Below are 72089 nucleotides of genomic sequence, written 5' to 3' on the forward strand. Positions count from 1 at the left end.
GCTATAACTACATGAACAATCAATCAATAATATACCTTTGATTCATCTTTAATAGTGCTGAATTTATAATTTTACATAATGATTTTCAAAAGAAATATAAGACTCTATATATAGAGTTGGAATACTATTTGTGAAATTCAGTAACAATATTGAAAGAGAAGAAATAGTTGAGAGGGACACTCTAATGGAGGCAAGGGTTTTCATTATATTAGCTAGGTTTTCAAGATAACAAATATATAGTAAAAATAAAAGACTAAAAGGCCTTTAAAGGGAAAATTACTAAACAACCCCTAACTACTATTATATATATATTATTCTAACACCCTCCCTCAAACTCACGGTGCGGTGTTGAAAAGCAACGAGAGTTTGCTAGCTAAGAAATGAAAGCGTGGAACCGAGTGTGTCTTGGTGAACAAGTCAGCAATCTGAATAGTGGATGAGACAAACGACAAACTGATGGTGCCTAGAGTGAAATGATACCGAGAAAGTGACAATCAATCTCAATGTGTTTGGTGCGTTCGTGAAAGAGCGAATTATGAGCAATATGGATAGCACTTTGATTGTCACAACACATAGGAGTAGGCTCTGGAATGGAAACACCCATGTCTGCAAGTAACTCACGTAAGCAAACTATCTTGGCTGTCGTAGACGCCATAGCACGATACTCAGCTTCAGTGGATGATCTAGATACAACAGTCTGTTTCTTGCTCCTCCAAGAAATAAGAGAATCATCCAAGAATACACAATAACCCGTAATAGACTTACGATCTGTGCGCTTGCTCGCCCAGTCGGCATCTAAATATGCTCGCAAAGTCAAGGAAAAGGTCGATGAAAGGAGGAGACTTTGAAACCAAGTACCTCAAAGATATCTCAGAATACAAAGAACAGCTGCCCAATAAACTGTAGTAGGTGAACCCACAAACTGGCTAACAACATGCACAACATATGCGATATCTGGACGAGTAATAGTGAGATAAACCTAGCTGCCACAATAATGCGATATAGTGTTATTTTTGCTAAAGGAGTACCATCTGTAGAAGAATAACGAGCATTAGACTCGATAGAAGAGTCGGATGCCCGAGTATCACTGATACGGGCACGCTTAAGAATATCCGCAGTGTATTTAGACTGAGAGAAAAGATAACCTTGTGGTGTAGAGGCTACTTCAATCCCCAAAAAATAACGGAGAATGCCTAGATCCTTCAATTCAAATTGGCTAGCTAACTGCAACTTCAAAGATGCAATACCATCAACATCATCATCAGTAATAATCATGTCATCAACATATAACGACAAAAGAATGCGATCTGCAGCATTACATTTGACAAAAAGAGCTGAATCATGATTGCTAGAAGCAAAGCCAAGAGATGTAACTACAGTTGAGAACTTCTCAAACCAAGCTCGTGGTGCCTGTTTGAGACCATATAATGCTTTTTTAAGCTTAGAAACTTCTCCAGGTTTATGTGGAACACCAGGAGGACTCATACAAACTTTTTCCTAGAGATCTCAATTTAAGAAAGTTTTTTTAACATCCATTTGAGAGATATGCCATTGACGAACCGAGGCAACTGCAATAAGCATACGAACAGTAGTCATTTTTACAACCGGAGCAAAAGTTTCCTCATAGTCTATCCCGTACTCCTGCGAAACCCCTTAGCAACTAATCTTGTTTTGTACCGTTCAATAGACCCATCAGACTTTGTTTTAATTTTGTATACCCGACGAGAACCAATAGTACGTTTACCAGAGGGCAAAGATACCAAATCCCATGTCTCAGCCTTATGCAAAACAGAGAATTCTTTAGCCATTGCCTTTTGCCAAAGGCGATCAACAACTGCCCCCTTATAGGAAAAAGGCTCAGAGTGACAATGAATAGATGCTAAAAAAGAAGTAAAAGAAGGTGAAAAAGCAGAATAAACAAAATCAGGTAACTGAGTGAACTTACGAACACGATGAGGATAATGAGAAGGTGGATGTGCAATCTCATTAGGAGCTTGGTCAGCCGTAGGGATTGGAGAGACATCACAAGTGAGAGGAGCATCAGTAACATCAGGTGCAACAGGTTCAACATGTGTAGTAGGATTATCACAAACATTAGAAAAAGGATCAATACGGGTTAGGTTAGAGGGAGTCACATCATGAGCATTAACAGGAATAGAAGAATAAGGTATATGTTCTAAAAATACAACATGACGAGAGACATCAAATTTATGAGTAACTGGATCATAACACCGATAACCCTTCTGACCTTCACCATAACCAAGAAATACACACATGGGAGAATGAGAAGATAACTTGTTACACTCAACACGAGGACGAAAAACAAAAGAAGTACACCCAAAAAACTCTTAAGGACGAGTAGTCAGGGGCATGCCCTGTCAATTCTTGAAATGGAGACAAACCTGAACAAAGGGAAGTGAGAATTCTGTTAATTAAATTTACCGCAGTGAGAACAGTTTCGCCCCAATACTCACTAGGAATAGAGACAGACAATAGTAAAGAAATAGCAGTTTCAACGATGTGTCGATGCTTCCTTTCAGCAACATTTGCTCAGGAGTATCTGTACACGAAGATTGATGAACAGTTCCATCCATAGCAAGTAATTCACGAAACCTATTTGAAGTATATTTCCCACCTAAATCACATAAAAAATACACTTAATGATAGATGAATATTGTGTTTTAACTAATGCTTGAAACTGTTGATAAATATTATAAAAGTCAGAACGATGTTTCATAAGATAAACCCAACAAAAACGAGCTCAATCATCAATAAAGAAAACATATATAGTATTGAGAGCCTCCTTTTGTGGGAACAGGAGAAGGACCCCCTTCATCAGACTGAACTAAATCAAAAGGTTTAACTGAAACAGACAGACTCCGAGCAAAAGGTAAAGCAGAAAATTTTGCAAGTTTTTGCAACCACTACAATCAGAAATGTTGTTAACTTGCAAATCTCCTAATGCACAAGTAGACACTACATATTCTAGATGCTGAAACATGACCAAGACGAGAATGTCATAAGTAAAAACTAGAAGAGGAAGGACTCAAACGGAAGGATGACAAGTCAAAATTGGAAGCTTCTGAGATTGTACATCCTGCACATAACAACCAGTGGAAGAAAATAAAACTAAACATCTAGAATCATACAACTGACTAATAGAAGCAAGATATAAAGTAAGTTTGAGAACATGAAGAACATTCTGAAGAGATAGATTTGGTGTGACAACATAGCTAATACCACCTAATGACATTGGTGTGCCATCAGCGGTTCGGACTGGAAGATCAAATATATGTTTTAATGAAACAAAAGATGATAAGTCAGGAGACATATGACGAGAGGCTTCAGAATCTAAAATCCAAACTGAAGAAGGCATACCTGAAGAAGAAAAAAGAGAAAACAAACCTTCAGAAAAGGACAAAGCATGAGACTGCATGGCTAAGAATCTCTGAAATTTATCTGAGAGTGAGTCTAATGTAGTACTAGAAGACTCAGGAGCTAACGGGCCTTGCGGAGCAGAGGTGGACATAGCATGTGGCTGCATAGCAAGAAATTTCTGAAACATTTGAAATTGATCAACCACATTATCAGTTTTGAGCACAAAAGAAGATGAACCACTAGAACCAAACGAGTCAGATGGTGGTATAACTACTGTAGTGTTATACTGAAAAGGCTTTTGAGGTCTCTGATTTTGTTGTGACTTATTCATTAACTTATGACATTGAGCCTTCCAATGACCTTTTTTCTTACAAAAGCTGCATTCATCCATAGCAACCTTTGTATAAGGTTTGTTCTGATGATTCTGACTTGGCTTCGAATAAACAACTAACAGTGTTTCAGTAGGTGTTTGAATAATGCCTTGGTACTTGAGACGTGTCTCTTCAGCCATAAGCTCATTAACAACTTTAGCAATAGAGGGAAGTGGCTTACTATGCCAAATTGTACTACGAATAAATACAAAATCACTACGCAAAGCCATAAAAAATTGAACCAAATGACCTTCCTCTCTACGACCAATATAAGGAGAACAAGCCTGCAACTCTTCAGATTCTGTAAGAGCTAATTGATCCCAAAGATCAGTCATTGCAACATGAAATTCTTGAATACTCATATCTCTTTATTCCATATTTCTAATATCAGCCTCTAACTTATACTGTGTTGCAAAGTTCGACTGTTGGAACATATCTGCTAAGTAAAACCACATCTCACGACAAGTTTGAAACTTCGCCATCTGAGATACAATAGTGTTATCTACTGAGTTATTAATCCCAGTAATAATTTTCGAATTGTTTGCTTCCCACAAATATTTCCCTTTCAAAAAAATTCTCATAAAAAAACTCGAATAAGAGTAGTTTTTACCATTCAATCTTACACTAATAGCTTGCAATGAATCATATTTTCCACTCTCCATTTGCTCAATTCAATACCAAATAAAACGAAGAAAGCAAATATAACCAAGAAAAACAACACCAAACGGAAGGATGACAAGTCAACAGTGGAAGCTGCAAGATCAGGTACGTACTTTCAGTTCCTCTAAAAAAAAACTTAAAGAACCTTGCTCTGATACCATGTGAAATTCAATAACAATATTGAAAAAGAAGAAGAAGAAGATGAGAGGAACACTCTAATGAAGACAAGGGTTTTCATTAGATCAATTAGGTTTTCAAGATAACAAATATATAGTAAAGATAAAAGACTAAAAGGCCCTTAAAGGGAAAATTACTAGCCAACCCCTAACTACTATTATATATATATATATATATATATTATTCTAACACTATTGGTTTCTAGTATTTAATAATTTCTAGTATATTACGATTTTATAATATTTACTACTTTCTAATAGCTCAATATGGGAAAGATATTTCAAGACTCTCCCTCAAATTAGTGCATAGATATAACACATGCCCAACTTGTCCACCAATTCCAAAAGATTCTGTTTGAAACTGCTTTGGTAAAAATAGGAAAGATATTTCAAGACTCTCCCTCAAATTAGAGCATAGATATAACACATGCCTAACTTGTCCACCAATTCCAAAAATATTCTGTTTGAAACTGCTTTGGTAAGAACATTAACCAATGTGCTAACAATTTGCAAAACTTTCGTACTTGTAGCAGAATAATGAGCATGACCCAGCGTAGACTCCAAAACAAATATTTATGCACGAAGTCCTTCACTCTCCTGCTCCAATGATTTTATCCTCTGTGCTTCGTTGTGTAATAACTCGTTAAGTAGGTTTATCTCGTTATGTTGGCGAGCCATGATCTCCTTTTGTCAAATAATTTACCTTCCAGTTCTCTGCTAGAGGATTCCTTTCCAGCAAGTGATGCCTCCAATTCCTGAATAAGAGTTTATTTCTCAGTTGCACTCTCTGTCTCCACATTCCCGTGCATCTTCCATTCAATAGACTCCTTTCTCAATCTCTCTCTTTTTTCAGTAAGAGAACTGATCATCAATTCAAACCGCTTAACTTCTGATATTGATTCTTCTGCTTTTTGGATGGCCAATGAGGCCACATATTTTGCATGTTGTTTACCAAGTTCAACTGCTTCCAAACTTACCTCCATTTGCTTCAAATGTGGAGATGAAGTAACTCGGGTTCTGCATGTTTTCTTCGACTTTTTTCTTCCAATAATTTTTCTTTCAATAACTCGCCGTTTTAATGAAAGGATTTTAACTTCATTTCTTTTTGGACTTCAAACTCATAATTCCTTAGCTCTTATTGCAACTGCTTCACCAAAATACTTGTATCCGCAGAAGTACCTCCTTGAGATAAAGAGCTGAGACTTGGTAGTTTTTTCTCCACTTTTACTTGTATCCGCAGAAGTACCTCCTTGAGATAAAGAGCTGAGACTTGGTAGTTTTTTCTCCACTTTGCACTTTTGGTGCAGGCGTTGTTTAGCTGATTTCCGAGATTCTCTAGGGTTCCACGTAGCAGAGTTTACCTTTAAAGTTCTTCCTCTCCGCTTCTACGATACCTGTAGTGACCACCATCGCTAAAGCTTACTCAACAATTGGATTTTGTTCCCCCGTCTCAACAAGTGCAGTTACAAGGGTCTTATTAGAGGTTTTCTTTCGATTATAATCCCATCATTCTAGATAACCTTCTCGTTCATAACAATGACTTTTGGTATGACCAATTTTGTTGCAGTGAGTACACGTATAAGCAGTTTTTTCAGGTTGACCAACAACTATAGTAAGATTTGATTTTGTCTTATTGCGAGTCATCAATGCGGAAACATTAATTATTTCAGATTCTCCGTTCATCGTTGTGCGCTGAACAAGCTCATGACAAACCAAAGCATAACACTGTTCTAAAACATGAATTAGTTCATTTCTCAAAATTTCACCACGAATTTGTTCAAATTCACCATCTAACCCATTAAGAAAAATATGCACACGTTGTCATTGAACTGATTTACGATAATTAAGATACAATATCTTTTTCGATTTCCATGATCACTTTATCACTATCTAATTCACTAAAGATCTCAATCAATTCACCGTAATATACCGAGACTATTCCATTTGGTGAAAAACTCCCTCTGATTCAAAGAGACAATTTCCAACTCATCAGATTCATCATAAAAATCTTTAGATAAAATTTTCCAAATATTACGAGTTGTATGTAAACGAATATATTGCTTCATAATTTCTGGAGTCGTAGACAACAATAACCATCTCTTGAGTTTTTTGATTTTCTGCGTAGCACTTCTCATATTTAACTTCAGCAGGTGGTAATGATATATCACAAATAAACTTAATTTTTTCTTATCCAACAATATGCATCTCCTTGATTGGAAACGACATATTGACTCAATATAATCCCTGAATCAAAGGATCCTCCTCAAGGTAATATTTACCAATTGTGAGATCCATCTTTCCACTATATTAATTATAAGGAAAAGTTTATATCAGAAAATTAAAAGAAAAAATGAATCTCTGAGAAGATATGTTCGACCAACTCAAAGCGTTGGAAATTGTAAGACAATATAGACAACACAATAACAATTATAGTTATTATTTTTTCTTTTTAATACCAAAATAAATTCCCTCTCTTTAAAATGAAAACATCGGTGAAGGTTTTTATCCTTCACTGTAGCTAAAATAGAAAAAAAATGAAGATTAAGGTTCTTTCTCTTTCAATCAACATAAATTATCTAGTACAACGTTCAAAGTGATCAAAGAAATTACTTTATTCCATAAGGATTTTAAAAAGAAATACAAGATTCTATTTATAGAGTTGGAATACTACTATTTTTAAAAGAAATAAAATGATTTTTAAAAACTCTTCTCTAATGAGTTACTCTAATTGACACTCTGTGATGACGTGGAGACATTTAATATAAAGACTCTCAAGAGAGACCACCACCTTGATTTATCTTTATTTTCTCTCTCCTCCTCATCCCCTCTCTCTCCCCTTCATCGAAACAGATGAAGAGAGAGAGAAGGAGGAGAGGAGAGAGAAAGGGAGGAAGGTGAGAAAATAATGGTGGTGGGATGTGGTGGTCAAACGTGGTAGACAGAAGAGAATGAAACATATTTGAGAAAAAGAAATTAAAACTTGTCGGTAATGGTCGTTTGTTGGCACCCATTACCGGAGTGAAAAAAACAATGGTGGTGTGGGTTGGGGGAAACAAAAAAGACAAAAAAGTTTCGCTCAAAGTTTTGTACCCTGATTTTTTTTATTGTTCTTCCACTGTGGTTGCCTTGTTTCCTCTTCACCTACGATCTTCTTTGAAGTGAGAACAAATAGTAGATTTGGAATCTTGGATCGATGAATATTTGATCTTAGAGTATTTTGGTTGTTGTTGATTACATTTGCTCATTTGAGTCCTTATTATCTTCTGAAATTCAACTGTACTATATAATACAATGTCCAATTTGGATATTCTATTATGATTTTGTGCTGCATGTGGTTAGATTTATGTTCTTACAGAGGTCCACATTGTTAAAATGTAGGTGAAGGGGAGTTCAATTGAAAAGGGGAAAGACAAAGTCGAATGATCATTTGAAAATCCTTATTGGTCGGACACATCTATATTGTTGTTCGTTAGAACAAATTTAACCGTAAGACTATAAATTTTAAATCCGAAATTATAGATCTTTTTGCAAGCTATAAAAATACAGTAAAGAAGTTAATGGTTGTTATGGACTAAGTCCTTAGATAAAACTTTGTTTTGCACCTTTTTTTGCTATATTATGAACTAGCATGTTGCTTCTTCGATTGCAGTATGAAAAGCTTATTTTGTAAAATGTTATACTTGTCACAGTGACGAGAGTCGTCTAGTGATTATTTGATTTTTCCTTGAAGTTGATGTATGATGACTTGATTATCGCCTTCTATTATAAGTGTATCTATGTTGAGTGTCTTTACCCAGAGAATACCTTCTAATATTACCATGGCTTCTCCTTCCTCGCTGTTTCTGACTTCGGTAGAAAGAGATGTTGTCTTGAAATTTCCTGATGTATTATCACGAATGACTATGTCAATGGCTACGTTAGTACTTATGAAGGAAGCATCCACATTTCTGTCGATGTGACCGGGGCGGGCGGGGGCGGGGGGGGGGGGGGGGGGGGCAGGGCCGTGCGGTGCCCAGTGCGGACAGGGCGCCCGCACTGGGCCCCCCACTCACTTAGGCCCAAGTTTTTTAATAGTGTTTCTAGATTTAAAAGTAAAATAAAAAAGGCCCCTGCACTACTCTTCTCTCTGTTGGGCCCCGCTTTAGAGTAAACTCTATATTTATACTTGTTCCCCACTCAGGGAAAACTCATGTGGGCCCCGCTTTAGAGTAAATTCACGTTACATGATCTACTTTTCTCTCTAGTTTCTTTGGTTATTCTTTTTTTAAACCTATTTTCTTTGGTTATTAAAAATGAGGGGTTGAGCAAAACATCCAATTCATTGTTTGAAATAGGGAAGAGGTTCTTTGTAGAAGAAAAAAGAGATTCAGGTCCAATGTGTCAGGGCAGAAAGTGAGTTTACAAAAATAAGGAAACATTTTCAGTTATTTACAAAATTTGCCACTCGAAAATTACAGCAATGCCATCAACAACTTCCCTAAATATTTCACCGTACTTTTCTCTCCTCACGTAACTTCCCTCTCTCTACTCCTATTTTTTCTCTCTCTCTCTCTCTCTCTCTCTCTCTCTCTCTCTCTCTCTCTCGTAATCTGAGAGTAATTTTTTCACCAATTTTTTCGTGCTTTTAACAGCTTTCTCTCTTTACTCTTTTACATTTTCTCTCTACCTTTTTTTCTTTTTTTGCAGATTTTGTTTCTTTTTACTAGATTTTGTTTTCCATACACATGTTTGTTCCCAGAAAAAATTCTAAAATTTTAAATCTCTTAAAAATAAAAATTATAAGAAATTGCTCATGACATTATGAAATTTAGAGTACATTTGAAAATGTACTACACATAATATAATCCCTTAATTAATTTTTGACTACATATAATATAATCCCTTGATTAATTTTATGATATTCTCATAGTGTACAAGACATTTACAAATGTGCTTTGCATAATATAATTTTTCAAGCGAGAAAGTGGATAATATAACTTTTTTTTTCTATACCTTGCCTTCTTAATACGCACACAAAATATTGAAATGTACGGGACATCTCGGAATGTACTATAAATAGCATAATTTTTATTTCACATAATTATCTAAATACGGGAACATATATAGTAATATTTACCGGGCATTTAGTACGACGCTTAATATAAATTTTTTTTCCTATAATTTGCCTTCTTAACATAAATAGAAAATTTTAAAATGTACGGGACATTTTCGAATGTACTATAAATAAAATAATTTTTCTTTCACATAATCATCTAAATACGGGAATACATATGATATTTACTAGACATTTACGAATTTACGGTGCATATTGTAATGTAACTTTTTTTTCCTATGTTTTGCCTTCTTAACATATATAGAAAATTTTGAAATGTACGGGACATTTTTGAATGTACTATAAATAAAATATTTTTTCAAATAATCATCTAATTGCGGGAATATATACGATACTAAAAACTGGAAAAATACACAATCTCTCCCAATATCATCATTATCATCATCCCAATACATACAAAAATGTCATATACATTCCTTCCATAACAGAAATTTTTTAAATGAAAATTTATGGGAAATGTTATTATGTACAGTACATAATGAAATGTCCTATACATTTCTTTCAAAATGTATTTTTGTTAATGAAAATTTATACGAAATTTGGTTGTGTAAATTACATAATACAATTTCACCAAAAAGTCTTCAAAGATACAAAAATACCAAAATCTTCTACATCTGACTCTTCAACCATCTGACCCAATTTGTTTTAAATCCAAAAATCATATTGTTCTTAATTTTTTTTAACCAACATCCAAACTAGAATTATTCTTAAAAGCATCATACATCGCTCCAGATGTCTTCCTTACCAAGTCAGTGTCACTAAAGTATCCAACAAAATTTGAGTCTTGATTTCAGATCTAAGCCTCTTTGATCTCCAGGCTACAGAAAAAATTTGGTTTGAACTTTTTGTTGATTTTCAGCTTGTTATACTGCAAGAGAGATTAAAAAAACAAATCTAAACTTGGTGATGAATTTCTCTCTCTAAATCTAACGAATCTCTCTCCATAATCATAATCTAAACTTGTTGGTTATCAATCTGCATAAAAAAAAAAAATTAAATCTAAACTTTATGTCGTGAAGAAACTTTGATGGGAGCAGTTGCTTTCTTGAAGCTTTCTTGAAGAAAAATCAAACATCAAAAAATCTAGATCTAAAGATTTGGTTACTCATTTGGAAAGTTAGAGTGGAGAGATAATCCAGGAGAGATAAAGGCGTAGAGAGAGAAACAAAAATTAAAACAGAGAAGAGAGTCAATAAATAAGCTTAAAGGGTGTTTAGGGTATTAGAAGAAATGGCCTGTAATTTTTTTCTTGGGCCCAACAAATCTGGGTAATTTGGACCTGCACCTTATTTTCTTCCTGGCTTGGATGGTTGGCCAATTAAGGGGTGGTTTTATGGATCTTTGACTCATTCTTCCATTAAAAATCTCCTTCTCTAGTTTCTTTTGCTGTTACATTCTCTCTCTAGTTCATTCTTCCATTAAAAATCTCCTTCTCTAGTTTCTTTTGCTGTTACATTCTTCCATTTTACACTTTTTTTTTTATCATATTTTATTCTCGATCTTTTTATTGTCACACATTACAACATTGTTTTTTCTCTTCTTTTCTTATCAAAATTCATTTCTTTCTCTTTTTTTTGGTTGAAATAAAATCATTTCTTTTCCGGACACTAATTTCTTATCAGATAGATTAGTCTGTTAGAGTTCGTATTAATTAATATATTTTTTTAAAATTGTGAGTCCAACAATTTTTCATTAGTTTTACTCAGCATTAAAAGTGGATTCTTAGACAAGATTAATTACGAACCGTTAATTGATGATTTCGCTTCAAAAATTACAAGGAAAAAAAATTTGAATGCTTCAAATGTCTTTTAAATACATTTTAAGTTGATAAATAAACAATCAATTATCTTTTTATAGTCAAATTATTTTAAACGTGTTTATTATTTTGTGTATAATTTTTTTTTTTATATATTTTGATTACGCAAAGGGCCCAAATCAAATTTTGACACTGGGCCCTCAAATTCTCAGGCACGGCCCTGGTGGGGGGGGGGGGGGGGGGGGGATATATCAGTGTTAGGAGGATGTAGATTCTTTTTTGGTGAAGAGTTAGGATGATCTAGTTGAGTAGATGTATCAATTTGCCTAGATGAAATTTTTTCAATTTTGGGAAAGTTCTGTATACTTCAGATGAAATTTTCCTGTAAGGAAACTATAAATCCTAATAAGGCCATGAGAGATGGAATTATAAGGACAAGTGGAGCCCTTTTACCAAGTCCAACTTCTCAGCCGCCTCTAAATTTTAGTCAAATTACACAAAGGGGTTATTAACCTTTTAATATCCTCCACCAAGAACCTGCTTTCTCATTACCAAGACGTGACCAAACCTTTTAACAATCAAACCCAAAACTTCTCTCACTTAATTTTTCTCCTTCTTCTTCCTGAATCGTCTCTCTTTCACACTTGATGACTTCTTCAGGTAGTGGAAGTTTAGAAACCTCAGAAGATTCAACTTACCAAAATTTCTCTTTCTCAATAACAAGTACTAATAATCAATTCATGACTACTTCCTTCTCCAATTCCCTTACCACCGGAAACAATATCTACTCCGGCAGTTATCTGAACAGAGACAGAATTAATGTTAATCGAATTGGTAGTGGTGGGGTTCCTAAATTCAAATCAATAACACCTCCATCATTACCCATATCTTCCCCTTCTTCTTCCTACTTCTCTATTCCTCCTGGTCTTAGTCCTGCTGAACTCTTGGATTCCCCTGTTCTTCTCTCTGCTTCTAATGTAATTATCAATTACCCATCTCTCTCTCTCTCTAAACTGAAACAGATTTTCAAATTCCCCAGACTTTTATTTATGTTGTTTGATCAATTTTAAGAAATGGGTTCTTTTTAATATCATTTTATTGATAGAGTTTTTTGTTGTATTTGAGTGCAGATTCTGCCATCTCCAACTACTGGAACCTTATCTTCTCATCTGTCATACAATTGGAAGGGTGATTCTAATGATTTCCAGCAGCAAAAGACCAACCAAGAATCAAGAAATGATTCTGATTTCTCTTTCCAACCACAACCAAAACCAAAACCTAATTCTACTTTTCTTCCTTCTTCCACCACCATCTCTCCAGTTGAGTTTCATAACTTGTTCTTTTAGCATGTCTGTATATTGTGTTGTTCTTCAATTCTTATCTAAATCATAATTTTGGTGTTTGAATTTTAGCAGGAGCAACCATGGAATTCTACTACTTCTCAAGAACTCACCTCCACCAATGTCAAATCTGAATTCCCAAGTGTTCTAGAGAGATTTTCACCTGAGATTTCAACAATACTGCAATCTGATTATAACCCTAATAATTGTCAAACTCTTGGAGAAAAGAGAAGATCAGAAGATGGTTTTAATTGGAGGAAATATGGTCAAAAACAAGTAAAAGGAAGCGAAAATCCAAGAAGTTATTACAAGTGTACTTATCCAAATTGCTCAACTAAGAAGAAGGTTGAAAGATCTTTAGATGGAGAGATTACTGAAATTGTTTACAAGGGTAGTCATAATCACCCAATGCCTCAATTTACTCGAAGAAAACCGTCGTCTTCTTCCTCTCATCAAATTCAAACAGATTCTGCCCTTACCTCATCAATTTCAGATCATCAATTCATAAGTACTAGTGAGACTACCACCAATCAAATGGAGGTTGTTGTTGTACCACCAGAGAATTCTTCAATTTCAGTTGGAGATGAAGATATTGATGAAAGGTCTCAGAGGAACAAATCAGGAGGTGATGAGTTTGATGAAGATGAACCAGATTCCAAGAGATGGTAAATTTAATTATAGAACTAATCAACATTAGTTTGATATTTTTATCTCCTTTTAGTTGATTGGATTGTTTTTTGTTTAACAGGAAGAGAGAGAGTGAGAATGAGGGAATCTCAGGAGTAGGGAGCAATAGAGTAGTGAGAGAGCCAAGAGTTGTAGTTCAAACAACAAGTGATATTGATATACTTATTGATGGATATAGATGGAGGAAATATGGACAAAAAGTTGTTAAGGGGAATCCTAATCCAAGGTATTGATTTTTAGCATTGCTTTATCATCTTTTGTTGAGATAAGTGTATAAAGAGCGAGAGTCGACGATCAAGAAAAGTCTGAAGATCTCGCCCTCGACCTGTCACGTGTTATATACGCATCTCAACTTTTTTGCTCTCACTCTTGATTTGAACTTCCCTAAAAAAAGATAAACTTGTATTCAAATTTTCACAGGAGTTACTACAAGTGCACAAGTTCAGGATGTCAAGTGAGAAAACATGTTGAAAGAGCATCTAATGATGTGAGATCTGTTATCACAACTTATGAAGGCAAACATAATCATGATGTTCCTGCGCCTCGAGGTAGTGGTAACATTAATCGTCTGACTCCGGCTACGCCTTCAACTCTAATAAGGCCCCATTCTTCGCTGGTCACTACTAACATGGCTCATAGTAATGGTACTAGAACCACAGGACAAACACCTTTTGTACTGGAAATGTTACAGAGCTCGGGGAGTTTTGGGTTTTCGGGATTTAGTAGCCCACCGGGATCGTCGTCGTTTAAAAGCCAACAACAACAACAAAAGCTAGAAGATGTTTATTCGAAGACTAAAGAAGAAGTAGACACATTTCTTGACACATTGTTATATTAGTGAACACATTTTCATGAACCCTTCAATTTGTAGTAATTAATTGTATTCTTTGTATGTAACAAGGTGAAGTATATTGGATTTGTATATTTTTTTAAAGTGAATGTAAAATTGGACTAATACTAGTCCCTTAATTTATTGATTTAGGTACATTGTAGCTGTGACAAAACTATGGCCTCTTTTCTTGTATTCTAACCATGGCCTTTTTGAAAGAGATATTTAAAGGCCCCATGGGCTAAAAACAGACAATATATGAAATTCTTTGATCGGTACGATTGTAGGAAGATTAATTGTCATTGGTTTCTTAATACCAGCAATCAATATTCCGTTATGGGAGTTGGTTGTTCCTCTTTCAACAAAAAAAACAAGAGTTGGTTGTACCCTCCCTTATGTCTTTCCCTCTTAACATGTTTTATTTAAGGGAGCGTATATATAGGTGCCCCACGGACTAGGCAAGTCTGATGGCACTCAGACTAGGTCAAATCTGTGCGGGGCTTGAACAGCACGAACTGAGGCCAGTCCGATGCCCACGAGAAGTGCCAAGAGATGATGAAAATCCAACCTCAAGTACCATGCTTCTGGTGAAATCATTATATGAATTTAATTCAAGTTTCAAGTCAGTGTATTAGCCAACCTTTCTACGTTGGGTTTTGTGATTTACCAATTCTCGATTTGAGTTAAGATGAACCCAAACATGATTGTCACAACTGGTACAAAAGCCAGGGTGATCGGTTTTATCTGTGTAGTCTTTTCTATATTCATTTCCATGTCTTATGTGTCTGTGTTGAGGACTATGATGGGTTATCCCAACATCATTCATCGTATTTTCTCGTTCATTGGGCATCACAATCTATGACTTCCTTCCCCGTTATAGCCGATCTCCTCAACGAACTGAAAACCCTGAACTCTGAGCTCGGTCGTCTCCTCTATCTTCAGCTTTTATACATGACATGTTTTTTTTTTTTGGAAGTCGACTACGATCTACGTATGTCATTACATTTGGCATTGATACATCAAAGATGCGATACGCTCAATAACTGCCCACTCAAACTGAAACGAGACCGGGCCTATAGCCCAACAAGACAATGGCCTAAAGCCCAACTACATTATTTACACCCTAATAATCCCAAATCAAATAACCAAAGATTCCACCTTCTCTGAGATTCGAACCTGAGACCTCCAGGGTTTTCTGGAGTTTATGTCAACAACTTGGAACCACTTGGGCTACCAACTGTTGACTATACATGACATGTTATACAGATAGTTTGATGCTATTTCGACCAGCCAGCGGATTAATATTAGTGGGCTTATGATATCTATAATGTCTTTGGATAATCAGAAACACACCGGAAAACAGGTCAGGGGTTTGTATGTCATCTCCATTGTTCTACTTGTACTTGCTTCTGCATTTGCTAGTATATCTATTGGTCAACATATTTTACTAGGGCCTTTTATATGAGGCATGACAGTACCAGATGGGTCTCCATTAGGATTATCATTAGTTAACAAAGCTCGAAACATTTTTCTCCTCTCTTTTGGTTCCTCTCTTCTTGACAATCAGTGTGTGCAGAACTGATTTAACTAAGCTCTCGTCGGAACATGGCCTTCTTTTCGGCAGTGCCATTATTGTTACCTTTGTGGTGAACATTTGGTCTGTCTTATTTCCAGCTTTCTTTTCTAACATTCCATTCAATGATTCCTTAGCACAGGATAGTAGAGGTGGCTATTTATAACGGTTGGAAAGATGTTGATTTGATCGATCAAGAAGCTTTCGTTGTTTTAATATTGTCATGGCTTCTCATAGCGTCAATTTTGAGACCATCTGTCAGAGTTTTATACGATCCTTCAAGGAAATATTCATGTTATATTAGAAGAACCATTCAACATAACAAACTCAATTCTGAACTTCGAGTGGTTGTTTGTATTCATGAACTAGAAAATGTACTCACCATTATCAAACTCCTTCAAGGTACAGTTCGACAAATAACGATTCAATATTTGCTTACATGATCCACCTTTTTGAGCTTGTGACAATAGTCTCGCATGGGAGAAGGGTGATCTACAACCACGAATATAATGATGAGGTGACCTCCAGTCATTGCCAATTGGTTTTGAGTTGGATGACGAGAAAATTAACTTGGTACCAGAGCTATGCCCACAAGCGATAAGTTTAAAGCAACATCTCCACGTCACCTATAAAACACGTGTTAGGCTCAAAAAATGTCACACTTGATGGGGTGTGCGAGTATTCCCACATGGGAGAAGGCGGCCTAGTGACCAAGAATATAATGTATTGGTCATCTCCACTCATTCCTAATTGGTTTTGAGTTGGATGACCATAAACTTAACAGAGCTAATAAATTGGAGAAGACACAATAATCAAAGGTGCTTTCATTGATTGAATGGGATACATATTTATAGAGTATACATTAGGGTTTGTAGAGAAATAATGAATAAGGAAACATTACAAAGAGGAAATAACTATAATTACAGTTGCTATAATATTAATCTCTTTCTATCTTGGGAGATATCTTCTGGATATCTTTCTTCTCTTCAATATACTTCAATACCTCCCCGCAAGTTGGAGCAGGGGAAGGAATCTGAATCAAGCCCAACTTGGAGAGTAATCGATGAAACGGATCAGAACCAAGTGGTTTCGTAAAGATGTCTGCGAGCTGGTCGGCGGAGCGAAGGTGAGTCGTCTTAATGAGACCAGATTCAATTTTCTCCCGAACGAAATGGCAATCGATTTCGATATGCTTAGTGCGTTCGTGGAAGACGGGATTGGCAGCAATGTGCATAGCCGCCATATTATCACAGAAGACTTGAAAGGGTTCTGGAATCGAGACACGAAGGTCTTGAAACAAATATTTCAGCCACTGCAGTTCCGCAGTGAGTGTAACGAGAGCCCGATATTCTGCCTCAGCCGAAGATCCGGAAACAGTCGGTTGTTTCTTGGACTTCCAAGACAACGGACTTGAACCAAGCATAGTGAAGTAGCCGGTGGTCGAGCGACGGGTGATAGGACAACTGGCCCAATCAGAGTCGGTAAAACCAGAAATTGTCAGAGTGTTGGACGAAGAGAGAAGGAGGCCATGATTGATGGTGCCTTTCAAATAACGAAGAACTCGAGTGGCTGCATCCATATGATTGGAGTGGGGATTTTGCATGAATAGACTAAGGTAATTCACAGAAAATGAAATGTCAGGGCGAGTCACCGTAACATAGAGAAGCCGACCAATAAGACGTCGAAACGAAGTCGGATCGTCTAATGGCGTACCGTCAGTAGGTAATAACTTTAAGTGTTGTTCCATTGGGAAAGGACTTGGTTTAGCTCCTAGGAGACCCGAGTCGCGAAGAATGTCTAACGTATATTTGCGTTGACAAAGTAAAATGCCTTTTGGAGAACGAGAAACTTCAATTCCAAGGAAGTATTGAAGTCGTCCAAGGTTTTTAAGAGATAAACGTTTCTCAAGACGCAGTTGAAGAGATGAAATTTCCGAGGCATTATTGCCGGTTATGATGATGTCATCCACGTAGACTAAGACGTAAATGGCAGTCGGACCCTCAAAGAAACAAAACAAGGAGTGATCAGAAGATGATTGTTTGAAACCTTCAGCCTGTAAGCCAGTAGAAAATTTGGCGAACCACTGTCGAGAGGCTTGTTTTAAACCGTAAAGGGATTTGTGCAAACGACATACTTTGTGGTCACCAGTCTTGGAAAAACCAGGCGGAATAGTCATGTAGACTTCCTCATGCAAATCTCCTTGGAGAAAAGCATTATTCACATCCAATTGTTGGAGGGGCCAATTTTTAATGGCAGCAACAGAAAGAAGTGCACGAACAGTGACCAATTTGGCGACTGGGGCGAAGGTATCATGATAGTCGATGCCTTCAACTTGGGTATAACCCTTAGCAACGAGTCGTGCTTTTTGACGTTCAATTGATCCGTCAGAACGGTATTTAATTTTGTATACCCATTTACAACCAATTGGTTTCTTACCTGGGGGTAAGGGGGTTAATGACCAAGTGCGATTTTGTTCAAGAGCCTGAATTTCTTTATCCATTGCAGCACGCCATTCAGGAAAAATTTTGGCGGCGGAATAGGATGTGGGCTCTTCGGTGTTGACAATGGAAGTAAGAAATGCCCGATGGGAAGGGGTGAATTTGTCAAAACTGACATAGTCAGTTAATGGATATTTGGTGGAAGTCATGGGTGCAGCAGTACAAGAACAAAGATAGTCAGCCAAATGGGCAGGACGTCTCGTTGTACGTACTGGTCGAGAAGAAGGTAAAGATTCTTCGGGAGGAACAACTGAAATCGGGGTGGTGTCAGAATTCAAAAGTGAAGAGTCTTGTGAAGGAGAGTCATCTTGCAGAGGGGAAATACCCTGCGAGAGAATAACAGAGTCAGAAGGAAGCTCGTAAGATTCCTCTGGTGGAGAAGCAGCGGAAGATGAAGTTTCTACCACAATAGGTGGGATGGTTGTCGCGTTAGTGGAAGAGTGTGAATGTTCATCGACCAAAGACGGGAGTTTATACAAGTCCGGATGAGGTGAGTGGGTATCGTCGATTGGACTGAAGTAATAGGCATCCGATGTAAGCGGAGTGAATGAGGTAGGTTCAGGGAGTGTCGATTGACGGTCAGCAAAAGGAAACCTATCCTCAAAAAAACGCACGTTCCGGGAATCATAGAGACTGTGCGTCTCTAAGTCGTAGATGGTGTATCCTTTCTTCCCAGGTGGATAACCAACAAACATTCCAGGTTTAGCTCGATGATCAAACTTATGTTGGATGTTGGTATTGGTTGCAAAACATAGACAACCGAAAACTCGGAGAGCTAAGTAGTCCGGTGGAGAATCGTATAGCATTTCATAAGGAGATTTGTATGAAAGTACTGGGGTTGGCATTCTATTGATTAAATAGGTTGCCGTTTCTAAACATTCTCCCCAAAATTGTAAAGGGAGATGTGCTTGAAAACGCAAGGCGCGAGCAACATCGAGTAAATGACGATGTTTGCGTTCGACGACACCATTTTGTTCGGGTGTGGAGACGCAACTTCGTTGATGAAGAATTCCATGAGAATGAAACCAAGTTTGGAGATCATTGGATAAGAACTCGGCTCCATTATCAGAACGAAAAGTCTCAATCGGGTTTGAAAAAGTATTTTCAGGACTCGATGATATAGAATTAATCTTCTTATGATATTGTTTAGAAACAAACTGAAAAAAGAAGTTTAAATGTGTCGTAGTCTCAGACTTGGTTTGCATAAGGAATGTGCAAGTAAATCTGGAGAAGTCATCAACAAGTGTGAGGAAATAACGCTTGTTGGTTAAAGATGAAACCGGAAAGGGTCCCCAAATATCAACATGAATAAGTTGAAAAGCAAAAGTACTAAAACTACTACTTTTATTAAAAACCAACTTAGATTGTTTTGCCATAGGGCATACAACGCACTCATGCTACTTATTAAAGGAAATAAACGGGAAACGTTCTGATAAATAACGTAAACGGCCTAAATTAGGATGTCCAAGTCGACGGTGTCAGACGTCGAGTGACTTATTCAAAGCAAATGCAGTAAAAGTCCTACGGAGAATGTAGAGTCCATCAATAGCATCAGCCCGACCAATCTCCTGATGATTTGAGATCGTCTGAAAAAGACAACGAGTTGAATCAAAATAAACACTAGATTTCAAAGATTTACAAGTCTGATTTACAGACATCAAATTAAATTTGAAATTAGGAATGTAATAAACTTGGTCAATAGAGAGAGTATTAGAAAAAATGACTCTGCCAATATATTTGACTAAGTAAGTCGCTTCATCACGAATTTGAACATAACAAGATGGTGGTGCTAAAGCATAAGAGCTAAAAGCATCTAATGAAAAACAAACATGGTTTGAAGCACCACTATCAACAATCCAAACAGAAGGACGAGATAGGGAAGTACCTGACATCATAGCAGAACTGGAAGGAGTCTGTGCATTGACAACTGCCATAATGCGGTCATAGTCTTCTCTGGTAAGAGTTGGAGCTGGAACCCTGAGAAGTGTTACGGGCACCACCTGGACGAGGGGGGCGACCATGGAGAAGATAACATCAACAGGATGACCAAGACGTTTGCAATGAGTGCACATTACATCTCTGTTACAAGTGTCAGCAGAGTGTCCATGAAGGTTGCACTTAGTACAATAAGGACGAATTCGCTTATTTCTCGGGGGAGGTAAATCACTTTCTTTCAGCTTGTTAGCGATCGTGATCTTGGCGTTGAAAGCGTGAAAGTCAAAGGGACCATTGATCTTGTTTTTCTGCTCTTCTTGAATGACCAAATTATATACCTTAGCCAGAGAAGGTAATGGTTCCATTAGAAGGATGTTATTGCAAGTTGCAGAATAACGTGCATGAAGACCCATGAGAAACTCAATTGTACGCGAGGTAAGATGTTATTCAATGGTTGTTTTGCCAACAGGGCAAGCACATGAAGTGGGTGGAATGATAGCATCCAATTCGTCCCAATAAGACTTCAACTGAGAGTAATAAGCTGAAATAGTCTGGTGCTCCTGAGTAAGGGCAGAAATCTTTTTCTTCAGCTGATAAAGGTAGGTAACGTTAGACGTAGCAAAACGCTCCTTCAAATTCTTCCAAAGATCAAAAGCAGAAGCCGAACGTCTCGTGCTACGTCGGATTTCCTCGCTGACAGAATTGGATATCCAAGCAGCCACCATGGTGTCACAACGGATCCATGCATGAAGTTGCGTAGGATCCGTCGGTTTAGGGAGCGACCCATCGATAAAACCTTGCTTATTTTTGATGATAGGAGCATCATGCATACTGTGAGCCCATTCAGCATAGTCTGGCCCGGTAAGAACGGGGTTAACACCCACAGAAGTTGCATTGTCCGAAGGATGCACATAATAAGCCTTACATATTTGTTGGAGAGGAGTTGAGTCTGTCATCGGTGGAGTGTCATCGGAATTCGAGTTCAGATCACTTATGTTGGCAGAATGTCCAGAAGTCATTGTTCTGTAAAGAATAGAAGAAATAATCTATTTTAAATTCAACGTCACAATATTATGTAGAAGTGAAGGTTCAGAATGCAACGTCACAGTAAAATTATAAGGGACAGTCCAGATTGTCACAACTAATAGAAATATTGGCTAGGAATAAAAGGGACAGTATATGTTGTCTCAAATAAATAGTCCAAACAGAAGTGTTGGGAAGTAAAGGAGACAGTCCAGAATGTCACCAACAGAACTGTTGGGAAGTGAAAAGGACAGTATACTGTCACAAATAGTCCAAACAGTTATGTACTGTTGGAAAAAAGATAGCGTCACAAACGTGAGATGTCACAAAAGAAGTCAGATGTTTGGGTCGGTCAAGGACAGAATCCGGGTCGGTCAAAGTTGACTGACTTTTAGTCAAGTCAATAGGTGAAAGTTAAGGGTCAAAGCAACAGAGTCGGGGTCAATTAGGTTTGACTCTGTTGCTTGAGTTATCGCCGGCCAATAATTAGGGTTCCGGTCAAAATTGTCGCCGGCCTTATTAGGGTTCCGATCAAAGGAACAAGGGTGTCGATTTCCGGCCAAAAAGTTAGGGTCCCGATTATGGAGACACGGGGTAATAAAAAACTGAGATGGCGGGTTGTAATAAAACCGATCAAAAGCTAGGATTTTCGATCAAGTTGAATGGTGTAGAGAGAGAAACGCCGGAGTGAAATATCTCGGTTTAGAGGGGAAACTGTGTGAGGTGTATGGTCCTGTCGTCGGAAGTGGTATTTCCGATGGTTTAGAAGGGGCGAATGCTTCTGGTATCACCCCTTGCCGGCGGAAGTTCTGAAACCCTAGAGGGCCAGTTCGTCGGAGAAGAAGCCTAGAAATCGGGAACCAAAATAGGGTTCCGATCTGGGACTTGTTTTATGTTGATCAGATTAGTTCTGTTCTGGTTTTATGTCTATTCTGGTATTGGAACAGACCAGATTAGATTAAATCTGTTCTGGAACGGAACAGAACAGATTTATTCTGGGATGGAATAAACCGGGTTATGTCTATTCTGGTATTGGAACAGACCAGATTAGGTTAAATCTGTTCTGGAACGGAACAGAATTTGTTTCTAACCTAAAAGTAATAATAAAAAAAAATCGCAAAAAATTCGAAAATTTTTTGAAAAAATTGGAAAAAAAACAGAAAAATATGTTGATAACTGACCTTTGAAGATGGAGTAGAGTATTAAAATAATAAGAATCCTTTGAGCTCCTTGAGTTGAATAAAAGCCGAAGAAACCAATAATCTTAAAAAAACTCCAGGAAATATTAATTGTGCTCTGATACCATAATAAATTGGAGAAGACACAATAATCAAAGGTGCTTTCATTGATTGAATGGGATACATATTTATAGAGTATACATTAGGGTTTGTAGAGAAATAATGAATAAGGAAACATTACAAAGAGAAAATAACTATAATTACAGTTGCTATAATATTAATCTCTTTCTATCTTGGGAGATATCTTCTGGATATCATTCTTCTCTTCAATATACTTCAATATACTTCAATAAGAGCTTCTCGATCATTCAACCCCTCTATTAATCTCCCACAATTTATGGAAACCACAATCCTTTGAGAATTCTCCGTCTCAACAAATCATCAACGCCTTCCAACACAATAAACGGAAGTATGAAGGTTCACTAGCAGTTCAATCATTCATTGCCAAATCTCCAATGGTAACAATGCACGACGATATTTGCTTGCTAGTAGTCTCAAAGAAAGCTTCTTCGTCATAAAACCTCTTCCACAAGCAATCGGCAATAGATGGAACCATGGCTCAACCAATTTAAGCATTAAAACTGTCAATTGCAACGTACGAAACACAGCTCCATGTTCGGTCGGGCTGTTAGTGGACCGTGGACATCTGGGTCAGTCTACTGCAATGCTACTGACTGGGTCAATCCTATCAGGTAGGTTTGATCTTCTTAGGTGGGGATGATGATAGAGAGGAACTATCATTAGCCCAAAGAATGTCTGAAAATCCAACAGTCTCACTTATAGTATATCGAGTAGTTGCAGCAAATAAGGTAGGGTTGAATGACACGCAAGTACGCAACTAATGATTGATGCGGAGGCACTGCGAGAGTTCGAGAAATATAGCGACACAACAAATTATATGGTGGTCAAAGTGAACACACTTTGGGACTTTTATTAGCACAGAGAACACTTTGGGTCCCACCCGTAAAATCAATGGAGAATGGATACGACCCATTAATAGTTGGAAGACGAGGTTTACTCAGACCCTAATGGGTGGCCTCGCAGAATGGAGTGATTGCAGAGAGCTAGGCGTTATTGGAGATATGCTTGCTTCTTCATATTTCAAGAGTGCAGGTTCAATATGTTAAGAGTTAATGGTGTAAATGTCCTTATTTGTATTTTGTATTTTGATCAAGGGCACTATTGTAACTCCTCACTCTAGTTTTCTACTATATAAACATCAGCAGCCCTACTACTGAGGGCATCTCCTGTCTTAATATTCTTCATGGTATCAAGAGCAAAAAGATCATAAAGTTTTCATTGCCATCTTGTTCCTTCCTCCCTATCTTTTTTTTCGTGTTCTTCTTTTTCTTTCTTGCTTTCATGGCCACTCCAGTTAACCAAACAAATCCTTCTATCATGGAAACTCAAGCTGAGCAAACCACCATCATTCCTTCTTCTCCTACAGTCACCAATACTATCTCTACTCTTCCTACTTTAACTAACATTGCCAATCTCATTTCCATTCGTCTTGATAACTCAAACTATCTTCTTTTGAAAAGCCAACTCCTACCCATTCTTCATTCACAAGATCTCTTCAAGTTTGTTGATGGCTCTCTTCTCCCACCTTCTCCTACTTTTCCTTCCTCCTCCACTGATTCTTCTTCTTCTTCTTCTTCTATCCCAAACCCTGAGTATGTTTACTGGTACAGAGTGGATCAAATGCTTCTATCTTAGCTCAATGCTACCCTAACAGAGCCTATTTTAACTCAAGTTCTTGGCCTAACCTCTTCAAAAGCTGTGTGGGAATCTCTTGGATAAACCTTCTCTTCTCTTAACTCTGCTAGACTTATGGACTTAAAACTTCAGCTCCAAACTTCAAAGAAAGGCACCCTCTCCGTCTCTGAGTATCTCCTTCGACTCAAAACCCTATCTGATTCATTAGCTGCCATTGGCCATCCTGTTGCAGATGATGAGCTGGTTCTTATTGTTCTTACTGGTCTTGGACCTGAATATGAAAGTTTTGTAACATCTATCACTACTAGAACCATTCCTCCTTCCTCTTCTGAGCTACACTCACTTCTTCTAACCCATGAATTCAGACTTCAATTTGTTTCAAACTCCTCTCCCAAGCCCACAGCTCTCTTTACTCAAACACCATCACCTAATCCTTCTTCATCACCTCCTTTCTCACGTTCTTACAATCCCACTCAAAACTTCAATAGGGGTTATCGAGGTCGATCTTCTTACAGAGGTGGTGGTCGTGGTCGACACTCCAATAGAGGTGGTTATCCAAGACAATATGTTCTTGGTCCACCTCCTTCTAGACAACCAATTATCTGTCAATATTGTGGCAAATATGGCCACTCTGCTCGTCAGTGCTACTCTCTTAATCGAACCACTGAGCTCAATCAATCCTTTGCTGCCTTAGGCACTGATTCTATAGCTGCTGACCCTCATTGCTATATGGATTCTGGTGCTACTTCTCACATTGCTTCAGATGCAGCTTCTCAAATTTCTCGTTCAGATGCTCCCACTCCTGAAAGTGTTATGGTTGGAAATGGAAACACAACATATGTCTCTAGAGTTGGTAAATTCCTTCTTCCTTTCTCTAATATTATTCTTCAAAACACTTTTGTTGTTCCTTCTTTCAAGAAAAATCTTATCTCTGTGTCTAAACTTCTTGTTGATCTTAACTGTGTTGTTATTTTTCATCGAAATGGTTTTCTGGTTCAGGATCTTGCCACAGGGAAGACAATTCTCGTAGGCACGATGTCTGATGGTCTATTTAGAGTGTCTTCTCCATCCATCTGCTCTCCTCCTATCAACCTTTTGCTCACTCTTCCACCTGGTTCTCGCACCTCCTCAGATGCCTGGCATCGTCGTCTTGCACATGTCAACAGTTCCAATTTTAAGTTATTAGTTAATCAAAAGTTGTTACCATTGTCTAATGCTGTAATGACAAAGTTTAAATGTGATAGTTGTGTCTTGGGTAAACACCATCAATTTCCTTTTCATTCTGTTAATCATCAATCAAAGTTTCCTAATGAGTTAATCCATTCTGATCTCTGGGGTCCATCACTTACTTTATTCAATCTAGGATATCGTTTTGTATTGTTATTTGTTGATGATTTCACAAGATATAATTGGATTTACTTTCTTAAATAAAAATCTGAAGTATTTAATCACTTTAAAAATTTCAAACAACTGGTTGAAAACCAATTCTCCAAACCTATTAAATTTTTTAAACTGATGGAGGTGGGGAGTACATCAGTAATGAATTCTCTGCTTTTCTTACTCAAAATGGAATTCTTCATCGCAGAACTTGTCCCCACACTCCCCAACAGAACGGCGTGGCAGAGCGAAAAATTCGTCACCTAGTTGAAACTGCACTCTGTCTTCTTCATCAGTCCTCTGCTCCTCTTACATTTTGGCCTGATGCTTTTCAGAATGCCATCTTCACAATTAATCAACTTCCATCATCGGTTCATAAGGGTATTTCATCATTTGAAAAGCTGTTTCACAAGAAACCAGACTATACTTATCTTCGATCATTTGGATGTCTCTGTTTTTCTTTACTCACGCCTTATCGTTCTTCCAAACTTGATTTCAAATCTAAACCATGTGTTTTTCTGGGTTATAGCTTTAATCATAAGGGTTATCGATGTTTAGACATCACTTCTTCACGAATTTACATCTCTCGAAATGTTGTTTTTGATGAATCAAAGTTCCCTTTCATGTCTTCTTCTTCTTTTTCTAATTTGAACTTTTCCCCAATTCGAAACCCTAATTTTCAACCTCTCTCACTGACTTGGTCAGTCCCACTCAGAGAATCAGGTCCAGATGGTTGCTCCCTTCCACCTGTCCCACCTTCTGTACGTTCTCTCTCACCTCAAATCGTGAGTTCCACTAACCCTCGTCACCTTCACCCTCCTTCTAATCCAACGGTTCAACGAGGTGGTCAACATCACTCACTTTCACATACACACGTTCCACCTACCCCTCAACCCGACAGCAACTCCTCTGACGTCTACCTGGACACCACCCCTTCTGTTGTGGTCCCGTCACCTTTACCAAACCCCACCACTAACGACCTGCTCCACTCATCGTCTTCTCGAACTAACTCTGTTCCTATTAACCAGACATCGTCTTCTCCAACCATCACACACCCTATAACCACATCCCTTCCTCTTCAAACTTCTTCCACTACCTCCACTCACCCTATGATAACCAGAACTAAGGATGGCACTCGAAAACCTAAAATTTTATCAACCTCTGTTTCTCACTCTACTTCAAAATCTGCCAATGTTTCGAAGCTTGATGAACCCACTTCATTTCTTCAAGCTTCGAAGCATAAACATTGGCTACAAGCAATGGAGGCAGAGATGCATGCTCTCCACAAAAATAACACATGGACCTTGGTTCCCAAAGATTCAGCCATGAATATTGTTTATTGTAAATGGATTTTCAGAATTAAACAAAGGGCTGATGATCAAATTGAAAGGTACAAAGCTCGTTTAGTCGCCAGAGGATACTCCCAACAACATGGTATTGACTATGAAGAGACATTTAGCCCTGTGGTGCGTCCAGCCACCATTAGAGCTGTCTTATCTCTTGCTATTTCTGGAAATTGGACCATACGAGCTGTCTTATCACTCGATGTGAAGAATGCATTTTTAAATGGGGAACTGTCTGAGTCTATCTTCATGAATCAACCCAAAGGTTTTATTGATCCTAAGTTTCCTAATCATGTTTGCAAACTTAGGAAAGCTTTATATGGCCTCAAGCAGGCCCCTCGTGCCTGGCACTCTAAGTTCAGTTCATTCCTTCTCACTTTAGGTTTTAAACAATCAATTTCAGATCCCTCCATGTTCTATCATAATTCATCTTTTAGATTAACCATATTATTGCTATATGTGGATGATATTATAGTAACTGGATCTTCTTCATCTGAGCTACAAAACCTAATTCACAATTTGAAATCCAAGTTTGATATGTCAGATATGGGCAATCTCACCTATTTCTTAGGAATGAAGGCTTCTCATGATTCAAACTCAATCACTCTAACTCTCACTCAGACAAAGTATATTAATGATATTTTACAAAAGTATGGTATGTTACACTCCAAGCCAGTCGCAACACCAGTTTTATCAAGTAAGAAATTATCAAAACTTGATGGTGAGCCTTTATCAGATTCATATACGTTCAGGAGCCTTGTTGGTGCCTTGCAATATCTCACCATGACTCGACCAGACATTTGCTATGCTGTAAATCAAGTATCCAAATTCATGACTTCACCTTCTTCAATTCACCTCATTGGTGCAAAAAGAATATTAAGATATCTCAAAGGCTCCATCAATGAAGGTTTGTGCACTAGCAAATCTCTATCAATGCATATCTTAGGATTCTCTGATGCAGATTGCGCAGGCTCACCAGATGATAGAAGGTCTACATCTGGCTCTTGTGTCTATCTTGGTCCAAACTTGATACTCTGGTCTTCTAAAACACAAACAACAGTGGCACGATCGTCAACTGAAGCAGAATACAGAGCAGTTGCTCATACAAGTGTAGATGTCATCTGGTTGAAGCATTTACTTCAAGAACTTGGATTTCCTATCACAACACCACCCATTGTCCACTGTGATAACATCAGTGCCACTTACCTTGCTGTCGATCCTATTCTCCACTCCAAAACCAGGCATGCCTCCATTGATTTCCATTTTGTTAGAGAAAAAGTAGCAGAAAAGAAGTTTGTGGTCAAGTTTCTTCCTGGAAGTGAACAAGTTGCTGACATTTTTACAAAAGGGCTCTCTTCATCAAGGTTCAATGACTTGAAGTTCAAGCTCTCTCTTGTTACACGACGCTCGGCTTGAGGGGGGATGTTAATAGTTAATGGTGTAAATGTCCTTATTTGTATTTTGTATTTTGATCAAGGACACTATTGTAACTCCTCACTTTAGTTTTCTACTATATAAACATCAGCAGCCCTACTAGTGAAGGCATCTCTTGTCTCTGATATTCTTCACAATCTTGGTGGTACAACAACAAATTATTGGAAGTAAGCTAAAGTAGAAGATTCATTTCGATTAAACTCACATCAATCATGTACATTCTTTCATTCATGGAGAAAATGTTTCACTTTTGTACAGTGTGGCGAGATATTAGTGTAGTCTTGTGGTTTAGATTATAAACCAACTCTCAATTCATCTATCTTAATTACTTCAATGTGTTTATGTTCTACTGGAAATTTGTAATCAAAAGCTACTGAAATTTCACAAATTAAAAGAATTGCAAATAATCATATCGTATTAGATTATAAGGATCGAGATCCGAAGATATCAAATATCAACCACCCAAGACATGTGAAGATTTGGAACATATACTATTTAGTTATCTTGTATTTAGTCTAGATAGAGTCCTCCGACCGAACCACTTAAATTGTTGTGTTTTTTATTTTAGTTTATATTTTCTATTCTATCAATGATGATGAACTTTCACATAAGTTAATAGAAGGAATTTAATTGACGTGTATTTGCATTGGGTTTCGATACGGAACCAGGATTTTAAGACAGACAGGGCTAGCCTAAAGTTACTAGAAAAAAAAATCGAATTCTAACCTACTTGATATTTAAAATGATGATCAATACGCAATTTTTGTTGCTATGATATATTTGTATTCATGAAAGTGAATATTGATTACTCTAGGTATTATTTAAATTCAATCCTCAAAATTGCACATATCATTTCGATGAAATTACTTTTAGGAAGATAAAATTGTACTAAATTTTCTTAAAAAAACGATGCTAATTTTAACGTTTTACTGAGAAATAATTTGAGAAGATTGAATACATTAAATATTAGTAGAAACCATAAATTGAGTCAACAAAGAAATTATGTAGTAAACAACGGAGAGTTGGTTGGGGGATAAAATAAAAATAATAATTTGAGAAGATGGGATTTGATCCTAGGTCGCTAACATGGATGGGTTACTAACCAACCAAAGCAACTAATGAGCCTTCGCAGTTAACACCTCTAACATCTTGGTTAGAATTCGGCAAATCCAGACCACCTCTAATACATCTTACCTAATTTTTTTCGACAAATCCAGTCCGGGCCATAGCCCGGTCTGGTCTCCGCATGGGTCCGCCCATGGATACGATCCAATTATAGATTCATTGTTGACTATAGATAGTAAAAATATATGCTTGAAATATCTTAAACAAATCATCAAAAGCCGAAGAAATTTGTATTCAAGGGATTAACAACTATTCAACAAGAGTTTTAGTCTTAAGTTGTGAACCGATTGACCCGAATTCTCTATAAGCACCGGTTTTTAATGTGGGTGACATTCACCTTCATTTGCTTCTTCCATCTTCTTCTTCCAAAATAAAAAGAATACCAATATTTTTTTTTTCCAAAACAAAAATCATGTGTGCTCATCTAGATAGTGTAAGTAAAAAAATTCATTTTTTCTTATTTACTTTCTATTCCTGTTAGTAAATACACAAAATGTCCACTCTCTTCTTTTTTCTTCACCAAATTTCATCCACAAAATAAACTCATTTTCTCTCCTCTTCCTTCTCATGTTCATCTTCATCCCTTCTATATCCCCTTTGTAGATGTAAAAGAAACATTGAAAGATTCAGAAAGGTAGAGAGAGAGAGATGAGAATAAGGTTTTTAGAGAGAGAAAGATGAAGAAAACCTTGCGAGAAGTAGCCGAGGAGCTGGTCATGGTCGAGTTCACGAGAAAGAGAGTGAGTATGGGGATGTTTTTCAAGCCCCGGATTAGCTGATCCGTTTGGCCCTCTTAGGTCCCGGATCAGCTGATTCGTTTGGCCCTCTTAGGTCCCGGATCAGCTGATCCGTTTGGCCCTCCTAGGTCCCGGATCAGCTGATCCGTTCGGTCCTCCTAGGTCCCGGATCAGCTGATCCTTTTGGTCCTTCTAGGTCCCGGATCAGTTGATCCGTTTTGTCCTCTTAAGTCCAGGATCAACTGATCCGTTTGGTCCTCTTAGGGCTCGGACTGGTTCAGTCCGTCCGATAGATTTTGTTTGGTTTTGTGATAAACGGAAGGAGGTGTTAGGGTTAAGTTGGCTTTGACTGGTGCTACATAGTTGTACGGTGCTAACAGAGAAATGAGCAGTTGAGCCTGGTGCTAATAGAGATGGATGCTAACAGCCTTTTGGCTTGGTGCCTTTAGAAGCACCCATACCAAAAGCATTTAGTGGACTGAAGTTCATGCCCTAAAGAATGATAGACTTTGTAATTATACTAGGTTTCCGTCGCGTATTACGGACGCGACAGATCCCTCTTGGCTAACGCTGGAAATGACATTTGAATTAGAATTCTTAAGAAAAATCATCTGAAATTAGAAAAAACAGAAAATAATCATTAATAAAGATGATGTCGATTTTGGAAAGAAAATAAAGAAGATAAGGGAGAAGAAATAGGAAACAGATATTAACCAACTCATAAATAAGTTGTAAATGGGAAAAGAGTGGGTAGAGAGAGAAATACAAAATAAGTGGGTAGTAATTAGTGTAAGGATATCCCAACCGATTTTATATCAGCCGTTAGATGTGATCTTTACGAAACTCCAAATAAAATAAAGACGGTCAGACTTATTCCTCATTCGGTCACCTGTTTTATTATAATAGATGGATTTTTGTAAGCACGGTATAAATTAATGACAACAACAGTTCCTTAAGTTTGGGAAGTATGATTGTGGATTGATCTTTTAAGCATCTAAGGGTTACCAGGTAAGTGAAATAAATTGGGAGGTCCAGCAAAATAAGAGGGATGTTTGTAAATGTACGGTATAACAAGAAAGGTGGAGGAATACAGTTTTTAATGGGTTCTTAATTCCCTTCTAATTGTTTTCTTCACTTTCCCAAATGATTTGACCCTTGTTAAGAAAACTTGTTTAATTTCTCTCTCTCTCTCTCTCTCTGTCTCTAGGCTATCCAATCCAATCGTCCCCTTCTGGATTGGGGTACATTACCAATTTGTGTTTATTTTTTTGTTGGTGGGACGAAGAGAAGTGTATTGTCGGAGTATCGTCGTCGTCGGTTGTGAGTAATGTCGAATGACTGGTGGAATCAGGGATGGGAAAGCTTCAAAGTAAACCCAGGGGACATGGTATCGTCAGCCATAGAGATGGGGTCTGATTGTGACTCATTTTATTGGCTGACGACAGGAGGTTATTGGAGCAGAAACTCACCTGAGATGTTCACAGAATATGGCTTACCAGTTTTCGCATTCCAGTTGACATGCATCTACTTATTAAACATACTCCTCCAATTTCTTCTCAAACACCTCCGACTCCCTCGCGTCTTTTCCCAGATCATGGTATTATTATTGCTTCTACCCCATCTATCAGTAGATCTCTTTTCTGTTTTTCACAGGTTTAAACAAAAATGATGGTATGCCTGACCATTCTGCCGGCGGATCCCGGCCAGATGATGTGGTGGGTCCAGATTTAGAGAGAGTGTTTCACTTTCTCTCTCTAAATCTGGGCCGGCCACCTCATCCTGACTGGGATTCAACCGGGAGAGTGGGCGGGCATACCATCAGCTTTGAGGTTCCAAAACTCAATATACATAAATGTCAGTTGGCCCCAAAACAGAACCAGATGTGCCCGATTCTCATTACTTTGGACATGTGGAAGAAAAATGTTAAGACTAATGGGAGCCGGCCACATCAACTTTAGGGTTTTAGTCGACCTCAATTTTGAGGCGAACCAACATTATAGTATGTGACATTTTCTAATCACATTAGTTTCATCACCTATTTAAAAAAAGAACGATTTAGAATCAAACATGCACCATCATTGCTAGGACTTCATTAAAATTCTAATGTTCTGTTCGTCTTCATTTTCATTGAAATCGATTAAGGTTATCTCGTATTTATTCTTTGGTTGTGATTTTATTCTATTAAGACGTATCACGTTAACTTAAAATTAAATATGGATATACTTGTGAAAAATGAGCACAACTTTATAGAATAAAATTCTCTCTTATCAAACACAACTTAAGTTAGCATACCAGATAAGACTCCTCAATTATACAAAGTCTTCTATGACCCACATTGTGTTAACGGTCAATTGTACTTTTAAACTTCCAAATTTTGTTGACATTCATACAGAATTGATGCAATTTGTCGGTTGCGGATAATCTAGTGTAAAGACACGTAAAATACTACGTAAAATTATCTACAGGTTGGATTATCTAGTGTATAAATGTCATAAATTTTTATTTAGTGTCTTGATGGTGGTGACAGGTTGGAGTACTATTAGGCCCTACATTAGTGAATTTGCTGGTCAAGAAGCCCGCGAGTTCTGGTACTACTGATGGCATGCTACAGGAGAACCCAGGTTATTTAGACAAACTTTATGGCAGTGTAGTCGCAGTGAGTAGTTCAAGTGCACTAGCTAATCTTTCAATGTTCGGGTTCGTCATATTTCAGTTTCTAATTGGAGTAAAGATGGACCCAACCATGATATATACTACGGGAAAGAAAGCGTTTGTCATTGGGAGTTTAAGTGTCCTAGTTCCGTTGGTTATATCAGGACAATACGCTTCTATCTTGAGAACTCATATGGGTTACCCGTACTCCATTCACCGAATCTTAACTTTCATTGGGGCATCTCAATGTATGACTTCCTTCCCTGTCGTCGCTGACCTCCTTGGTGAACTCAACATTCTTAACTCTGAGATAGGTCGACTTGCACTTTCTTCTGCCTTTGTTGGAGATATGGTTTATAGGGTCTTTGATGTTGTTACCACTAGCCAGAGGATCAATATCAGCTCCTTGTGGATATCAGTGATGGTCACTGTGTCGTTTGTAGCTATCGTTATTTTCGTCAAATACGCCTTCAGACCTGCTTGTATTTGGATTATTAGACAGACCCCAGAAGGGAAACAAGTGCAGGACCATTACATTGTCTTCATACTACTAATAGTCATTTCATCTTCGTTGGCGAGCTTGGCAATCGGGCAACACGTTCTACTTGGGCCCTTTATACTTGGCCTGGCAGTACCAGATGGGCCTCCATTAGGATTGAGCTTAGTTAATAAGCTGGAGACATTCTTCTCAGACTTGATGGTTCCTGTGTTTTTACTATGCAGTGGTCTGAGGACAGATTTCACCAAAGTCACCGTGGACCACGGATTGATCATTGGAAGTGTGATTCTTGTTGCAATTATTATAAAGTTTATGCTCATCTTCTTTATTTCCTTTTATAACAAGGTGACCTTGAGCGATTCGCTAGCACTTGCATTCATATTGTGCACCAAAGGAGTAGTAGAAATGGCTATATATAATGCTTGGAAGGATGCTGAATTACTTGACGACGAAGCTTTCTCTATAGTTGTCCTCGCATTGGCTATCATGATGGTTCTTGTGACCTATTCCGTGAGGGTTCTCTATGATCCTTCGAGAAAATATGCAGGTTATGTTAAAAGGACGATTAGAGATCACAAAAGTACTTTTGAGTTTCGAATAATTGTTTGTGTCCACGAACAAGAAAACGTACCCACTATCATCAAACTCCTTCAAACTACAAACCCAACATCTAAAGAACCCATCTACGTCTATCTGATCCACCTTGTTGAGCTTCTCGGGCGTTCAGCTCCTCTTCTCATCTCCCACAAGTTGTGGACCACGGAGTCCTTACAAGACTCCCAATCTCAACAAATTATTAATGCCTTTCGACACTACGAGAGGAAGTACGAAGGTGCTCTCTCAGTTCAACCCTACACTGCTATATCTCCGGTTGTAACCATGCACGACGACATTTGCCTGCTAGCCATGTCCAAGAGAGCCTCTTTCATCATCATTCCCTTCCACAAACAGTGGACTGTCGATGGTAGTATGGGTTCCACCAATTTGAGTATCAGAACTGTCAACAACAATGTACTCAATAGAGCTCCATGTTCCGTGGGTTTATTAGTTGATCGCGGACATCTTGGTAGGTCAGCGGTGATGCTACTCAACAACTTGTCCTATCGTGTGGGTGTCATCTTCTTGGGTGGGGATGACGACAGAGAAGCATTAGCATTGGCTCAAAGAATGGCAGAGAATCCAGGTGTGGTCCTTAAGGTGTATCAGTTCATTCCGGTGGATAACACAGGAATGAACACACGACAACTAATGCTAGATGATGAGGCAATAGCGGAGTTTAAAAAGTATACAATCCATTCGGGTGATGACGAAAGGGTTATGTTCTTCGAAGAGGTGGTTAGAGATGGAGAGCAAATGATGACTACAATAAAAAGGATGGAAAACGAACATGACCTAATGATGCTGGGGAGACGTAATGGGATGTTCTCCCCGTTGACAAAGGGGCTCTCAGAATGGAATGAGTGTCCGGAACTAGGTATTCTTGGAGATATACTTGCCTCATCAGATGTCAAGTCCGCACTTTCGGTACTGGTGTTACAGCAGCAGATCACTGGAAGGTCCACATTTGAGTAATTCCTTCTAGGAAATAAGAACTTCTTCCAAATTGTATATCAGGCAGCAGCTAGTTTTGTAATTATTTCACTATACGTAGTTTCCCTCCCTCAAACCTCTTTCTCTCTTCAGAATTTTTTATACTCAGTTCAACTCGATATGCAATCTAACTGACTCAGACTAGAGTGTTATTTAAACAATTGTAGTTGAAATATAGAAACAACACAAACAAGGAAGTCAATCGATCCCACTCTGACTGTCTTAAACAATAATGGTAGGTACTAATTCTTTGTGGAAACTTGATTCTTCTTCTGATCTAACCACAAGCCTTTTCCATTTGAAAGATTTAGGTTTTGGTTGAGGAAAACCATATACCTCCATGTTTATTTATGGTCAGCGTTTTGGGGAAAGCAAAATAGTTTCCGGGGTGTGAAGACTTGGTCAAAAATTGGTCAATTTTGTTTGACAATTTTATTTTGGGGAAAGCAAAAGGTCTTTGGTAAAGGGACCTGCCTCTACTTTATTGGGACACGATTAGTAAAGGGACATTAGTCCTTTTGGTAAGTAAACATTTTTCTCTGAAAAACAAATAAATCATCATATATTTACTTTCAAATGACAATATTAATATTACTTTAATATTTAAAATTAATCACAAAAAGATAAAATTTCTTTTTGTATCGAAAAACACTGAACAAATGGTGAAATAAAATTTAATAGGAAAATGTCGGACGAAGTAATCGAAATGTCTAAAATTTAGACCGATATGGTCGAAATATGCTCAAAATTTCGACCATTATTGTCGAAATATGAATATTGGTCGAAATTTTGGGCATATTTCAACCACGATGGTCGAAATATTAAACATATTTCGACCACAGTGGCCGAAATTCTGGCGACAAAAAAAAAGTGATCACGGTAGCCGAAATGTTTACTTTTTGAGAGAAATGTTCATCAACATTATACAATAATAGGATAACAAATGTATTACATAGGAAAGAAAGAGATGGGAACAACTTAAATGTAAATAAGAATGTAGTGTTTCTAAGTGATGGTTGATTTATATAATATGTTGTCTATAGGTGATCGTTGTTTCTAGGTTAAAAAAATGATTTTGTTTTAAGATATGTAGATCTAAGGAACGACATGAAAATAAAAGAAAACTTCGATATTTGTATTAGTTCAATCTTAGTTTTTATCCAAATAAACATAAATTTATTCGATTTATATATATATAAAAATGTCTATTTTCTAATTGGTAAAGGGACCTCGAATCTAAAAATATGATATTTTGGCCATGTCCCTATACCATATATATCAATGTCCCTATGCTAAATCCCAAGCAAAATAGCTTCTCCACCTTACTTCTCTCTCTCCACCTCATCTTCTCTATCCCCACCACTCTCTCTCTCTCTTCTTTGACAGGTCACCGACCGGAAAATTTTCCGGCCAGCGACATGAAAAAAAATTAAAAAAATTTCGACCGGCGAAGGGAAACCCCTTCGCCGGAGTTTCTAGAGAGAGAGAGAGAGTGAAATATTTTTTTTCTTTTTTTCATGGTCGCCGGCTGGACCTGTCGGAGAAGACAGAGAGGTGAGGTGGAGGGAGAGAGAGGTGAGGTGGAGAAAAGAGAGGTGAGGTGAGGTGGAGGGTTTTATTTTTATTTCCCCTTAAAATTTATTTTCCCTGAAACTTTCTAAAATTCTACATATTACCTTTAAAATTTAACACCCCGAAAAATATTTAGCTTTATCCAAAGAGAATTACAATGGTTGGAAATAAACAACATAAATATAGAAATAATCCTAATTCTAGTGTATCCATAATTCCATATCTTGGAGATATATATATAGATGAGAGGATGGGTTTTAAGTCCAAAATCGTATGATCAATGGGTCTAGAGCCCAAAGATAATCTCAAATAGAAAATAAATCCACTTAGAGTAAATTACATGTCTAACCTTTGATATTTTATTACTGCTTAACCTATCCTAAGTTAAAAAAAAACAACCTAAATCAAAGATTCACTAAATTATTTCCTCAAAAAAGAAATTTCCTTCCATAACAAAAGTTTCCTTTTCCGTTTATCGTAATGACCAAGCTTTTAGTTATACCTATTTTATACGGGATCTCATTTTATACAGATTTGGTTAACATAATATAATTTCAGGAGAATTGTGTCAGACTAAATAAGATGCTAGAAAAATATAAGTATTGTAGGAGAATCAATGAAATGTTAGAGAAACATAATTTAAGACATGTGCAGGAGAATCAGTGAAATGCTAGACAAATATTTAAAATTTAGTTAACATAATATAATTTCAGACAAATTTTGTTAGAATCAATAAGATGCTAGAGAAATATAATTATTGTCGGAGAATCGAAAAAAATCTAGAGAAAAAAATGGTCCTTCTTCTTAAATAACTTTTTTAGAATGTTGTTAGAATCAATAAGATGCTAAAGAAAAGCAATCCTAATTTCAGAAGAATTTATTTTTGTAAGTATATTATTGAATTGTTAAAATAAATAAAATGCTAGAAAATATTTGAGAATTCTGTTATATATAAGAATGTTGTTAGAATCAATAAGATGCTAGCGAAATAATAAAATGATCATTAACCTACTTATAACATATTCATAACACACGCTAATAGAATCAAGAAAATGCTAGTAAAATACCGAAAATGTAGCAAAAACAAATTCAATTATATTTTTAGGATTAATTTCGTTTTGGCCCCCGATTTGTTATCAACTTGTCGTTTTGGCCACAATAAGTGTCCGACAGTTCGTTTTGGCTTAAAAATCAATTTTTCGGCCAGTGCTGACATCATGAATGCATAAGCAATACTAGTATATACCCGAATTACCCTTCTGACCAAATCTTTCTCTTTATCACGCCGATCTTCTCTGACCAGTGAAAGCAATATTAATCAATTAATATTCCTTTTCTTATGTCCATCTGTCTCTCACCATTTCTTTCTCTCTCTACTTTTTTGATCCTCCTTCTTGTCCTCTTTCTCTCTTTTTAAAATCTGTTCTTGAAATCATACAAAAAATCACAAAACCAGCAATCCGAAGGTTAGCAAGAAGAGGAGGTTTTTGAACATTTGCCCTAATTTTCACATCATGGCGTATTTTAGCACCCATACGTGTCCGTTTGCGACGACAGAGTCCGGCGTCGTCACTTCAGTATAATATGATCGGTTGAGAAGTCGAATTTGCTACTTAAGCTTGTACCAATTCGATCCACAGTGCCAACTTCTAATTAATCTTAGAAATCAAGTTTAGTTAGTTACCCAAAAATATCCCAACAACGAAAAAGGCATCATCCCCAACAGCAACAATAGTAAACCCTAATTTTGAATCCCAGATTTTATTTCAATTCCGTCTCAATTTTGTAGGTTTACCTTGATTAGCCCTAGAAATGAGTTTATAGAGATGATATTGATGGTGGGTATTCTTCAATTTGGTGTCTTAGCAGCTTGTATTTTTCTATTTGTTCCAATGGGATTACCAGCTCGTCTCTCTGAGTTCTTCGATTTGATGGACCTCTGTTTGTAAAAGAGTTTTAAAGAGAGAGAAAAAGGACAAAAAGGAGGATAAAGAAAGTAGAGAGAGAAAGATATGGTGAGAGACAGATGGACAAAGCAAAAAGAATAAGTGCTTTTTATTTGGTCAGAGAAGATTTGGCGTGAGAAAGAGAAAAATTTGGTCAGAGGGGTATTGCTTATGTCTTGATGATGTCAGCACTGCCCGAAAAATTAATTTTGGGGCCAAAACAAACTGCCGGACACTAATTGGGGCCAAAACGGCGAGTTGGTCACAAATCGGGGGTCAAAACGGAATTAACCCATTTTTTTTATGAGAACAAGATTATAATGATAGAGATTTCAAAATTCACTGTGTACGAAAAAGTGTTATATTTTAAGTTTGTTTTTTTTTTTGAACTCTTAAGTTTGTTGTTATAATAAAATAAATTTTTAACAAAATTCTAAGTTTAATTGACATGTATACAATTTTCTTAATGATTTTCCAAGAAAAAAAATATGTTGTAGAGATGGAAATATCGAGGTAGAGATAAAAAGCCAATCACAATTTCTTCAAGTTCGAAGAACATAAAGTTAGAGAGAGAGAGAGGAACTCGTTTTAGGTAAATCACTATTGTTTTGGTAGGTTCCTTCAGATAAATATAAGTTTTGGAAATAAATATTGACAATAATTATCTACCATTAATATTTCTCTTAAAATTTATGGAAAGAATAAATATATTAACTCAACCATTAGAAACGTTTGGTTTACCAATGGTTAAATATATATTTATGAAAGGGTAAGAATGGGAGGAAATAAATAAATTTTGGGTTTTTAGTCCAAAAATCTACCCCTAAACACACATTTAGTCCACCCTAATATTAATATAGGATTTTAAGCCAAAATAATAATTATAATGGATATTTAGTCCAACTTAGTTAAAGTATGTTTATATGTCAAGATTACAGTGTTTTTCTGTTTATCGATTCTTGTTTTGTTTCATAAATTACCTGTTATTTATTGTTAAAGTTTCATACTTTATTTCATTTTTCTTTATATGTGTCATACATAACACATTATGTATCAACAATGTTTCTTCAAAACGGAAAAGGACTAAAAACCCATTTTCTGAGAAGATTGGACCTTAAACCCTTTTTGAACTTTATTTTGGACTTAAAACCCATGGACCCGGAAATAAATGGCTTGACGCAAGAGGCCCACTAAATAATAAAATTTTGGACTTATTTTCCATTTTTTGTTTATTTTGGTTTTATTATATCTATTAATTTAGGAGTGGATATATGACTAGTTATCCACTTTAAACTCAAAAATTTATATATATATATATATATATCGATCTTGGGTAGGAGTATTTGACTTGAGTACCACTTTACCCTTATTACCCTCCCGCAAATTGAACGGAGGATAAAACCGAAAGTTCAATTTGGGAAATAACTTGATGAGACGATTCTTTGAAACATTTTTCCTTAAGTCGATCATGAAATTGGTTCGTCAACAAGCTTTTCTTTGGTGTAGATCGATAAGATAATACTGCAGTAATAACGAACAAACATGACATAATAACAACGAGAAAGGTTGCACTTAGTGAGTATAACCACTCTGGGTTCCGAAGCTCATGGCAACAACACGAGACGTCTGCCTTGTGAAGACAAACCTAGCGAAAACACCAATAGGGAGGCAACTACTTTGCACTCCAAACGACGACAATAATGACGGCCGATATTATCGATTGGCGAAAACTGTCCTTTATGGATATCGATCGTGCACCAAAATTGAATTAACTTTCAACTTACTTGAACACCAATTTAACTCTCGAAACATCCCCTTTCCGTTATAAATAGTTCGTCCATCATTGATAACAAAAAACCTCCCAAACTCATAACCGATAATATTAATAAATAAAATCTCCACCATTGAAACCTTATGGAAAACTATCAAAACACTTCGACGGTAAACCTTGACTAAATTTATTGAGAAGTACAAAAGTAATTAAAAAGCTAGAAAAGAAAATAAAGGAAAAAAAATAACTATGAATCCGGAACGGTAGTCATGGAAACGATAGTCATGGAAGCGGCTACCGCCGCCTGTTAAGCGAAAGCAAAATAGGATCGAATCTATACTCTTTAGAGTTTTGTAGCTCTGAAACCATGAAAGATTTAGGTTCTGGGTGAGGAAAATTATGTACCTCCATGTTTATTTGTAATGGAAGAGAATTACAATGGTTGGATATATATATATATATATATATATATATATTTTCCTTGATTTTGATCTTGAGTAAGAGTATTTGACTTGAACCACTTTACCCTTATTACCATTCCTCAAGGAACTAATCTATATTGATATGAATAATATAAATTAAAATTATGCGAGGAATCACATGCATTATTATTGGATTAAAGTCAAGATCAACAATATGTTGAAATAATATCAAAGAAGGATTGGGGAGGTGCATCATTCCAAATCAATGAAGAGAATCCACTAATATAATTTATTTTTAGGTTTCTATATGTTTGGATACAACTATAAAGATTCATGTGTACTGATATATTAAAATATATAAACTAAAATAAAGAACACGATAGTTTACGTGATTCGGTCGGAAGACCACGACCTACATCTACTAAGAATCCATTAATGGTTGTATTATATTATCTCCACAATCATGGGATTTATTGGTTACAACTTGATAGACTCGATGACTCAATGTAACACAATAATAAAATACGTAGAGGTCAGTTGTATTTATAGAGTGACTTAGATATCTCAGTTTCCTAGGACTCTATCTAGGCTAAGTACAAGATAACTAAATAATATATTCTAAATCTTCGTATATCTTGGACGGTTGATATTTGATATCTTCGGATCTCGATTTTTATATTGTAATACTCCTCTTCAAGTTGGAACGCGTAACTTTTGAAGTTTCCGGCTTGAAGGTTGTTCGTGTAAAAAGATGAATGTTGCTCGCTTACGATCAGATTAAAAGCTTGAATTTGAAATTTCTTATTAATGTTGAACAATTGCTAATGGTGGTGAATACTTGTCTGCAACTCCACTGTATAAGTAACTTTAGCTTGGTAATTTGAATAGGCCTTATCAATAATAGTATCACGATGGTTAATCAAAAGAATAAACTTGAACTTGTAATCGTATCTTATTATTTTCTTTCTTAAGCTTGAATAACATGCTTTTCTTCTATTCTTCTCTTCTTTTCTTGTCGACAAAGATGAGAAAATATCGAAAGTGAACATTGCGCATAAAAATTAGTGATTGAGATGGGGGATGGATTGATTCCTAAGGTATCAAATTCTGGAGAAGATCAAACTCGTTTGAATGTTGACGAATTGATCAGAGCCGAATGGTTACGGTTCGCTGGAATATATCTTCCACGTAGAAGAAACAAGAAGAATGATTATCTAATGATATTTCAAATTCGACCAAAGAGAGTTAAGAAAAATACATAGCTAAAAAATATGAAGCTGGGAAAAATTAAAGAGGGAAGAGATGAAGCTTCATTCCAAGTCTATTAGTAAAAGGATAAGAATAACCCTCAACAAAGAAAAATTGCAAATTGAACTCCCAAAATTATCGCAGGAACATGATAAGATATTAAAGATGAGAGGCACAACGTAGAAAAATCGTTGGGAAAATAGTTGATGAGTTCAGGAAATTGATAGAGAAAAAATTCGACAATTTCGGTTTGGAGATGATCATAATCATAAGAGAATTTGAAAACTTTAGAAAATGGATTGATTGAAATACATTATATTACAACGAAAAAGTAGAAAAATTATATATTTTCAATACCTTGCCTTGATTTGAATGACCGATTTCGACGAAAAAGATTTCGGTTAGGGCGAACACAAAGCTTGTTTGATGGAGAATACATCTTGAACTAAAATGCTTACAATTGCCCAAGATACAAGATGAATGAAAAATGATCAAGTCACAACGAAAATGTTGGAAAATGTAGAAGCCTCAACTAGAATCAATGACAACGAAAGTAATGATACTGTTGTCATGTATGGGAAGATGTCATTGTATGAACAATGTGAAACAAAATATCGACAACAAAAAAAATTGTGATGATTAATATCGACAAGAGAGTTATTGTCGTACAAAAATACCAAGTATTAATCTAATGAGTGACAACAAAATAAAATTGACAAGAAAATTATTGTCAGAATACCAAAAAAAATGTGTAGAATTAACAATTAAAATGATGGTGTCAGGAAGATTATCGACAAAAGATCTCTTGTCGTGAAAATGTTAAAGTCGCGATGACAAATTTTGATGTTGAAAATGTCAAGGATGATTTCGGAAAGAAAAAATAGATGAAATTGATCTACTTAGTGTCACAGAGTGCACATAAATAAATGACAGAAAAAACGTCACAGATGGATATAAGTGACAGTATGAATCTGTCAAAAGGAATACTACAAGAGGGGGAATTTGTGGGAAAAGACTACCACAAAGCAGTGGTAGGAGAAGTTGTCACAAATGAAATCAAAGAAATTAAGAACTCCATCAAAAGAACTAAGGTTTCCCAAAATTAGGATTTCCCAATCTCGATTTATGGTAAAAGTTAAACAAGATAAATCACATGTAATATGTATTACACTACATATCAATGATTGGTATAGTCCATGTTAGTCAAACTCGACCAAGAATTGGTCGGTGATGAGTTTGGAGAGAGAGGGGGAGAGAAAGCTCCAAAAATAAAAAATGAATTTTCGAGTTTGGAAATCATCATAGATGATATATAGAGAGTAAGTCAGAATATACCAGTGATGGTATTTTAATGGTCATTTCCGATGAGAACAAGAAGTCCTACCTGTGGTGGTCGGCGAGAATAGAAACCCTAAGGCCATGTTTGGCACGCGAGAATCGCGTGTGAATGGAATGTGATTCCTAGGAATCACATTCCCGACTACTGTTTGGCTCGGGGGAATGCAAGGGGAATTCTATTCCTAGAGGAATGGGATTCCCCCCAAATGGAGTAATAGCAAACCCAGGGAGGGGGTGGGTTTGTGATTCCCATTTCCGGGAATGATTTGATTTAATATTTCTGGACAAAATAATCCTTGATAAAATATTAGAATGACTAATATTAAAATCGTCATTCTCATAATATTTTTGCAAAAAAATTAAAAATCTAGGGTTTCAACCACCACCATAGCAACACACACTCTCTCTCTCACCCTCTCTCTCGCTCGAACGCAACTCTCTCTATCTCTCCATACTCTAGTTTTTTTTCTTTTCTCTTGCTCTTTGTTCATTAAAAATCAATTTCATAACGTTTAAAAAATTAGTCGAGACCTTATTTATTTTAAATAAATCTTTAAATACAACCTAAATTAATGTATTACGTTACTGTTTCATATCTATAAATTTGAATAGACAATACTAATTAAAATATATATAACAAAGTTGACCTATAATTTATGTAGTTCAAGTAAAAGGATATAACAGGACTTTCGTAAAAATTTACATTCCTATTCCTACACAAACCAAATAACAAGTTAGGAATCCATTAGGAGTGGAATTCCTATTCCTGGTCAAACCAAACATTAAACCAAAATAATCTGATTCCTGTGAATCGCATTACGGGAATGTGATTTCCGAGAATGACATTCCGTTCCCGCGCGCCAAACATAGCTTAAGGGTTTGTTGCCAGAGAGAATACTTCTCTAGAAGAATAAAGAGGACTGTTTGGGGTCCAGGGTTGGTCGACTCTGGTTCATGGGTCTTTATTGGGTTGAAAAAACCCAGGTTATCAATCGGCCTGAACTCTGAAGGAATTTCTAGATAGATCGGGCGAGTCAAAACCTGTTGACTTTGATCAGCTTTAGAGAAGAAACATGTTAGAGTTCATAAGTGCTTTGACTCCAAAGTGTTGGGTTCGATTAAATCAAACACAAATATTCCCTTTTATATGAGTATAATGCACCTTTTATTTAGAGAAACCATCGACTAGATTGGTGGAAACATTAAAAGTAGTGGTGGGTGATGATCCTTCATTAGGTTTCCAACTTCATTTAGAAAATAAAGAATTATTAGGTCTCAAGAAACAAGCCAATCTATCACAATCAATACTATTATCTTGTTATCTTCCATCTTGAATATAGTTTGTTCTTGAAAATCCATAAGAATATGACCGAAAAACAGAAGAATGGGAAAAACACAATTTGACCAAAATGTTGATTAATAATGGAATCACAATGATTAAAAAAATCGTCGGAAAAGTGCGGAAGCATGAATGAGGGTCTATTAAATTGCTCATATACCATATGAAGATTCATGTGTGTTGATATATTAAAAGATATAACTAAAATAAAGAACACAACAGTTTACATGGTTCGGTCGGAAGCCATTAATTGTTGTATTATATTAACTCCACAATCATGGGATTAATTGGTTACAACTCGATGACTCCATGTAACCCAATAATAAAAGATATAACTAAAATAAAGAACACATTCTTTCTTCTTACATAAATAGAAGCACCCGAGACCTATTTACTTGAAGAAATTGGCCAAGAAAGAGTAGAATACAACCTACTTTGTTTGTGTGAAGATTGGCTAAAAAAGCCCTAACTTGTATGAAAAATTTCTCCTCAGTTTGTTGTTTGAATGATTTAGAAACTTAATAACACAATATTACATGTTCAACATGTTTTTATATGATCTCGAATATATTTGGAGTACTTATATTTATGAAAGATGAAAAACACAATTTTTTAGGATCCGAAGAACCTAAACCTCAAGGAGGGTTTCGAGTTTCGTGGTTCGCCCGCCACAAAAATCCATTGCTGGTCGGACACGAAACATTTCATGGTCGACCAACCTAGAAACCTTCGAGGAGGGTGATAGGCCTAAAAATATGTGTATTCCCCAAGTATAGGGAGTCAAGTTATAGTATTTATAATAAGATCGAGTATCGTCCCAAGAGATAGGTAGCCCAATAATCAAAATGTTAATAACTAAGTTAGACTAAAACACACACACCCCACTCATAAATTTGATGATTAATTTGTAAAGAAATAAGAAAATAAATAAAACTAACTAAACCTATCAAAGAAAGAGGCGAGAAGATATCTAAGGTTATAAAATCCCCCGCAATTTTCACTTTATAAAACAAACGCTAATTACTTAAATCTCTTTTGTATATACTCGGGATCCAATATAATGAACTATTTAGATTCCGGATGATGTTCTAGATAAAACAATTTTATGATTACTAATTCTAATTGTCTTCCTGATAGAGATTCGGATTGCTTAACTATTATTCATTATCTAAAAAGCATACTCCATCTAACAACTTAACGAAAGTATGAAATATCTAATTATGATGCATGAGTAATGGAAAGAAAATCCAATCCATATAGATAAACAATTAATAGACATTAAAGCACATCAAGGGATTTAATTAATCAAGAAGTAAGACATATCTCATCTAATAATCAATAAAAGCATGAAATATCTAATTATAATGCATGAATGATAATAAGGTTATAGAATCAACATGAAATGACAATCAATAGGCATTGAAGCTCAATATAAGGATTCATTGATTTATAACATATCTCAAAATAAGCCCAAATATGGGTTTCCTCTACACCCTAGATACAAATTTAGCTACTCATGGAATCTAAAGTAATATTCATTCAATTTATAAAGTAAATGGAATTACAAAAGATTAATGAAAAGAAATCACCAAGAATGTTCAAAATCCATGTTCCCATGTATCTCCATTTTATCCAAGATTTGCTCCATTTATGCTCAAGAATTTTACTCCAATAAATCCAAGTAATAGCTATTTTATTGCCACCCAAATAAGAAAAAGAAAGAGAAGGAAGAAATTAGATGTAGAAAGAAGTTAGGAAGAAGAGATGAAAGGGGATAAAGATGATAGAAGAATATGGAAGAAAGAAGGAGATGACTATTAATGGAAGAATAATAGTGGTAGAGAAGAAGTAGTAGTATTAGTAAGAAGAAGACTAGCTACTACTACTAATACTAAAAAGACGGAAGAAGAAAGTATGGGAAAGAAATAGAAAGGAGTAGAGAAAGATGGAAAAATAATGGAAAAATTGAATTTAGTAGTAGAGAAGAGAAATAGGTAAGAGGGGATTGAGAGGGGTTTCAAGTCTAAAGAGAAATGAAAGAGGTAGAGATTTATTTATAGATGGGTTGATGGCTAGGGTTTTAGGAGTTAATTGGGAGAAAATGGGAGAAAGAGGGTTAAAATAGGAAGTTAGGGTTGCTTTCTACTCAAGAAATGATTTCCTATTAGTTGAACATAAAGTGAGACAAAAAGGAGGGGTATAAAAGTAATTTTCGGAGGGCTTAATAGTGAAAAGAGGGACCACATGCTGCTGTCCGGTTTGTGCATTCAGGACGTGCCACGTCACCTGGTTGTGTCCCACCAGCCAGAATGGTGCCCGAAAGTGTCCCACCAGTCTACATTATTTGACTCCAACTTTGACTATGCATATCTCACTCTTCCGGACTCTGAATTGACTTCCGTTTTCTCCTACGAGCTCGTCTCGGCCTCTACTTTTCAATCGTCACTGACCTTGTCCAAATTTCCCAGAATACCCTTGTGTCCAAAAGACCAAAATGCCCTTCAAGTAACTTTTTCTCATTTTTAACCGTTTCTCACACCTAACTCCGCAAAAGACACCTAATCATAAGAACCAACCATTTTATCATAATAAAGACTCGAAACGAACTAACTTGGCTAAATTAAACGACTTAGATGGGACATTTTCATGACCCATCAGAGGGTTCCGCTAGAATCCCTCCTCGAGGTCTGGTTCTAGCAAAGGGGGATACTTCCCTTCACTGGAATTGTGTGTGTGAGAAAAAGATAAAGGGAAAGAGATGGAAAATAAAGTAAGAGAGAGAGAGAGAAAAAAAAAGATACAGTAGGAAGAGGAGGAAGATAAGAAAGGGAGAGAGATCGTAGGAGAGGGAGAACGCGGAGAAGGATAGAGAACGAGAGAGTGATAGAGAAAGATATTCTATATTTAAAATTAGGAGTTTCTATATTTTGAAGGATAGGCTGTAGTTATTTAATATCAAGAGTTTCTAATTTTAGAGTTTCTAAGTAATTTAGGAGTTTCTATATTTTTATATTTCTAAATATTGAGTCCTAATTGAAGTCTAATTAGGAGTCCTGGTTGGAGTCTAAATAGTTTGGTTGTAGCCTATATATATGGTTAAGTTCATAGTAATTAAGGGATATGAATATGAATATTGAAGTTATTAATAAAGTTTTCTATTAGTACTACATTTATTTTCTGCTGGCCTAGAGAAGGACTTAGAATCTTTTCAATTGGTATCCAGAGCAGACGCTCCTATCATTCGCTTTCGCAATACTTTTATCTTCGTTAGAGAAACTTGTTTTTGGTACAAAAAAAAAAAAAAAATAGAGAAGCAATTAGGTGAATTGGCAGAGAAGATGACTGAGATGACGGTAAATCAATCATTATTGATTGAGAAGATTGGTCGATTGGTCGAAAATAGAGAGATTGTGTCTTAAAGAGGTGATCGTTTTAAAGGTTAAAGGTTATATTTTACACGGTTCGACGGATAAGATGTGGAAGGATGGATTTTTCAAGATGAACAGTATTTTGAGTTCTATAACACTGCACAAAACCAAAAGATTTAGTTTGCAATCACTTACATGGATGGAAAAACATTACAACGGTATCGATAGGCTAAAAGATGTAACTATTTTCGTTCAAGGGAAGAGTTTGTCGAAGCGGTTGTAGGTCGCTTCGGGAGAACGACGTATGAAGATACAGGGGTTGCACTAGCAAAATTACGAGAAACAAGATCCTCCTTTGAATATCAAGAAGAGCTTGAGTGTCTTTCAAACATAGTTAATGATTTACCAGACAGTTTTTTAATGAGTTATTTCATGAGTGGATTAAAAGATGAGGTTAGACTAGAAACTAAATCCTTTTGTCCAGTAAACTTACATGATGCAATGTCTATAGCTAGATTACAAGATGAAAAAGTCTCTTTGGGGCGCCAAAGTTATATAGATATTACAAGACCTAAACCCTTTATCAACGCAAACCACTGAACTCAAGACCACCAGCAATACCAAACGAGATTATTAGTGAAGCACCAATAATTCGCCGACTCACATCAGTTGAAGCCGAAGAAAGAAGGAAATAACAGTTATGTTACAATTGTGATGAGAAGTGGCATCGTGGCCATCGATGTAAGACAAAAAGTTTATTCCTCATTGTGAATGACGATGCAAATCAAACTGAAATCGAGAGAGTTGATGAAAATATGCACACACAAAAAGAACATGTGGAGATTTTATGCATGCATTGGACGGCTCCACCGCACCACAAACGATGAAGGTCCAAGAAGAAATTAAAAGAGTCAAGTTATCGTTTTAATTGATTCAGTTAGTACACATAATTTTATTGACGCTTCCATTTCTAAGAAGCTAGGTATTAAAATTGTACTAGACGGCTCTTTTAATGTTATGGTAGCAGATGGATCAAGAATTACTTGTGAAGGGAAATGTGTTAAACTAGAGTATAAAATTAATTAGTATGCCTTCACGGGAAATTGTTATATACTAAAACTTGGTGGTTGTGATATGGTATTGGGAGTAAGTTGGCTACAAACACTTGGACCAATAACTTGGGATTTCAAGTACTTAACAATGAAATTCACTATACGAGGTTAAAAATTTAGTTTGGAAGGTGTAAGAGGAAGGAAAGTGAAGACCGCTAGCAACCATGCCATGCAACGACTTCTCAAGCAAGGATCATTGAGAGTTTTGTGTCAAATTCCTTCTAACCTTAAGAGTCATCTTCATATTGCCCAAAATAAGATGAAACAATACGCTGACAAAGGGCGGAGGGATGTAGTATTGCAACTAGGAGAGTATGTGTATTTAAAGTTACAACCGTATCAGCAAAGTTCTACAATAAGAAGGGTGTCTCAGAAGTTATCTCCAAAGTACTATGGTCCATATAAAATGCTGGAAAGAATTGGTCCAGTAGCATATCGTTTGGAATTACCAGATGGAACTAAAATCCATCATGTTTTTCATGATTTTGTTTTGAATAAGGCATTTATCCTCAAAACTGCGATTGATGATGAAATACCAATTGTCGAAGATGAGGGAGACCCGGTGTTAACTATGATCAATACCATCCTTGAGGGCAAAGATGTTGTCAAGTGAGGAGGAATGATAGAAAGATATTCTCTATATTTAAAATCAAGAGTTTCTATATTTTCAAGGATATTCTATAGTTATTTAATATTAGGAGTTTCTATATTTTAGAGTTTCTAAGTAATTTAGGACTTTTTATATTTCTAAATATTGAGTCCTAGTTGAAGTCTAATTAAGAGTCCTGATTGGAGTCTAAATTGTTTGGTTGTAGCTTGTATATATGGCCGAGTTCATAGTAGTTAAGGAATATGAATATGAATATTGAAGTTATTAATAAAGTTTTCTATTAGTATTACGTTTATCTTTGGCTGGCCTAGAGAATGACTTAGGTTTTTATCAGAGAGAATGAGAGATGGAAAGCGACCGATAGAAAGAGTCAATGTTGATTTTATTCCTTCTTTGTGATTTTATTCTACTATTAAAATGTAACACATTAACTTAAACCCAAAATATGTATATACTTGTGAAATGACTAAACTTCTTTCTTATCAAACACAACCTCAAGACTCCTCAATTATACAAAGTCTTCTATGATCCACATTGTGTCGATGGTCAATTGTACTTCTAAACTTCCAAATTTTGTTAACATTTATACAAAATTGATGCAATTCCTCGGTTACGGATTATCTAGTGTATAAAGACACGTAAAAGACTGAAATTATCTTCAGTGTATTGTCTTCATACTACTAATAGTCATTTCATCTTCATTGGCGAGCTTGGCAATCGGGCAACACGTTTTACTTGGGCCCTTCATACTTGGCCTGGCGATACCAGATGGGCCTCTATTAGGATTCAGCTTAGTTAATAAGCTGGAGACATTCTTCTCAGACTTGATGGTTCCTGCGCTTTTAGTATGCAGTGGTCTGAGGACAGATTTCAGCAAAGTCACCCTGGACCACGGATTGCTTATTGGAAGTGTGATTGTTGTTGCAATTATTATGAAGTTTATGCTCATCTTCTTTATTTCCTTTTATAACAAGGTGACGTTAAGTGATTCGCAGTCACTTGCATTTATATTGTGGACCAATGGTGCAACGCCTCAAATCCAGACTTGCACGTCGGCCGCCATGAAAACTTAAACTCAAAGCAACTCTATACAGAACAATGAACGTAAATGATATACTCATCAATAAAGAAAAAAATAACATCGAACATGAAGCTCAAAAGTAACAACAAATCAACTAACGAAACTTTCCCAAGTTCTCAAAACTCAAATGATGTCTCTAAATCATCGACAGATATGTCAGACAAGATCAAATAAGAGCAAAAACAAGTACTTAGGAGATGCAACTCCAAATAACTACCTAAAGAAAGAAAGAAGACTGCTAAAAAAACTCCTCCAAGGCTAACTAATAAAGGAAAACACACTTAGAACAAAAAATCAAAAGTAATATGATAAGTTGGTATCCACCGGGGAAATCAGATCCTTCATCTGAACCCTCCCTACAATCCTCGTTCTATGAGAGTGTGGTCGACAAGGTTAGCCTTGTGTCAGCGCCGGCCCCATACGTTACATACTCAGGCCATACCTCCGTACGCCTATACCATGCAAACATGTCGGTCATCACACCAAACAATCGGTATAGAGGGTCGGACGAACCACCAATATCTTACAAGTTTAAACCAACTCTATCACATCATCCACACATAATAACATCACACCACAACATACATGTATTAAAATTCATGTTCATCACTATGTTATTTTGACCTACTAATTTCATTTTGATATATCATGCAAGTAGTAATCCATGTGTAACAATAACTTAAACCACACATGTCCACATATAATGGTGAATTCTATCACCTATTCTTGCATATTTATACAAGGAGTTCGTTTATGAGCAAGAAATGCCTAATTACGAAATTATATACTTAAATCATGTCAAATGAAGGGGGATTAAGTCAGTGTTATCATTGTAATACTTGCTAAATTTTCCTATCATCAAACTAAATTTGATATTTATACATGAATATAGCATGGGAATGAGAGTAAAGATTGTAGGGTTCAACAACTATATCATTAAGGCAAATTTCCTCCAAAATCTAGCACATACATGGGATTCAAGTGACCTAAAAATTTGGTTTTGTAGAAGTGATATATCTACAACTTCTAATCTATATAATTGTTTCAAGAACCCTAATCTATATTCAAACAATATCAAAATCTAGGGTTTATGGTGTCATATAGTTATCTAGGTTTCTCTATGAAAGTGACTGTTCAAGCCATAGGGAGAAACAAGGTCGTGTGGTGACCAGTGCGGGCAGGGCGCTTGCACTGGACCTCCCACTACGTGGGCCCAAAATATTTTAATTTCTTTAGTATCCCAGGTTTGAAAGTCAAACCTAAAAAAGCAGTTAGGTTAAATCTAAGTACATGTGGCGGTTCCTTTTCAAACCACCATTGAACCCATTAAATTTTTTCTATCTCTCTGCTTTCTATTCCTACTTACGTTTGGTAGTGTCGTTATTGAAATTTTCTCTTCAATTTTCTTTTGTATTACACTTCCTCTCTAGTTTCTTTTTTTGCACTTTCCTTATTGGTCATATTTTCCTTCAACTAAATTACCATGTGGCGGTTCCTTTTCAATCCACCGAATCTAAGTACTTTTTCTTTATAAATTGTCGGTTAGAGTTTGCATTAGTTAACTTTTTCTTTATAAATTGTGAGTGCAACAATGTTTCCATCATTCTACACAAGTCTTTTTCCAAATTACTAAGGTGTACTAGTGTATTGGCTGCGTGCTGATTGATCATTGCATTATTCTATAAATTTATATTTGAGTTGAAATAATTTCATCAATATCACCATACACAGGTATTATATTTTATGTTTTTATGTTTTTTATTTTGACACTTGTTGTTATTTAGTTTTAGTAATTGCTCTATCATATTAAGTCCTTAATATATTTTTGTAAGAAAAGTCCAACTAGGTTTATGATAATATATTTTAATATATTATATTATATTATTATTGATAAGCTATTTTATTCATGTAGTTATAATATATGGCACCAAAGAAATACAAATCTGGAAATTTGAAGAGGCAAGAGAAAAAATAAGAAAAGAAAATTGAATCAATCACAAAGAGGAGCTCTTGATAAATTCATATGAGAGAACAACAACCGCTTTCGACTAAAGAGGCAATAGCTGAACAAAATAATGAAGAATCAACCGAAGTCCGCATTGAAGACGAAAGTAATGGTGATCATAGTATGATTCATGGTGAGAGTTCTGAAAATATGGATGTTGATGTCGATCTTGACGGTAGTATTCCTAACCATGATTTCATTGAGTCAGTTCACGAACCGACTGATGAAATTCTAGATAATATATATGATCTAAAACTCTGGGATTGTTTTGCTGGAAAATGGAGAGATCTAGTAGCTGAAAAGGGTTCACTTAGGGACCTATCAATAAATAAAGATCCTAAAGATAAGGCAAATAGATGTTTCTCGTCAAAATTTTACATTAGACAATTACCAAATGAAGAAGAACATGATATAATTTTGCTAGTGTACTAAAAAGATGACGATAAAGTTTTCTGCTTTTGTTGCAAATTGTTCAAGAAAAAACTATCAAAAACTCAGTTAGCAAATGATGGTTACATAGACTCGAGACATCTTAGTGAGAGACTTAAAGAACATGAGCTTAGCAGTGACCACATAGCTAACATGGCCACTTGGATTGGATTGCAGCTCCGATTTCAAAATAAGCATACCATTGATCAAGCTATACAAGACTAAATTTAGAAAGAAAAAGATCATTGGAGATTATTGTTACAAAGGTTTATTTGAATAGTACAATATCTTTCGAAATATAATCTCGCGTTCGTGGAACTAACCACAAGATTGGTCAAGGATGCAACGGAAATTTTGTGGGTCTTGTTGAGATGTTGGCAGAACATGACCCATCGATGAAATAACATCTTCGTCGAATTCAAGACAATGAAATTCGACATCATTATCTAAGTAATCTTATTCAATACGAATTGATTCAATTATTATCATCTAAAGTTAGAGATGCGATCCTTAAAAAGGTGAGATGTTTGCAGAACATGATCCATTGATGAAAGAACAGATGACTTTAGTTTTGAAGTGTGTTTATATGTCTGTAAGGCCTGTGAAAATAGAATAATTGTAATACCCCTATTTTCTATATATATATATCAACTTAGGTGGAAATAACAAAACTGTCAATTTGGGGTTGGGCCTAATATGAAGAGTAAGTTAGTGTGGGCTTGAGCATCATAAAATAGAAGTGGGTTAAAAGGAAAACTAGGGTTGTTTTAGTTAATTATATAAAAGGGGGTCTAGAGCTCTTTTTGTAGATCTAGAACAAAACTTAGAGAGAGAAAGATAAATGGTATTCTTTGGAGAAGATTTTGATGAATAAGTTGAAGAAATCTATGTATTGTTTATGTTATGGTTAGTTAGTGTATATTCTTAATCTTCAACAAGCCACTCTTAGTTAATGAAGAATGGATAAAGAAGAAAAGAGGTAGAGATGGAGTTCTCTAGAGAGAGAAAGAGGCATGAGTGTGTTCTTGATGTCATTTAAGGCAAAAGAGGTAGATTTCTTATCTCCTAATTCTTTAGTAGGCTTTTTCAATTTATTCCATGATAGATTTAGTATTGTTAATCACATAAGTTCTATAAAGAATGATTGAATGATTTAGATATTAGTTCTATCTTGAATTCCAAAAAATATCTATATAGGACAATGTTTTGATCAAACTTCAAAATTTGATCTGGATTGATTGGTAACGAATCTAGGTGTTTATCTTATATGGTTGGAAAGGTCTGTTTGTCTACTTTCTAGTGGTTCAAATGGTGAGTTAATTGGAGTTCCGAGCGAGGAGTTACAATAGTTTTTCGTACGAGGTGTCAGAGCAGTCTCTACTGTATTTCGGTCTAGATTAAAAGTAAATCTGGTTTTGATTGATAATCTCGGTATGTATCTTATATGGTTGGAAAATTCTGCTTGTCTGCTTTCTAGTGGTTCAAGTGGTTACTTAATTGGAGGCCCGAGCAAGGAGTTATAATAGTTTTCGTACGAGGTGTCACAGCAGTCCATACTGTATTTTGGTCTAGATTAAAATTAGATCTGGTATTGATTGGTAATGAATCTTAGTGTGTATCTTATATGGTTGGAAATTTCTGTTTGTCTACTTTCTAGTGGTTCAAACGGTGAGTTAATTGAAGTTCCGAGTGAGGAGTTATAATAGTTTTTGTACTAGGTGTCGATACAATCTCCAATGAGCGAATTGATTGAGATAATTGACATGGTTTCTATTCTTTAAGCAATGTATTTCCTAGGTATATGATACCTTATATTGATGAGTCTATATTTGTTAACTATTATTGTTATTTGTTTGTTTGAGGTTGTGATCCACGTGAGGATCTATTATGAGCATCATCAATTTTGACTTGCCATGTGTTGTTGGCTTGAATAGTTTGGTGAACTTGTTCGCAATTCTTTATTAGAGCCAATGTTTGTGGCGTGATGCTATTATGATTGTATGATTCTATTATGGGTGTGATGCGATGGATGTGATGGAGGGTTGAATGAGTTTATATGGTTGGTTCGACCCTCTCTACCGGAGGTGATGTAGGTATGGAGCGTATGGGGTCGGCGCTAACACAATGGATGACCTTGTGGACCACACTCTCATTCGACTTATGTTTGTTGTATGATGCTATTGTGTGTGTGATGTGATGGAGGGTTGTATGAGTTTATGTGGTTGGTTCGACCCTCTCTACCGGAGGTGATGTAGGTATGGAGCGTATGGGGTCGGCGCTAACACAATGGATGACCTTGTGGACCACACTCTCATTCGACTTATGTTTGTTGTATGATGCTATTGTGTGTGTGATGTGATGGAGGGTTGTAAGAGTTTATGTGGTTGGTTCGACCCTCTCTACCGGAGGTGATGTAAGTATGGAGCGTATGGGGTCGGCGCTAACACAATGGATGACCTTGTGGAACAAACTCTCATTCGACTTATGTTTTTTGTATGATGCTATTGTGTGTGTGATGTGATGGAGGGTTGTAAGAGTTTATGTGGTTGGTTCGACCCTCTCTACCGGAGGTGATGTAGGTATGGAGCGTATGGGGTCGGCGCTAACACAATGGATGACCTTGTGGACCACACTCTCATTCGACTTATGTTTGTTGTATGATGCTATTGTGTGTGTGATGTGATGGAGGGTTGTATGAGTTTATGTGGTTGGTTCGAACCTCTCTACTGGAGGTGATGTAGGTATGGAGCGTATGGGGTCGGCGCTAACACAATGGATGACCTTGTGGACCACACTCTCATTCAACTTATGGTTTTTATATGATGCTATTATGTGTGTGATGTGATGGAGTTGATGGAGGGTTGTATGAGTTTATGTGGTTGATTCGGCCCTCTCTACCGGATGCGATCTAGGTATGGAGTGTATGGGGTCGGCGCTAACACAATGGATGACCTTGTGGACCACACTCTCATTCAACGTGGATACCAACTTGTCATATCATTCGATCAGAGTTTGATGATTGTGTCTTTTGACATAATGATTTGTCGACTTAATTGTCAAGTTTGGATTCTATAAAGGTTTGTCTTGGTTAAAAGTGTGATCATTTTATATCTATTGAAAAAGAGAAAGATTGTTGTACTACGAGAGTTAGTATTGGATTAGAATACGAGGACGTTGAAAGCCTAATAATCAAGAACATAAATTGTTAGTTTCTACATGTATGAGGTAAATCTCGTTGAATTATGTTATTTGTCACATTAAATTTCAGATAACGTCAACAATGAATATGAATGCAATGTTTCCTTGATTGGGGATTGAGCTTGCCTACCCGAGACTTAGGTTTGAGGAAATCTACTGCAGTTGGGATTTAACCCAACTATTTTGTTTTTCAGGTATTGATAGTGCATGATAGGCGTTGCTCGTGGACCCAGTTTGAAGGTCTCAAATCTTCGATTTCAAGGCGTTAGCTTGAGATTTGGGATTTGGGGCGCTACAATAATACTTTGTACAACTTTTATTGTCAATGATACACCTGGATCAGGACTCTTTCAAGAGATCCAATCATCATTAAAGAGTTTTGATCTTAAGATTGATGATGTGCGAGGTCAAGAATATGATAATGGATCAAATATGAAAGGGTACAAAAAAGGTGCACAAAGAAGACTTTTAGATATAAATCTGCGAGCATTATATACTGCATGTGGTTATCATAGTCTGAACTTAACACTTTCTGAATTAAATAATTGATTGTCATGGTAAAGCAAAAGATTGGTTCGGAGTAGTGCAACGAATTTATTCTTTGTTTGCAAATTCTATAAAGCGTTGGCAAATTTTAAAAGATAATTTGAAAAGCGTTACTTTGAAATCATTGTCGATTACACGTTGGGAAAGTCGTGTTAATAGTATTAAGGCAATCATAACGCAAACTCTACAAATTAGAGAAGCTTTACTTCAACTTGCAAGAAGTGACACTGAACCTAAAACAAGTAGTGAGGCAAGATCAATAGCAAGATTTGAATTTGATAATTTTGAGTTTTTCTTAAGTCTAACAAATTTTTTTTTTTTGCATAAAGGACATATATATTAGGTAAGCAAACATTTGGTACAAGTTGGTACAAGTTATTGGTAGTAGTTAATAAGGTAAGCAAACATTTGCAGACAAAGGACATATATATTAATGTTGCTATAGAGTTAATAAAAGGTTTGATTGTTTATCTGAAGATGTATAGAGAAATCGGATTTGAACAGGCCCTGGTTGATGCTTAGAGAATTGTTATAGAAAAGCAAGTTGACCTAGTTTTTTCTAAGAAGCGTGAAATCCGTCAAGAAAGACATTTTGATGAGACTGGTGACAGATCATCACAATTAGTTCCACAATCATGTGAAGAAAATTTTACAGTTCATTATTTCATCTTTTTAGTAGATCAAGCTATAGAGGAGATTTAAACAATATCAAGAATATGAGAAAATTTTTGGCTTTTTGTCGAGATCGGAAAAGTTAAGTGGGTATGGTGTTGACGAATTAAAAATCTTGTTGTCATAATCTTTCAAGTAGTTTGAAGAAAGAAGAACATTTTGATGTTGAAGCAGATGACTTGTTTGTGGAGTTGAAACTCTTGCAAACTAGTTTGCCAGAAGAAATTACGAAAGCTACTGATGTCTTAGATTTTTTTAAGAAAATAAAGTGTTTTCCAGCTAGCGGCGTTGCTTACAAAATTTTACTTAGCATACTAGTCACAGTTGCATCAGCAGAATAGAACTTGTTAAAGTTAAAGCTTTTAAAATCATACATGAAATCAACCATGCCACAAGACAGACTGAATATATTAGCTTTGCTCAGCATTGAAAGTGGATTCTTGGACAAGATTGATTATGAACAGTTAATTGATGATTTCGCTTCAAAAAATGCAAGGAGAAAAAATTTCAAGTAATTTTTTTTGCTTCAAATGCTTTTTAAATACATTTTGAGTTGATAAATAAACAAACAATTGTCTTTTTGTGGTCAAATTATTATTTTGTGGATAATTTTTTTTATTTTACAAAGGATCCAAACTAAATTTTGGCACTAGACCCCCAAATTCTCAGACACGGCCCTGGATAGAAACCTACCTTAATCCAAAGCAAAGGAAGTCCTATAAGAAGAACAACTATGAAAAATCACCAAGCTTTGATCCCTCATTCTTTTCTTCTCTCAGCCCTAGCTTTCAGTCTAGGACTCTCAAAATTCTCTCCCTCTTGATCCTCAAGGCTGCAGGGCCAGAAATAGGAAGAAAAGAAAAAGTGGAAATCGGGTTTTAGGTTAAAAGGGTTTGGAGTGGGCTTTTGCTATTTACCCCATTAGTTTGGGTTGGGGCACTATAAAAGGAACAGTAGAAATGGTTATATATAACGGTTGGAAGGACGCTGAATTACTTGACGATGAAGCTTTCTCTATAGTTATCCTCGCATTGGCTATCATTATGGTTCTGGTGACCTATTCTGTGAGGGTTCTCTGTGATCCTTCAAAAAAATATTCAGGTTATGTTAAAAGGAGGATTAGAGAACAAAAAAGTACTTTTGAGTTTCGATAAACTTTTTGTGTCCACGAACAAGAAAACGTACCAACTATCATCAAACTCCTTCAAACTACAAACCAAACATCAAAACAACCCATCTACGTTTATTTGATCCACCTAGTTGAGCTTCTCGGACGTTCATATCCTCTTCTCATATCCCACAAGTTGTGGAACACAGAGTCCATATAAGACTCCCAATCTCAACAAATTATTAATGCCTTTCGACACTACGAGAGGAAGTACGAAGGTGCTCTCTCAATTCAACCCTACACTGTCATATCTCCGGTGTAACCATGCACCCTGAGATTTTCCAGCTAGCCATGTCCAAGAGAGCCTCCTCCATCATCATTTCCTTCCACAAATAATGATTGTCGATGGTGGTATGAGTTCCACCAATTTGAGTATCAGAACCGTTAACATTAATGTACTGAATAGAGCTCCATGCTCGGTGGGTTTATTAGTTGATCGTGGCCATTGTTGAAAGTGTCTTGAATATGGGTTGATATCGAACCCTGTTTACGACTCGCAAATCTGCTTACAAGGCAATACGTGCACACTCTGCGGGAGTGCCATTAGTTGGACAGCAGTGCTGCAGTCGGTAGTTGCTTTGTCTACAACGAAAGCTGAGTACATGGCAGCAACAGAGGCGGTGAAGGAGGCAATATGGCAGAGTGGTTTAGTTGGTGATTTGGGCCTAGAGCAGGAGGTGACAGAGTTCTTCTGCGACAACTAGAGCGCGATTCATTTAACCAAAAATCAAATGTATAATGAGAGAACTAAACACATTGACGTCAGGTATCACTTTATCAAGGACGTGATTGAACAAGGGAAGATCACGATGAAGAAGGTTTCTACGGCAGATAATCCAGCGGATATGTTGACCAAGGCAGTTACAACTTTCAAGTTTAAGCATTGCTTAGACTTGATTGGGATTTCCAGATGTTAGCCCTACCAGGGCTGGAGCGACGGCGGCTCAGAGGCGCTGAGCTATGATGGTGGCAGACTTAAGTCAAGAGGAGCATATTCAAGTCAAGTTGGAGAATTGTTGAAAGTGTCTTGAATATGGGTGATATCGAACCCGGTTTACGACCCGCCAACCCGCTAACAAGGCAATGGTAATTGAGACAGAGGTGGTTACTGAGACAGAGCTGCACTCCGAGACAGAGCTAGAATGCGAAGCTAGGCTTATGTCGGGTATTAGTGTTAGCGTATCCATGTGTAATTCGAATTTAGAGAGATAGTCGGTGAGGCGGTGGGATTAGGGTTTAGTGGCTATATAAACTAAACCCTAAAGGGATATCAGTAGCACAATCTCATGAAATCTCTTGTGTAACTTGTTTGCATATCATAGTGGAAATCTTCGCACCGTTTTCGCCCTAGAGTAGGTCTCACCAACCGAACCACTTAAATCTCTGTGTTCTGTTATTGATTGTTCTTTATTTCTTATTGCTTCTGCTTGATTACTCGTCTTGATCACATTAAACCCAGACTGGCATAACAAACTAGTATCAGAGCTAAGGTTTTGAGGTTTCTGTGATGGAGAAATACGAGATCGAGAAGTTCGATGGAAGTAACGATTTTAATCTTTGGAAGATTAAGATGCGAGCCGTATTACTTCAACAGGGTCTACTGAAGACGTTGAATGGGAAGGCTGCACTCGCTGAATCACTTTCAGAAGTAGAGAAGGAAGATCTCATAGAGAGAGCTCATGGTCAAATTCTACTCTTTTTGAGCAATGAGGTCTTGCGGCAAGTAGCGACGGATACTACAACCAATAGAGTATGGAGTAAGCTGGAGACAAGGTATATGACGAAATCTCTAACTAATCATTTGTATCTAAAGAAGAAATTATTTAGTTTACAGATGTTAGAAGGGGAATCTTTGAAAGACCATATCGATGAACTCAACCGAGTATTCTTAGATTTGGCAAATATAGATGTCAAATTCGAAGATGAAGATAAGGCAGTACTATTGTTTGCATCCCTGCCACCATCATATGAGAGCTTTGTTGATTCTTTTATGTCTGGTAAAACAACTACAACCTTTGAGGATGTTAAAGCAGCATCGAACTCGAAGGAGTTGAGACGAAGGTCAATGAAAGAAAGCAACTCAGGAGATTGTTTGGTTATAAGGGGAAGGACGCAGCAGCTAGGTGATGGGAAGGGCCGGTCTAGGTCTAAATCGAAACCTAGGAAGTATAGGTGCTTTAATTGTAAGAAGGAGGGACACTTCAAGAAGAATTATCCTGAGCTTAGAAAGAAGCCAAGTGAGGCAGCAGTCATCGAAGAAGATGATGGTAGTGTCTTGGCAATCATTGAAGAATGTGATGAAGCTATGGTTCTGGCGATCAATGTCTGCTTCGCTGAAGATAGTGGATTTTAGATATTCGTTGTACATTCCATGTATGTCCTCATAAGGAGTGGTTTTCTACTTACACAACCATTAATGACGGTAAGGTGTTAATTGGAAACGACGCTCTTTGTAAGGTGGTTGGAATTGGTACTATTCAGATCAAGATGCATGATGGTGTTGTGAGGATTATAACAGACATCAGACATGTTCCAGATTTGAAGAGGAATCTAATCTCTTTGGGAACTCTGGATGATAATGGGTGCAGATATACTGGTGAAGGTGGTGTTCTTCGGATTTCTAAGGGGAGTCTTACAGTTATGAAGAGGTTGAAAAAGAATGGTCTATATGTGCTACAGGGTAACACAATTACCAGATCTGTAGCGGTATCATCATCAGACAAAGAAGTTCAGACTACCAAGCTATGGCATATGCGGTTAGGGCATATGAGTGAAAGGGGGATGCCTATACTGAGCAAGCAAGGTTTACTCTGTGGGCAGAAGGTTGGAAAACTGGAATTCTGTGAAGATTGCGTCTTCGGGAAGCAGTAGAAGGATTTATCCGTTCGGTCTGAAGGAGATGTCCTTCTGAAGGAGTGTCCTTCGACCAAGGTGGCAATGCGATCAATTTGTCAGTTAGGATAACGATGACCACACGTAAAAATCATCCAGTCCGGTCCAATTAGGGGTCGTAATGCTTTGCTAAAAGCCAACTACGATCGTCGGATCAAGGAGTTGATTCGCGGCTAACATAGACCGGATCCTACAACGGGTTACACATAAGAGTGGTAGCTTGATCGAGACTTGACTAGACGGGAACAGGCTAAAGTTGGATGGGATCAAACTGGAAAGGCCGAAAGGGTCCGAATGGAGATTCGGGACAAGATAGAAAAGAAGGCTCATTCGGAAGGCCATGTGATGGCCGACCAGAGTAAGTGGGCCGACCAGAGTAAGTGGGCCGGCCGAAAGAGTCATATGAGATATGATCAGTAAGGAGTTAATCAACCAGGAGGGTGAAGTTAAGGGCAGTGCCAAAGTACGCTTAACTTCACAGGAATGGGGTCTTGGAATCGTATTATTCATAGGGGGACGGTTTTCATTGAATAATATGGCAAAAATTGTTTTTGCAATGATAATAAGTTTTAGGATTTTGTTTTATTTTCTTTTAAAAGTAGAGGATATATGACTATTAGAAAATAGTTTTCCAACCTTCGTTTATTCCTTCAGAAGGAATTAAAACAAAAATTATTTTCATGATTGGAAAGGAATCCGAGAAACGTTCTCGAATTCGAAATAAAGAAAACGTCCGAGAATATCTCATTCCTAATGTTCATTGTTTCTTCAGACGACTGAGGATATGATTATCCAAAGTCTTTTGTGAACATCCATAAAATTCTTCTCTCACGTAGAGATTAATGATATGGATGCATACACAACCATTCGACAACTAAAGGAAGAGTTCCACTAGAAGTCATGAATGGAGAGGATGGTGCCTCTAAGAAAGTCGTCTTGAAAAGAACATTGAGGAGAAGTGAATCTAAGAAACGTTCTTAAGATTCAGTTACCGAAAGAATATAAGAAGAGTTCTTATGATTCAAAAGGTTAAAGGGTCAATGTAAAAGTTTGGTTAGGCCATTCAAGGAAACTACCCTAAGTACCTGGAAGACGAAAGAAAAGGAATTACGAATTCCGATTCTTATATCTTTGTTAACTGAGTTAATCTAGCAAGTATTGTAGACTCCCTTCATCAGGTATTTAAGACCGGATGTGAGGCTCAGTGGGAGCCCAAGGGAATTACATACTTGACTAAAAGAAGAAAGGATCCAAGAGGGAGCAGAAGCAAAGAGTTGCTAAGGATGCTGAAAGGGATCAAAGTCTTCTTTTAGACACTAATCTAGGTAGAACTTAATAAGCGTTATTATGTTCTTCTAGAAACATCACATGTTTTCAAATAGTGCTAAATTAACAAAAGATTCTTAGAGAACTAAGAACGTTAACACTGATACTGTAGGCTATAATCGAAGGATTCAAAGAGTTTACCTGAATCCACTTGACGAAAATATAAGTCATTCGATTGGATCGAGATGATAAATATTTGAAGTCAGAAATTTGATAACCATCAAAAGAAGTTGAGAAATAGTTTCTCACCTTGCTCCACAAACACATCATATGGATGATGAGTCTAGTGAGAGTAATCGAACATGTGAGACATGAGTCGATCAATGATGGGTTTAGACCAATCTTCCGAACACTTTCTAGGATATATTCTCAAACACGGTCGTTCATCCTAGCTAACCATATTCCGTCAAAAGCTGAAAAGACACCATAAGAGTATGGGTTTGGAAGGGTTCCAAAAGTGGTCTTTTCTGAAGGTCTATAGATATGAAACGTGAATGGTTTCCGAGAACCAAGTTTGCATATCAAGAAAGAATATTTATTTATGGGATAAACAAATATTGGGGATTCTTCCACAAGCAATCAGAGAACAAGGAGGTTGTTGCTCGTGGTGGTCTCTTCCTTGAAATAATAGTTATTTCAAGAAGACAAGTGGGAGAAATATTAGATATCGAAGAAATTCGATTTGAGCAACAAAACTGACAGTGATCTACGAATATCAGAAATTGCGGTTCCTATCTATTCAGTGCCTATAGACAAGGAAAGAGAGGTAGAGATGGAAGATCTCGAAGAACCTCCCGCATAAAGCGAATTAGATTCGCAGGAGAACTTTCAAGGAGTTGAGAGTGTCTCAAAGTTGCTCACACCCCTTATAGACCTTGAAAGCTCATAAATCTGTCTCATAGGATAGAGATCCGGCTGAAGAAGAAAATGAGCTAGCTACACAGAAGCTGTGACGGAATCACTCCGAAACATGGCTTGGAGCCATATGATCAGAATGGTATCCATGTCTGAAATCAAGTTTGGAACTTGGTCTATTTTGCTTAAAGGAAGGGTTCCTGTTAAGTCCAAATAGGTTTTTCAAAGTGAAAAATAGACAAGGAGGGAAACATTGGTGTTTCCCAGAGCATGACTAAAGGTCACAAAATTCGTGGTATAGACCAGAAAAGACCGACCCTCGTGTCACAATGCTCAAGACCATAATGATCTATTACTAGCAAAGGAATGTGTACATGACACATTCAGGAGGAAGTTAACTCTTCTAAAGCTAGTGAGAATGCAAGCTTCAAAATCCATCAAGGGATTAAAGCGAGCAAGTAGGAGTTGAAATCTTCGATTCAGCAAAGAATACAAGAGTTGTTTTCTTTGGGAATGAAGAGAAATCTTGAATTTAAGAAGTTCAAGAAGGTTAGTGGGAGTGACCCAGTTTTCTTTGGTCCGGTATGTAGACGACATACTAGAGATTGAGAACAACATTCTGATGTTGAAAACAGTTTAGAACTGACTCAATAAAAGGACCACATAAAGGTGAAATGCTTTTTAAGCACCAAAGATCTATGGAGATGGATCGAGAAGGTGATAAGACTTGTTCAAGAAAAGGTCTTGAAAAGTCCAATGTGAAACACTCAAACGGAGTATTTCTACCCAAGTCTCATGGCACACAGCTTAGCAAGATTTAGAATCTGAAGGATTCTGATGAGCAAGCACGCATGAGAAAGATGGTTATGCAAAAGGCATAAGATCGGTCATGTGGGACATGATTAGCATTCGCCTTGACGTCGTAAAGTACTTGGAGTATTTATGGTCGTCACCAATCAAATCCAGATGAGGTAATCTGGATCACACAATGTACTTGAGAAGAACTTGTGAGATCTCGGTATGAAAATAAAAGGTTGAAAAGTCATATGTTGCAAACTTCCAGAATAAGATGACAATCTTGACTTGGAAGAACAGTAAGTTGGAAGGGTTCCAGGCAGAGACTGTTGCAAACTTTACAAATAAAAGAAAGTAGTTAAAACTTGGGAAGTTTTAATTCGGTATGGCGACACTGAAGATTATCATCGGATGATAACAAGCAAAATCCATATAGATTTGATCTATTAACTAAACTGTCACCTTCGACTAAGTATGGTGGTAATACTAAGGTCTTAGGCATTAAGCTTTCCTGAAAAGCTTAGACTGGTAAGCTTGAGGGTGTAAGGAGTTACACGGGAAGGCTCAAGATTTACAAACTCTTATTATCAGAAATAAGTTAATTGATTCGTCGTTAAATCATGGTTTAGTGTTTAATGACAGTCCAAAAATAATGAGGAATTCCAGGTAGGTTTATCAGATACGTGATCTGGTAAATGGAACCCTACTAAGTGAACATGGAAAGATTCATTATTTAGTCCCTAGTCCAGGTCATTGCATGGACAACAATGACTCAAGAAGACTAGCATGGGAATTGACTGATAGCGCAGTTCCATGGGCTATAGGAATATGGTATTTAAGTCAATTACATGGTGTATGATTGGGGAATCTACACTGGATAACCCAAAGATGATAGTTTTTCAAGGAGTTGAAAAACGTCACAAACTCTCATAGGCAAGATTGAAGAGATTCCGTAAACATGAGTGCTCCACTCATCTTATGTAAGGAATGTCGAACTTTGGTACCGTTAAATGCCGCGCCGTAAAAGGAGGTTATAAAGGCGGCATACTGGGGGAGACAGGATAGACATGAAGTTAAGTGGGAGTACAAGACTGGATGATGTCCTCCTATTAAGTTTGGAATAAGTATCTCCGGGCCACTTGAGGAGAAGCAACTGGAAAATGTGTGGCCGCACTCAAATGGATTAAGAGTTAATCATTTGAATTGACAGTTGTTCTCCACATCAAGAAAGTCTGAACGGTGTGACGTATCAGATGAGATACTAAGCGACATGGGAATCGAGCATTGCACTTGTTCTAAGTACAAGTGGGAGACTGAAGGATTTATCCGTTCGGTCTGAAGGAGATGTCCTTCCGAAGGAGTGTCCTTCGACCAAGGTGGCAATGCGATCAATTTGTCAGTTAGGATAACGATGACCACACGTAAAGATCATCCAGTCCGGTCCAATTAGGGGTCGTAATGGTTTTCTAGAAGCCAACTACGATCGTCGGATCAAAGAGTTGATTCGCGGCTAACATAGACCGGATCCTACAACGGGTTACACATAAGAGTGGTTGATCGGAGAGACTTGACTAGACGAGAACAGGCTAAAGTTGGATGGGATCCAACTGGAAAGGCCGAAAGGGTCCGAATGGAGATTCGGGACAAGATAGAAAAGAAGGCTCATTGGGAAGGCCATGTGATGGCCGACCAGAGTAAGTGGGCCGGCCATATAAAGCCCATGGTGGGCTGCCCTGGCCGGCCACACTTAAGGGATTATCAAAATACCCCAAAAGGGTATTTTGGTAATTATCTTTTCTGTGACCCGAAAATAGAAAACTTAATCTGAATGGGATTCTAATTAGGGTTTGTCTATATATTGGGTCAGTTGAGAACAGAAAAGGTGTGGATTTTTCTCTAGAAGAAAAATATACAACTCTCTCTCTCTCTCAATATACAGCTAGTAGAGAGAGGAATATAGAGAAAAGCTCCCGTTCTATCAATCTAGTCAAGAAGAAGAGTTCTTCTCAACCTTTTAGTAAGTCCTAGCAGTCTGAGAGGAAGGGAGATCAAGTCTATTCACTCGGTGTCTCAAGTAGAGGAGCTATAATTGGAGCTCTCGATCTTTGCATGCGATTGGAATGGTTCGAGGGAAAAACGCGTTAAGGTATTTATCCCTCTTCTAGTTCATTGATTAGTTTATGCATATGATCCTGGGCAATCTAGTGTTAAACATATGATGTTTGAGATTCCGCAGTGTCGGGTAAAGTTCAGTACAACGGTTCATACTACCAAAAGAACTCCGGATTCCATCCATTCAGATCTTTGGGGTCCCCTTCGGGTCAGTTCACATGGTGAGGGTAGATACATGTTAACCTTGATAGATGATTTTTTCAGGAAATTATGGGTCTACATACTGAAACGCAAAGATGAAGCATTTGCTAAGTTCAAGCAGTGGAAGACCTTGATCGAGAAGCAAACTGGAAGATCGATCAAGCGCTTGAGGACTGATAATGACATAGAATTTTGCGGAAACGTGTTTAATAGGTTCTGTGAAGACCAAGGGATAGTGAGACACCATATGGTCAGAAAGACACCACAATAGAATGGTGTGGCGGAACGAATGAACAGAACTCTATTGGAACGAGCTCATTGTATGCTTTCAAGTGCAGGGCTGCCGGAGGTGTTCTAGGCTGAAGCAGTAAACACGACAGCGTATCTGGTAAAATATTTCACTCTGTACATCTATTGAGTGTAAAACTCCTAATGAGGTGTGGGCTGGTTATACTGCAAAGTATGAGAACTAAGGGATTTCGGTTGCCCGGCTTATGCACATGTTAAAGAAGGTAAGCTAAATCTGAGGGCTAAAAAATGTGTATTTCTTGGTTATGAGCAGGAGGTGAAAGGTTATCAGTTGTGGAATCCGGATCGAAAATCGAAGAAGTTTCTCATAACTAGAGATGTTACTTTTGACGAGTTAGTCATGGTAACTCAGAAGGTAACGCCTGTAGATGCTCGAGAGGGTGTTGGTAAACAGGTGGAGTAGGAAGATCACGGAAAGCAGGTGGAGTTTGAGATAGACGCTCCCGAAGAGGTTCGGCCTCAGATAGATGAGCAAGCAGATGAAGATGAACGGAGCTGGTTCATTACCGTGTTGCGAAAAACAAAGGAAAGAGTGACATTCGGGCACCGAAAAGGTATGGAATGGCAGATGTGATTGCATTTGCACTTAGTGTGGGAGAAAGAATTGATGGAGCTGAACCATGCACCTATGAAGAAGCTATGAGGAGTGATGAATCAAGGCAGTGGTCTCTTGCCATGACTGAAGAGATTGAGTCTCTTCGAAAGAACTAGGCCTTGGAATTAGCTGAGCAGCCTAAGGGTCAGAAGATTGTTGGTAGCAAATGGGTTTTCAAGAAGAAGGAAGGAATCCCAGGGGTGGAAGATGCAGGTTACAAAGACAGGTTAGTAGCTAAGGGTTTAAACATAGCTCTATTAGAGTATTACTTGTTATGGTTGCTTTGTATGATATGGAATTGGAGCAGCTTGATGTTAAGACTGCGCTCTTACATGGAGAGCTGGAGGAACAAATCTATATGCGTCGGCCAGAGGGGTTTGAGATTCTAGGGAAAGAAAACTAGCCTGTTTGCTGAAGAAGTCCTTGTATGGACTGAAACAGTCTCCTACGCAGTGGTATAAGCATTTTAATACGTTTATGGTTAAAAACGGCTATGACAGAAACAGGTATGATAGTTGTGTGTACCTCAGGAAACTATCGGATGGTTCTTATGTGTATCTACTCCTATATGTGGACGACATGTTGATAGCTTGCAAGGATATGTCAGAAAATCCACATGTTAAAGATTCAGTTAAAGGGTGAGTTTGAGATGAAAGACTTGGGTGCCTCAAGGAAGATATTGGGTATGGAGATACGGAGAGACAGATCTGCTGGGAAACTGTTCTTGTCTCAGAAAATGTACATCGAGAAGGTGTTGAAACGTTTTGGTATGACTGAGGAAGAACCTGTTAGTACTCCATTAGCAGCACATTTCTAGCTTTCAGGGGAACTGTCACCGAAACCTGCTGACGAGACAGAGTACATGTCTCGGGTGCCTTATGCAAATGCAGTAGGTAGCATTATGTATGTTATGGTGTGCACAAGGCCTGATATTTGGCATGTTGTTAGTGTAGTAAGCAGATACATGGGCAGACCTGGGAAAGCTCATTGGCTGGCTGTGAAATGGATACTGCGGTACCTCGGAGGAACTACGGAGCTTGGTTTGGTTTACGACAGAGGGGCTGACACTTCTGGTTCGGTAGTTGGATTTGTAGATTCGAATTTTTCAGGGGATCTTGATAGAAAGAGGTCGCTGACAGGCTATACGTTCACATTCTGCGGAGTGCCATTAGTTGGAGAGCAATGCTGCAGTTGGCATTAGCTCTGTCTACGACGGAAGCTGAGTACATGGCAGCAACAGAGGCGGTGAAGGAGTCATTATGGCTGAGTGGTTTAGTTGGTGATTTGGGCCTGAAGCAGGAGGTGACAGAGGTCTTCTGCGACAACCAGAGCGCGATTCATTTGACCAAAAATCAAATGTATCACGAGAGAACTAAACACATTGACGTCAGGTATCACTTTATCAAAGACATGATTAAACAAGGGAAGATCACGATAAAAAAGGTTTCTACGGCAGATAATCCAGCGGATATGTTGGAGATGCTAGGTTCACAAAAAAATTTGACAAAATTTTTGCCCAAATGATGTGGCAAGATTCTTTTCAAAGTTTGATTGAATCTGGACAGGTTGTCCTTATGAGTCGTTCATCTTTTAATAGCCAGGATTCAGTCATACTTTCGAAACGGAGATGCTAGGTTCACAAAAAAAAATTTGATTGAATCTGGACCGTTGTCTTTGTGAGCCGTTCATCTTTTAACAGTCAGGATTCAGTCATACTTTCGTAAAGGACTTACCACATCGTTTGGGCAAAAATTTTGTCAATTTTTTTGTGAACTTAGCATTTCCGATGTTTGAATACAACATTTACGTTCTACCTCTCTTGCTCACATTATCTCTTCTTACATAAATTGAAGCACTCAAGACCTATTTACTTCAAGAAATTGGCCAAGAAAGAGCATAATACAACCTACTTTTGTTTGTGTGAAGATTGGTTAAATGAGCCCGAACTTCTATGAAATGTTTCTCCTTAATTTGTTGTTTGAATGATTTAGGAAGTGAATAACACAGTATTACATGTTCCACATGCTTTTTATATGATTTCGAGTATATTTGACATATTTCAAGTATAGTTCGTGGGCGCTTGCCACGAGACATTTGTTTCTGGTCAGCCACAAAACATTTTGTGGCCCGCCCGCCACGAGACATCCTTTGTTGGTCGGACACAAAATATTTTGTTGTCGACCAACCACGAATCCGTCTAGAGGTATGGTTCTGGCGAAGGGGACACTTCCCTTCGCCGGAACTGTGTGTGTGAAATAAAGCGTAGGTGAGACATGGAGAAGAGAGTAAGAGAGAGAGAGAGAGATACAGTATGAAACGAAGTGGGATAAGAGATGAGAGAGGTCGTGAGAGAGAGGGAGTGACAGAACGAGAGTGGGTGAGTGAGTGAGACGGAAAGCGACAGAGAGAGAGAGTCTATGGGAGTGCAAGAGAGAGTCAGTGAGACTAGCAAGAGAAAGAGATAGAGAAGAAGTGTGAAGGAAAGAGAAAGACATCGGGGATGAAGATTAAGGACATATTTTAATCAAGTAAATTTTTTGACTAAAAAACAAATATATCTTAAGTCAATGTTGATTGACTAAGTCTTTATGTTCCGAAATTTTTTCTTTATACCCCAAAGCCCTCCACCCACAAAAAAGTGTTGAGAGGATTTCCATAAGTAAATACAGGGTTTCACCAATACTAAGCTTGAGCTATACACTAACCAATTATAAGAGAATTAATTAAGCCATTATGATTAATCTGGATTAGTTGGGGGAATCACAAACTAAATTATCAATATTTCTCAACCTAACATTTGGATAACTAATTAAGGTAATTTGAATAACCTGGGAGTAGATAACTTCATTGAATGGATTTTCAATTAAATTTGCGTACGTACTGGGGGGGATTGTAGTCCGTCTTTGGTTCAAGAAGAACAATATTTAGTAAAGGCAGCATTAGATACGGAGCATTCCTTTTAAGGGGGTGGTAGTGGTTCAGGACATTGGAGACATTTTCATGTTCCCCAGTGTCCGTGTTATTGGTTGGGGACATTTCAAATGTCTTCAAATGTCTGTGTTATTCATTTGGGACATTTCAAATGTTCTGAAATGTCTGTGTTATTCGTTTGAGACACAGAATTATGGACATTTCAAGACAAATTGGTGTAAGGGACATTTGGAGACAATTTAGTGTAAATTTGGAGAGCTTCTGGAGAGAAAATGTTTCTCAAAATATGGAAGACATTTGAGGAAACTTGGAGACATTTCAGTAAGGAAGATAATAAAAATAACTACTATCATCAAATTGTTATAAATATTTGATTTATGGTGGATGACCACCACACTTGTAACTTCCGACACCATAAGTTCTCCACCATCATTTGTATTCAAACACTATTGATTATATGTTACTCTTGTATTAGATATGTAACTCTTCAAGGCTAGCTAATGGATCAATGTATCAAGTACCAAAGTAAAGATATTGTCTACAAACATATGAATACAAATCAAGTTCTTCTTGTCTCTGTCTCTTGGTTATGTTCCGCCATCATTTGTTATGAAGGAAGTAAGAGTTGGTATCTAAACATTCATATGCCGCCTTGAAAAGGTGTGGAAATTTCTCAGAAAAAAATCACTCTCTTCCGACAACTATTGGAGAGAGAGGATTTTAGAGACAAAGTTCCCATTCTATTTATCAAGTCTAGAAGAAGCAGTTCTTCATCTCAACCTTCAAAAAGGTCCTAGCTGACTGAAAGAAGGGAGTTCGAGTTATACAATTCGGTGTCTCAAGTAGAGGATCTACACTTGAAGCTCTTTATCTTCCGAATATTGGTCGGAATTTAATTCGTGGGAAAGCGGTTACAGGTATTCTTCTTCCTTCTAGTTCATAGTTAGTTCATGTATGGATCTTGGATAACTTAGTGTTAAACATTAGATGTTTGAGATTCCGCTACCAACACTAGTTAGATATGTATTAGATACATGTAAAACCCAACAATACGATATCAATATTAAAATTTACGCATTGTACTCTTGTTCCTTCGTCAAGGTTTTGTCCCATTGGGTTTTCCTTGTCAAGGTTTTAATGAGGCAACTATCCGTACTAAAATTGTAGTCTTTTTCCTTCGTTCAGGTTTTGTCTAACT

General features: G+C 37.1%; 5 protein-coding genes and 1 pseudogene across 7 annotated transcripts; 4 read left to right on the top strand and 2 right to left on the bottom strand.

Annotated features, from left to right (window-relative positions):
• Positions 1 to 463: 463 nt before the first annotated feature.
• Positions 464 to 4421, bottom strand: LOC147557788 (uncharacterized; annotated as a pseudogene).
• A 7444-nt stretch (positions 4422 to 11865) lies between these two features.
• LOC147557789 (putative WRKY transcription factor 26) lies at positions 11866 to 14436 on the top strand. 2 transcript variants are annotated; one of them, XM_086659376.1, is made up of 5 exons: positions 11866 to 12431; positions 12585 to 12773; positions 12870 to 13459; positions 13543 to 13707; positions 13902 to 14436. In XM_086659376.1, the coding sequence occupies exons 1-5, from the start codon at positions 12102 to 12104 to the stop codon at positions 14317 to 14319; spliced, it is 1692 nt and encodes a 563-aa protein (XP_086515502.1). In that variant the 5' UTR covers positions 11866 to 12101; the 3' UTR covers positions 14320 to 14436. The 2 variants fall into 2 exon arrangements, with proteins under 2 accessions (XP_086515502.1, XP_086515501.1); XM_086659375.1 differs by having other exon boundaries at positions 11994 to 12431; positions 12867 to 13459.
• A 732-nt stretch (positions 14437 to 15168) lies between these two features.
• LOC147557790 (cation/H(+) antiporter 15-like) lies at positions 15169 to 16326 on the top strand. Its single transcript, XM_086658940.1, has 3 exons — positions 15169 to 15268; positions 15786 to 15876; positions 16026 to 16326. The coding sequence occupies exons 1-3, from the start codon at positions 15169 to 15171 to the stop codon at positions 16324 to 16326; spliced, it is 492 nt and encodes a 163-aa protein (XP_086515066.1).
• Positions 16327 to 20759: 4433 nt separating this feature from the next.
• On the bottom strand, positions 20760 to 21335 carry LOC147557791 (uncharacterized). The gene has a single exon (XM_086658941.1). The coding sequence runs from the start codon at positions 21333 to 21335 to the stop codon at positions 20760 to 20762; it is 576 nt and encodes a 191-aa protein (XP_086515067.1).
• Positions 21336 to 31263: 9928 nt separating this feature from the next.
• LOC147557792 (cation/H(+) antiporter 15-like) lies at positions 31264 to 35126 on the top strand. Of its 2 annotated transcripts, XM_086659379.1 has the most exons (3): positions 31324 to 31906; positions 32837 to 32930; positions 33023 to 35126. In XM_086659379.1, exons 2-3 carry the CDS (start codon positions 32907 to 32909, stop codon positions 35030 to 35032), a joined length of 2034 nt encoding a protein of 677 aa, XP_086515505.1. In that variant the 5' UTR covers positions 31324 to 31906; positions 32837 to 32906; the 3' UTR covers positions 35033 to 35126. The 2 variants fall into 2 exon arrangements, with proteins under 2 accessions (XP_086515504.1, XP_086515505.1); XM_086659378.1 differs by having other exon boundaries at positions 31264 to 31906; positions 32837 to 35126.
• Positions 35127 to 49425: 14299 nt separating this feature from the next.
• LOC147557793 (uncharacterized) lies at positions 49426 to 49779 on the top strand. Its single transcript, XM_086658942.1, has one exon. It carries the CDS (start codon positions 49426 to 49428, stop codon positions 49777 to 49779), a length of 354 nt encoding a protein of 117 aa, XP_086515068.1.
• Positions 49780 to 72089: the final 22310 nt, after the last annotated feature.

Source organism: Eschscholzia californica, unplaced genomic scaffold (genome assembly GCF_041429995.1).
Source record: "Eschscholzia californica isolate CP2 unplaced genomic scaffold, dmEscCali1.0.p SCAF_2, whole genome shotgun sequence".
Taxonomy (NCBI): Eukaryota; Viridiplantae; Streptophyta; class Magnoliopsida; order Ranunculales; family Papaveraceae; genus Eschscholzia; species Eschscholzia californica.

Coding starts and splice junctions, on each gene's coding strand:
- LOC147557792 (XM_086659378.1), top strand. CDS start 31,637: ATGTCGAATGACTGGTGGAATCAGGGATGGGAAAGCTTCAAAGTAAAC. Junction 31,907..32,836: donor GCGTCTTTTCCCAGATCATG/GTATTATTATTG, acceptor TGGTGGTGACAG/GTTGGAGTACTATTAGGCCC.
- LOC147557791 (XM_086658941.1), bottom strand. CDS start 21,335: ATGACTTCTGGACATTCTGCCAACATAAGTGATCTGAACTCGAATTCC.
- LOC147557793 (XM_086658942.1), top strand. CDS start 49,426: ATGAAACAATACGCTGACAAAGGGCGGAGGGATGTAGTATTGCAACTA.
- LOC147557789 (XM_086659375.1), top strand. CDS start 12,102: ATGACTTCTTCAGGTAGTGGAAGTTTAGAAACCTCAGAAGATTCAACT. Junction 12,432..12,584: donor TTCTTCTCTCTGCTTCTAAT/GTAATTATCAAT, acceptor ATTTGAGTGCAG/ATTCTGCCATCTCCAACTAC. Junction 13,708..13,901: donor AAGGGGAATCCTAATCCAAG/GTATTGATTTTT, acceptor AAATTTTCACAG/GAGTTACTACAAGTGCACAA.
- LOC147557790 (XM_086658940.1), top strand. CDS start 15,169: ATGACTTCCTTCCCCGTTATAGCCGATCTCCTCAACGAACTGAAAACC. Junction 15,269..15,785: donor TCAGCTTTTATACATGACAT/GTTTTTTTTTTT, acceptor GAGGCATGACAG/TACCAGATGGGTCTCCATTA. Junction 15,877..16,025: donor TCCTCTCTTCTTGACAATCA/GTGTGTGCAGAA, acceptor TCCTTAGCACAG/GATAGTAGAGGTGGCTATTT.